General features: G+C 44.7%; 2 protein-coding genes across 2 annotated transcripts; one reads left to right on the top strand and one right to left on the bottom strand.

The window, feature by feature from the left end:
• Positions 1 to 8,655: 8,655 nt before the first annotated feature.
• Positions 8,656 to 9,771, top strand: LOC139417197 (somatostatin receptor type 1-like). Its single transcript, XM_071166445.1, has one exon. The coding sequence runs from the start codon at positions 8,656 to 8,658 to the stop codon at positions 9,769 to 9,771; it is 1,116 nt and encodes a 371-aa protein (XP_071022546.1).
• Positions 9,772 to 27,381: 17,610 nt separating this feature from the next.
• Positions 27,382 to 66,213, bottom strand: LOC139416188 (CD248 molecule, endosialin a). Its single transcript, XM_071164559.1, has 2 exons — positions 63,537 to 66,213; positions 27,382 to 27,553 (listed from the first exon to the last, which is right to left on the bottom strand). The coding sequence occupies exon 1, from the start codon at positions 65,997 to 65,999 to the stop codon at positions 63,597 to 63,599; it is 2,403 nt and encodes an 800-aa protein (XP_071020660.1). The 5' UTR covers positions 66,000 to 66,213; the 3' UTR covers positions 27,382 to 27,553; positions 63,537 to 63,596.
• Between the last annotated feature and the right edge of the window lie 5,876 nt (positions 66,214 to 72,089).

The raw sequence follows: 72,089 nt of genomic DNA, 5'->3' as shown, positions 1-72,089 counted from the left end.
TTCATGTTATCGTGTCCCTACTTTGACGCTAGTTATGGACATGGCCAAATAAGCAAATTGTTTATTTATTTGAATAATGAATTATTCAAAATCCTTCAAGTGATTCTGGACAATCTACACAACGTCAGAGGGATGCTTTCAAAAAGGGAGGAGAAGGGAGGGAGAGAGAGAGAGAGAGAGAGAGAGAGAGAGAGAGAGAGAGAGAGAGAGAGAGAGAGAGAGAGAGACACAGAGAGAGAGAGAGACACAGAGAGAGAGAGCAGGGGGAAGGGGCAAAAGGTTAAAAATACTCTATGCGTCTCTTTCGTTGAATACTTATCTGTATTCTCATTCCTCATATACTATCCACTATTTAATTTACTCACAGCTAAGTGGATCCTTTCATTTGGATGTACGCTCTGTAGGCTGCTTAAATGCCCCTTTGCAACTGAACCAGAAATGTACTATTTTAAGATAATTCATCAATTGATGCCTCACAGTTATTGATTGATTAGGTGCACTGTGCAATACTTGCTCACTCAACAACAGAGGAGCTGTCCCCATTGTATAACATGGTGGGGGTTACTTATTTCCGTAGGCACATCCTTGATATGATGAACACTAGCAGGCACAATCCAAAAGGGACTGTCCACATCATAGCGTATGATCATGCAGACATTATGTAGCCTACAGTAGCTCTGTGGGCAGTTGATTATACGAATGATTGCGGACATAGTTCCAAGGCTAAGACTGAACCTGCATGGATTCTGATAGTGAGCCTGGAAATGGGGAAGTTATGGTCCATGGACTATGTAATATGATTATGAGACTGATGATCTACACCACATATACCTGTGGTCAGTGACAGTGAGTTTGTGGTCTGTAAACATGAATGATGATTTACTGTTAGTGTCTATGTCTATAATAATAATAATGTCTACATTATTATGTCTGATTCAGTGTCCATGGAAATTGGAAATGGTTTATGACAGAACTGTAGTTTGTAACGTAGGGCTGCTCGTGTTGAGTTTGGTTTCTGTGACATGACAGTGAATCTATGGTGTAGGATACTGAGTTTGAGCTCTGTGACGTTAGAGTGAGTCTACGGAAGTCTGTGGTATTTGATACTGTGTGGGTAGTTTGATATGGTGCGAGCGTCGTCAGTGAGGAGCTGAATCAGTGACAGTAATATATGGGTCTGTGAAAGACAGCCATGCTGCGGAGTGAAGAGCTTGACTGGGTAACGGTGTACAGGACATTGTAGATAGACAGCAGCTCAAACAACAAGACAGGCTCAAGCTACAGTGTCTTACTTCTGACAGTGTCCTAGAAAAATCCATGGTGTCGTGCGCATAGATATTACTTAAAAAGAGTGAGTGAGACTTGCATATAGTGTTTGTTTTTGAAATGTTTTTTGAAATATGTTTTTTACTTTATTTACTCAGTTATGAAATGCTCTGATCAGAGACCTGTATAGCTACATCTATCTTGAAGGTACCCTTCTCAGACCATCAACTTGACTTGGTATATAGCTTCTCTATTTGCCTAACTACAGTACATAATATGTGGTTGGTTAGCAAGGTTAAATGTCATGTTTGACATCAAATGAAGGTGCCACTGCACCAAAATATGAAATTAATTTCAGGTGCATTTCATTCATTCTACAGCACATCTAGATAACTTATCTTCTGACTAATATGACTTTGGAATCAGAAAATCCTGTACTGGAAAATGTACAGCCCAAAATAATTTCAAAGTCATTTCAGTATGTAACGCAGTTGAAGACAGAGAGGAATTGGAATTGATCTTGGCGGTCCAAGATTTTTGCCAAAATTGTCAACCACATCTCTCACAATTCAATCAAGAATTCAGTTATATTTCAATTAGACTATAGTAATGATAAATACCCCCAAAAATAACGCATTGAAAAAGGTACTTTGCGTTTATACATGTGGAGTCTTGCAAATTAACCACCGACCTGCATGTCATGTGACAACTCTTCCCTGTGGATGGGGATATGCTCCAGACCAATAAGAACAAGGAGAATGAAGAAAATAGGATTAAGCCAATACTTCACTGTGAGAGAGACCAGTTCCACTTCAACGACTATGTCTCATGTTGTCATGTCATGTCTCCATTTCAAGACTTCAACTTGTCACCGGCCTATTAGAATGAAAGCATGTATAACAGGAAGGAAGACAGCGTGTGCTCTCCGGCTCTCTTTCATTGTCTTCTTAGTGCTTGTCATTCGACGGCGGGATGAGGGAGAGAATGCAATTTCCTTGTCAAGACCCTGATCGCCAACCAGCAGCACAAAGGATGCGGGCGCGTGCACAGACATGCACTTCTAAACACACAGACGCATGCCCTCAAACAGACTTTTATGAAATAACACAATGTCAGAGAGGCTTTCTCACGCCATGTATTTCTCCCTTTCTGATTGCTCTATAAAGACATCAGAGGATAGTGTTTACATCGATTCCACGTCCTTCTAACACTGTAGAGAGAGTACCGGACACAGTAACCCTTTAAAAAGTCATTCACAAACCTTATGTACAAGTAAGCTACGTGTTTGTTGAGGGACTTCGGGAATGTGACTGGAAAAGTGTCTCAGGCCTTGAAATTATGATAAAAAAATATAAAAAAATAATTGAATATATATAAGGAGATATCGGTCCACAAATGTTGTGGTCAAGGCTACGCCGACGCAGGGGCAGTGAGTGGAGTTTACTTAAGTGATCAAAAGCGCATATCAGACCGAAAGCCTAATGCTGAATAAATAGTTCTTTATGAGTTTTAGTTTAGAAAACAATCTGTCCTCAGAAGCGACAGTTACATCGATGGTAAGAACAGCTTGATTGCCGCAGCGACATCAGGGAACCTGGGCAGAAGAGATTCAAATACAACAGTTCTGCAACATCTTTTATTGAGCCTCTCATTCTCCTTAATTGGTGGCATCAACATACTGTATTACAGAAAGAGATGAACTGTATCGGAAGCTCTGGGGACAGGTCGTCTGGACAGACAATAAATTGGCAGATGCAAACAGATTATCATCTTTAGTGGGGGGGAGATGAACTACGACCTTGCGGGGGTCCAGAGAAACTGCGTTACGCCAGTGACCTGACTGAGCTTTTATTTAGTATTTAATATAATTATTATTATTATATTCATTTTTTTTTACCCTTTTTTCTCCCCAATTTCATGGTATCCGATTGGTAGTTACAGTCTTGTCTCATCGCTGCAACTCCCGTACGGACTCGGGGAAAATACCATACACCTGGCGACCGTGTCAGCGTGCATTGCGCCCGACCCGACTCGAACCCAGAATCTCTAGTGGCACAGCTAGCCTTAGACCACTGCGCCACTCGGGAGGCTGAGCTTTTTTTCTATATTGAATCACAGCACTTTTCTGTGTTGTGAAATGCAGATATTGTACATGAGATGAGAAAAGGCCCGAGGCTCACAGAGTACCTTAAGCCAGTGGAACCATGCGGCGTGTACAAATGAACGTCCCTTAATATAGTTATTTTCTCCCCACAGTTCGTTTTCCCACTACTTTGTAATCTGCCCACCTGATTATAACAAAATACAGGGAACATTTATGAAGGAGCAATTTCGTATGTACTACTATGATGTGGCTAGAAGCCAATTTGGTCCTAAATTGAGTAGTAGGAGAAAAAAATGAAGGGGGAAAATCATTAAAGCAGGAGATATGACCTTTTGTAGCATTTATTTTCCAAAGCAAATAGAATTATGCAAGACGCGAAAGGAAATAAGCCTTTAGAGCTGCTATGGAGGTATGGTAATGAACCAGTGTGTGTGTGTGTGTTTGTGTCACACAACTCATTTAGCATTTCAAAAGCACTATAGACATGACTAACGATGTACTGCTCAATGAAAGATCAACATGGACTTTGACGGTATTGGTATATTTGTATCATCTGTGCTGTGCCTTGACCAGCTAGCCATTGCCAAATCCTGCACTGCCTTTCGGATAGTTTATGATAATACAATGTCCATTCGGGAACATAAAACACCATTACATTGCCTGTCAACTTCAAAGGTGGTCATTTTAGCACACTCCGATGGACACACAATCAGAGATCTGTGCTACTGAGGGATTCTACTGCCCGTGTCCTGGGAGTCAAGGTGGATTGAACTTCCAATTTCAGGAGCAGCGTCACTCTGCTTTGACACACACAGAGAGAGAGAGAGAGAGAGAGAGAGAGAGAGAGAGAGAGAGAGAGAGAGAGAGAGAGAGAGAGAGAGAGAGAGACAGACAGACAGACAGACAGACAGACAGACAGACAGACAGACAGACAGACAGACAGACAGACAGACAGACAGACAGACAGACAGACAGACAGACAGACAGACAGACAGACAGACAGACAGACAGAGAGAGAGAGAGAGAGAGAGAGAGAGAGAGAGAGAGAGAGAGAGAGAGAAAGGAAAGCACGAGACGAAGGAAACGGGGAGAGAAATTGAGTGTTGGAAGAAATAGAGGAACAGGGAGACAGATGGAAGAGCAGGGGAAGAGAGATGAGGTGAGAGAGGAGTGACGGAGAAATAGTAAGGGGTGAGCAAGGCAAAGAGAGAGAGAGAGTGAGAGAAACAGCAGGAGAGAAATTCTTATATGCAATGGTCTTAATGTATCCTGCATGGGGGTAGTAGTGATAAGGTAGTAGATGCATGACTTTGTGTCGACCCCAGTGTAGCAGGAGAGTCTCTGAGTTCTATTGGTCATCAGGAATAGTGTTGAAGCCCTTGTCTAACTGTGGCCCTCTACTATCGTGTCTCAGAGCTTGGGGTTTAATCCACGTTGGGTTCTACAGGATGTGAGATATTGTCCAGCTGGGACCTGATGCTGTTCATTTCTTGCTCTCTTTCTCTCATTCTCTCTCTCACAGCCTTTCTCTTTCCCTCATGAAAAAAATATCCTTTGCATGTCATTCTGTACTGCTGTTTGTCTCGCTCTTGCTTGCGTTCTCTTGCTCAGCCATTCTCTCTCTCTCTCTGCCCTCTCCCTCATGCATTTACACCATTTGCATGTGTCTTTCTCCTGCTGTTTTAATCTCACCCTCCCTCTATTTTTCTCTGTGTTTTCTCTCGCTCTCTATCTTTTTCTCTCTCGCACTCTCTCTCTCGCTCTCTGTCTTCTATCATTGCTCGACGCAGGCTTCTTATCCTCTCTTCTCCAGCTGTCTGTCTCCCCTCACTCTCTCCTCTCCTACATTCATCAACATCTGTCTTGCTGAGTGTTCAGAGAACAAGCTCGGCATAAAGACTCTCTTTGCTTTCGAGCGCTTGACGTCAGTCTTCCCCTTCAAAGCCCTGCATACACCCTTAGAAGAAATACACTCTGGTGCTATCTGGAACCAAAAAGGGTTCATCAGCTGTCCCCATAGGAGAACCCTTTGAAGAACCCCTTTTGGTTCCAGGTAGAAATATTTTGGTTCCAGGTAGAATCCTTTTACACAGAGGGTTCTACTTGGAACCCAAAATAGTTCTCCCTGAAACCAAAAAGGGTTCTATCTGGAACCAAAAATGGGTTATCCTACGAGGACAGCCGCAAAACCCTTTTGTAACCCTTTTTCTCTAAGAGAGTAGAGCCTCTATTGCTAATCCAAGATCTTAATTATTTCTCGTCCTGTTCTAGTTAACCTATATCTACGCTTCATCCCAGACAGTGCATCATGTTCTACCACTCCGCTGTGGGTACAAGATCAGATTGCCCTGCCCAAATCCTAACCTTAACTATTAGATTAAAAATAACGTACTAATTTGAAATCAGTCTAGGGGCAACTTCACCCTATACCTTCAGCTCAACCCTGTTAAGCAGGCTCGACAGTCTAGCACCACATTGAGTAGATATCATCACCATTGACAAATTGGCACCATGACTCAGGCAACACGGAAGGGAAGAAGGTGACACTAAAATAAACAATAAATGATTTGAGACAGTTGGTGATAAAGATCAGCAATACAGCCCCAGTGTTTATGCTCTCTTCTTATCTGTACTGATCCTTCTCTCCCTGCCACTCACACAGACACTAGACAGTCATAAATAGGTAGACACCTAAATATATACACACACACACACAACGCAGTGTCACACGCAGTCTCACACACACACACAGCAGATGTACAGTGAGTATACCAAGTATTAGGCACACCTTCCTAATATTGAATTGCACCCCTTACTTTGGATGTCGTTTGGTGGACCATTCTTCATACACTGTTGAGCGCCAAAAACCCAGCAGCGTTGCAGTTCTTGACACAAACCGATGCGCCTGATACCTACTACCATATCCCCGTTCAGAAGCACTTAGATCTTACGCAATCCATGTCTCAATTGTATCAAGGCTTAAAAATCATTCTTTAACCTGTCTCCTCCCCTTCATCTACACCGATTGACATCAATAAGGGATCATAGCTTTCACCTGGATTCACCTGGTCAGCCTGTCATGGGGAAAGAGCCAGTGTTCCTAATGTTTTGTATACTCAGTGTATAGCTTCAGCTTTAAAGCCGCAACAGGTGACACAATCACAATATCTATGCGGTTCACGCTCCTGGACATATCAGACACATTGTTTACACATTTCGCTTTACTTTCGGTATTCTGTGGTATTCTGTGTCTACTAAACGGCATATTTATCTATATTTATTTATTCTACTCACAGTGCTTTCAGTTGACTTTTAGATGAACCATGATTGCCCCCTCCCCTGACTACCGTAATAGAGGAAAACTGGCATTCAAACAACGTTTCCTATTCCAGCCACGAATGCAATTAGCTTCCTGCTTTCTATTAGACTGGGCCCGTTTTTGATGTTCTGTTGTTTGGAGAATGGAGGAGAGGGATGGAAAGGAGGATGGAGAGAGAAGGAGGCGGAGAGGGTGTTTGTTCAGTCCATATTCCCATATTTTTCTCCTTTTTCTTGTTTAGACAGCCGTGAACATCTCAACTGTTTTATTTTTTGCCTTTCTTTTTTCCTTAGATGTTTGCTCATTGTCAGAAAGTAAATAAGTGTCAAAGGTGTCTCTCTGCCTCTCGCATCCGGCTGTAATTGGACGAGGAGAGCAGTGACCTTGCATAGGTTCACGCACACACTCACATACTAACAAGCCAAGCGATACATGTGGCAGATGTATTCCCCCCTCATACCATTTCTGCTGGAACCTTTTTCATTTTGTACAAACAAGACGGGGAATTTTTTGAACGTCATGCTGGTGTCACATCTGGGGAATACGGAGGCGAAATGGAATCCTAGTTTCTGTTCCGTTCAGGTGCAGAGAGACCGCAACGCCTCAGTATTCAATCAGCTATCGAAGGGCAAAACGTGTCTTTCAAATGAATCACAAACTGCAAGCGAAACATGAATGGAAAGAACAAACAATGCCATTAATTGCTATTGACACGTGATAGCTACCTCTTGTGAAAACCCAGCGTTCTTAGAGCCAGAGCTCTTCTCATGTTTTGTTTGGAGTTCCTTTCCAGAATAAACAAGTGATTGCTCTTTTGTGTTTTCTTACAGGCACCCTGGAGCCGACTCAAAGAAAACGGGAGTGTAAACGTATCCCGGGGATGAGCTCGTATCAAAGCCAGGAATTGTCATGTACTTGTTCAGCCGGGGTGTAGCGACTGAATGACCACCCGTGAGAACCCGCTCCCCTCTATCACCACGGAAACAGAAACATGGAATGGTGAAAGTGTAGAATTCCCCACAGCACCTCTTACCAAAGACCACTCCTGATGAGTGTGCCATTCGGCTAGCTGGGATAAACCAGACAGAACAGGGCAACTCCCAACCACTCCAGGTCCAATTCCTTCCAATAGGACATTCTAAATCAAGAGAAATGAATGTTCTCCCTTGCCGAGGTTCCTTGTGTTTGAATGAGACCCAGAAACCTCGCCCTGATTTCACCACCTGCAAACAGATGGGTAGTAAGATGTGAGTTTATTTGTGAATGAATATGGAATGTTACACATTTGGCTGCCAAGAATTCATCCGTGGATGAGGGCGTTTCAGCCTAAGGACACAAATTGCTTCAGTCAGTGGAGAGTAGAAACTACCAAGGCTGGGCTCTATAATGAGAAATCCATGAGAAACAGAGCAACAGGAGAATTGAGAGACTCAAGGACTCTGATTTGGTTTAGGTTAACCCCCTCTATGTTGCATGTGGACCGTGAGGTTGGAGAATAACACTTTACAGACATTACATTCCCTCCTGTCTCTTCAGAGCTGCACCGCTACAAAAAATAGGATCTTTCACGCTCCCACTGCTCCTTCATCACTCCTTTTTGACCCATTTATCAAAGGAATATAACGGAAGTCAATGACACTTCAGCTATTAACACCAGAAAATCAGAACAAAGCAGAAGTGAACTTCAGGGTTCCATAGTGAGAACAACTCTGCTCTATCCATTCTTTTTGAACCAATTATGAAAGGAGTTTAACAGAGATCCATGATACATTGTACTAAAGCAACACTTTGGTGTTAACAGAGAGCCAGCTAAGAGCATTGAGAAGAGTACTATATTCTATAATGGGACTGAGAGACTCAAATCCGTAGGTATGACAGACTGGACTGAATAGGAAAACATACACACGAAGTCGCATCTTAGTTCCAAGGGGCCTAGGAGAGGCAAAAACTGAGGAAAACTGGTCAAATGGAAAACATGGCCACCAACCGGTCCGGTGACTACCCAGAATACCCCACCGGCCTTCCCTACAACTCCAGCCTAGACTATGAGGACTACGACCAGGAACTTGATGCCAGTAAGATCATCATCCCCTCCATCTACGCACTGGTCTGCTGTGTGGGTCTTACAGGCAATGCCATGGTCATCTATGTCATCCTCAAATACGCCAAGATGAAAACTGCCACCAATATTTATATATTAAATCTGGCAATTGCAGATGAACTGTTTATGTTGAGTGTTCCGTTCTTGGCGACTTCAGCGGCTGTACGTCATTGGCCGTTTGGCTCGCTCATGTGCCGTCTGGTGTTGAGCGTGGACGGCATCAACATGTTTACATCTATCTTCTGTCTGACGGTGTTGAGCGTGGATCGATATGTGGCCGTGGTTCACCCTATCAAGGCTGCCCGCTACCGCCGTCCCACCGTGGCAAAGGTGGTCAACGTCTGCGTGTGGGGCCTCTCGCTCCTCGTCATCCTTCCCATCATCATCTTTGCTGACACGGTCCCGGCGCAGGATGGCGGCGTGGACTGCAACTTCCTGTGGCCTGAGGCTGCATGGTCAGTGGCGTTTGTGGTGTACACCTTCCTGCTCGGCTTCCTGCTTCCCGTAGGTGCTATCTGCCTCTGCTACTGCCTGATGGTGGCGCGCATGCGTGCGGTCGGGCTCAAAGCCGGTTGGCTGCAGCGAAGGCGCTCAGAGAAAAAGATCACGCGGATGGTGTTGTGCATTGTGGCGGTCTTCGTGCTCTGCTGGATGCCCTTCTACATCGTACAGCTGGTCAGCGTGTTCCACCGCCCCCCGGACGCCATGGTCACCCAGCTCTTTGTCATCCTGAGTTACGCCAACAGCGGCGCCAACCCCATCCTCTACGGCTTCGTGTCCGATAACTTCCGGCGGTCGTTCCAGAGGATTGTGTGTTTCCGTTGGCTGGAGTCTGGGCTGGATGGAGAACAGGTGGACTACCGTGCCGTAGCTCTGAAGAGACAGGCCACCAATGGACAGAAAGACTTCCCTAAGGAATGTCTGGCATCTGGTATGGTGTTCCGGAATGGGACATGCACGTCACGCACGACTACACTGTGACGGGAGTCAATAGTTGTAGATGATAAAATACAATGCCACACGGCGAATGATGGGATAGCAACGTATGACAACGAATGACACCACACATGAACAATGAGTGAGGCCCGTGGTGGATGAGAACGACACATGTCTTTGAAAATAAAGTGGCATGTTCACATACTCCCTGCTGCTCTGAAGTGCGACAGTCATATGGTCTTTGTTTTTCCCGCTGGATAAAGAGCATTATTTGACTGTGTAGCACAGGAGGTTGTATGCACAAAATAGAGATGCTAGATGTCAGTGTGATGGTTGACTGACTACAAGCCAAGTCCAATGAGGTTTCTCATACTGAGGTGGTGCAGCTATGACAAGTTTATCATTTTGACTTGGTCTTCTACCCGAAGTTTAGAGCACATGTGTTTGTTTGACCTATGTCCTTCTGTCTGTAAACCTATTTATTGTACTGTATATGCTATATATGTAATTATGTATTTATTTATTTGGGGTTGGATCTTTGGGGCTGCTGTGTTCTCTCTGTTGCTTTCACTTGCTCAAACACATACATGCAAGCAGCCCAAAGGGACAACTGCAAATAGCCAAGCTGAAATAAATGTTTCATTTGGAAGTGTGGTGATCATGTTTTGAAAAGAACGGTTCACTGATGGTTTTGACATTCTAACTCTGTCAGTAGCACAGAAAAATACTCTCCACATTTTTTTTCGAAAGGAACTGCAGTCAGTCAGCTTAGAAAGCAGTTGTGATCATTTTTCACATGGGCTCCGTGAGGCAGAACGCTCCTCTGACACACACACACACACACACACACACACACACACACACACACACACACACACACACACACACACACACACACACACACACACACACACACACACACACACACACACACACACACACACACACACACTCTGCCTCTGACAGACACTCACAGATGGTGTCGCCCACAACTCAGCAGCAAGATACCATTCCTACTGATACAACACAGGTATGGGGTAGAAAGAAGTTAAAAATGCCTGTTCCACATTATACAGTGATTGTGAATACTGAATTGGCCACAGGGGCAAATGAAGGCATGCAACGCCTGTCGTCACAGACCGTTCTATGATTATAATGGATAACAGGCTTGAGGCTTAAACGATCCCATATTATCTGTCCAATCGATTTGCCTCACATCGCTTATGGAACGATATCGCCGTGGAGATGGCACAATGAATTAATGAGATTGTGTCTGGCTATTAACCCTGTGAGGTACAGACCACAGGTTGACCTGGCCAATCAGGAAGCTCCATCCACGTTAACGCTATCTCCTCCCTCCAACAGGTAATATCACTGCATCTAATCTAGTTTAGCCATGACAGCAGAGCAGAGCCTCGTCCTCACGTCCTCACGCATTTTGGTAGGCCGTCATTCTAAATAAGATTTAGTTCTTATGTTGACTTGCCTAGTTAAATAAAGGTTACATAAAAATGAGCACACACACACTTTAAATTCAATGAGAGCAGCATTGATTCAATGAGAGCAGCTTTGATTGGAACGACTGTAAATAACGTGCCTTTGTGTTTTGGACAAGCACCGCAGCGACTCTTCATCTGCGTGTTCTGTCATAATTAGACCCTACAAAATGCTCTGCGTCATGTTTTTGACAATATTACAGAGGTTTTGACTAGGGCCTGACTAGGGCCTGGTCAAATGATCAGGAAAAACTGACCCACATGATGACTTATGACGAGGGCCTGGAGTTTTTCCAAGCCATGTGACCTGACTAGGAAAAACTTCTGGTCGTTAAGTCATAACTTGACCTAGAGCTATTACATGTAATGATCGTTAACGACTACTTCAGGACTACGCCCAATACATTTATGATGAATCTGTGAGAGGGAGACCAAGCAGGGTCCACGTGCTAGTTTTATGGCAACGTACCATATGTTAGACACTGGTCTACAATAAAAGTGGATAACAACGAACAGAGTAACAAATTGAAAAAATGTCATGTTCGGAGTGCTCTCACGGTGCTCTTACAGTTTCCATGTTGTAGACAATGGAACGAGAGACACACTGTGTAATAGAATGTGAAGTAGACTACATAAGAACCGCATGTCTCAATCAATTGAAATAATCAATTAATAAAGATAAACTTCATCAAAACAACTTTAGGATTATCAGCATCCTTGATTTTGTTAGTGAAGGTTTTCAAATTTTATGAATTTTGTGTCTTTCAGAAAACTCTATGGGTTTAAAACGAATATGGGCAATTCAACGGTAACGGGAGGAAACGGAAATACGTTTTGACTCAGTTTTTTCACTTTAAAATGTACGCCAAACAAAAAATATTGATTTCAAAGTTTAACAAAAAACTTTACAATTTCCACTGAATAATTTACAAAAATGAATTTAGTGGAAGTAAACGTAAACTTTGGTAATGGAATTATGGTAAAATCTCAACCTCAATTTTTATGTGACCACGTTTTCTAAGAACTGTTAAATATCTGCTATGAACTTAAAATTCAAAGGTGTCTGTAGAAAGAATGGGGTATCAGCTATGAAATGGCACATTGAGAATTGAAAAATCTATTTTGGTCATTAAACTATAGGAAGGCCCCAATTCAAGACTAGAATGTATGGAGAGAACGATTCATAATATAGACCTCAATGAAAGAAATCCATCTAAATATATGCATATTCGTCTCTGTTTCAGAGTTAAAAATACACTTGTATATTATTTAGGTAGAGTTTAGTGTTAAGAAAGTTTGTATGAATCCTAAGAGCCTTTAAACACAAAACAAATTGATTAATCGAAAATAAAGGGGTTTGATTCATCCTGAAAGTTGACATATTTAAGTTCAATCCTTTAAATATTGGAAGGTGGGGAAAAGTGTACAATAGGGGTTGAACAATAGTTCTATAAATCTACCTTAATCCTCACTAATCATGGGACTGTATGACAAGTTGTATGACCATGCTCTAGGCTCCAGGTTTGAACTGCCACATGTTGGCTGAGTTCCATAATGATTCAAATAGGCTATATGTCCCAAATTATTGCACAACGTTAGCCTAATGTGATCCACTAATTCTAGCGACCGTCAGGAAAAACTACAAAAAGGGACGTGACAGAGGGAGGAAAGGTCAACTGAAAGGAATAAATGCAAAATGTAGGCTGCCCACGTAACTCGGCCAATGTGCTCTCAACCGGCCTCTGCGTCGTGGATGTTTGGTGATGATCCATTTGCTAGCCCCGGCCTGCTATCTCCCTGAACGCCGTGTCTACTGCTCGCTCAACGTAGTAAACGACTACCGAACTGTTCCCAGTTTCATCTACTGCTGCTCATTGGACACTATGATCATTCGGCTACACAGCCGATGCCTGCTGAACTGTCCATTAACACGAACCGGAACCCCCAACAGAAGCTAGAGCGCTAGCTAGCTACTAGCTAGTAGTCAGTTAGCCACTGCTAGCGGTCATCAGCTAACCTTAACCCGGTTTACTCCTGCCAGTCTGCACAGCGTGATTCAACCCAGCGCATACCGGACTGCTTTTTCTCCATCAAATCTCAAAATCTCCGGATTCCTACCGCAAGCTCTGAAACTTTTCACCTGGATCATCACAGCTAGCTAGCTGCTATCCAAGTGGCTCTTCCTGGCTAGCGTCTCTGTCCCGAAGCAAGCAACAGTTAGCATGAAACTAGCCTCTTGCTAGGCCCATCTCCCGGCTAGCTGAAGAGGTCCTTCAGCCACTCCTTGGCCTACAATACCTATTTTGCCAATTGGCCTGGACCCCTTTTACTGCCGACATGGAGCGCCACCGATCCATCACGACTGGTCTACCGACGTAATCCGCCCGAGGGTGCTACAACATACTTTTTTGTCCTGACGTCCCCCTAAGGCCCTTCTGCTAGCCTGCTAACCCCGGCCCGCTAACTGTCTGAATCGCCGTGTCTCCAGCTCGCCTAGCTATTCACTGGTCCCTATGAGCAACGCTTGCCTCTCCCCAATGTCAATATGCCTTGTCCATTGCTGTTTTGGTTAGGGATTATTGTCTTATTTCACAGTAGAGCCTCCAGCCCTACTCAATATGCCTTAGCTAGCCCTTTTGTTCCACCTCCCACATGCGGTGAGCTCACCTGGCTTAAATGGTGTCTCTAAAGACAAAACCTCTCTCATCGTCACTCAATGCCTAGGTTTACCTCCACTGTACTTACATCTTACCATACCCTTGTCTGTACATTATGCCTTGAATCTATTCTTCCGCGCACAGAAACCTGCTCCTTTTACCCTCTGTTCAAAAAGCACTAGACGACCAGTTCTTATAGCCTTTAGCCGTACCCTTATCTTACTCCTCCTCTGTTCCTCTGGTGATGTAAAGGTCAACCCAGGCTTTGTAGCCCCCATCTCCACTCCTATTCCCCAGGCGATATCATTTATTGAGTTCTGTAACCGTAAAAGCCTTGGTTTCATGCATATTAACATTAGAAGCCTCCTCACTAAGTTTGTTTTATTCACTGCTTTAGCACACTCTGCCAACCCGGATGTCCTAGCCGTGTCTGAACCCTGGCTAAGGAAGGCCACCAAAAATCCTGAAATTTCCATCCCTAACTATATCATTTTCGAACAAGATAGAATTGCCGAAGGGGGCGAAGTTGCAATCTACTGCAGAGATAGCCTGCAGAGTTCTGTCATACTATCTAGGTCTGTGCCCAAACAATTCGAGCTTCTACTTCTAAAAATTAACCTTTCCAGAAACAAGTCTTTCACCGTTGCTGCTTGTTATAGACCACCTTCTGCCCCCAGCTGTGCCCTGGAAACCATATGTGAATTGATTGCCCCCCATCTATCTTCAGAGCTTGTACTGTCAGGTGACCTAAACTGGGACATGCTTAACACCCCGGCCATCCTTCAATCTAAGCTAGATGCCCTCAATCTTACACACATGATCAATGAACCTACCAGGTACAACCCCAAATCCGTAAACACGGGCACCCTCATAGATATCATCCTGACAAACCTGCCCTCTAAATACACCTCTGCTGTCTTCAACCAGGGTCTCAGCAATCACTGCCTTATTGCCTGCTTCCATAATAGGTCCGCGGTCAAACAACCACCCCTCATCACTGTCAAACGCTCCCTAAAACACTTCAGTGAGCAGGCCTTTCTAATCGAACTGGCTCGGGTATCCTGGAAGGATATTAACCTCATTCCGTCAGTAAAGGATGCCTGGTTATTCTTTAAAAGTGCTTTCCTCACCATCTTAAATAAGCATGCTCCATCCAAAACATGTAGAAACAGGAACAGATATAGCCCTTGGTTCACTCCAGACCTGACTGCCCTTGACCAGCACAAAAACATCCTGTGGCGTACTGCATTAGCATCGAATAGCCCCCGTGATATGAAACTTTCCAGGGAAGTTAGGAACCAATATACACAGGCAGTTATGAAAGCTAAAGCTAGCTTTTTCAAACAGAAATTTGAATCCTGTAGCACCAACTGCAAATAGTTTTGGGACACTAAAGTCCATGGAGAATAAGAGCACCTCCTCCCAGCTGCCCACTGCACTGAGGCTAGGAAACACTCAGCACCGATAAATCCACAATAATTGAGAATTTCAATAAGCATGCTTTTCACCTGGCCTACCTACCCCGGTGAACAGCCCTGCACCCCCACAGCAACTTGCCCAAGCCTCCCCATTTCTCCTTCACCCGAATCCAGATAGCTGAATGATCTGAAAATGTTGCAAAAGCTGGACCTTTACAAATCAGCCGGGCTAGACAATCTGGACCCTCTTTTTCTAAAATTATCCGCTGCAATTGTTGTAACCGCTTTTACTAGCCTGTTCAACCTCTTTCGTATCGTCTATGATCCCCAACGATTGGAAAGTTGCCTTGGTCATCCCCCTCTTCAAAGGGGGAGACACCCTAGACCCAAACTGTTACAGACCTATATCTATCCTACCCTGCCTTTCTAAGGCCTTCGAAAGTCAAGTTAACAAACAGAACACTGACCATTTCGAATCCCACTGTACCTTCTCTGCTATGCAATCTGGTTTCCGAGCTGGTCATAGGTGCACCTCAGCCACGCTCAAGGTCCTAAACGATATCATATCCGCCATTGATAAAAGACAATACTGTGCAGCCTTATTCATCGACCTGGCCAAGGATTTCGACTCTGTCAATCACCACATTCTTATCGGCAGACTCAACAGCCACACACTGTATATACAAATGTTTTGCATGTCAGCAATCAAGTTTTCAAGATATATAACTTTCAAAATGCAGAAACACAGCCGGTATGATGCACGTAAACAAGCCCCTGTCTTTACCATGGTGCTACTGATGAATAAAGCCTCCATTACATACACACAGACAGAGAGGGGGTTAGACAGAGACGGGTCAGGGGGTGCAAAGTCAGTATGGGGGCATTGTTCTACTGCATTGGACTAACCGTCTTACCATCATCCACTTTAACCACTGCCTTTAGTCTGAAACAGTGATATTCTTTGGTGGTTTGTAGGCAGCCATTTTAGTGGTGAGAATTAGTCCAACAAACACAGTCAGCAGAAAATGCAAGCGAGGCAGTGAGAATCTTCCCTGTACTGACTAAGTGCTGCAGGCTAACACACCAGGGCCAATTTGACTGATTTATTGAAAGCTTTCAACACTGTTGACCATGCCCTGTTGCTGCATAGATTAGAACAAATTGTTTTTGGTGCTGGAGCGTTGGATTGGTTTCAAAACTACCTCTCTGACAGAAAACCCAGTGTGTGGCACAGGAGGGCATGAAATCAGTTTTGACAGCTCATGAAAGGAGTCCCATTTTAGGGACAGTCCTTTACACTATATATTAATGATGTTGATGAAAAAAAAAGAACTCTGCAAAATTCCACCTGAATGCTGAGGACACAACTGTCTACTTCTGTGCCTCTAAATTTGAGAAGGCTTTTCAGGATAAGTACCATGGCATCTGGTAAGATGAAAAATTGGACAAAGAAACGGAAGTTGATAAAAAAATAAATAATAATGTTTATGTCAGTTAGGAAGGACCTTGAGCAAGGGACATTTTAATCTGCGTTGGATTATGGTGACATTATTGACGTGAGCCTATGCCAGTGTGGTGTATTATGGAATGCTTAGGTTCATAACAAATGCAAGACCACTCACCCATCACTGTGAACCAGTGGTTCCCAAACTTTTTAAAGTCCCGTACCCCTTCAAACATTCAACCTCCAGCTCCGTATCCCCTTTAGCACCAGGGTCAGCGCACTCGCAAATGTTGTTTTTTTTGCCATCATTGTAAGCCTGGCATGCGATGCATTGAGTAAACATAAGAATGAGTGTGAGTTTTTGTCACAACCCGGCTCGTGGGAAGTGACAAAGAGCTCTTATAGGACCAGGGCACAAATATGAATATAATAATAATCCATAATTCTGCTCTTTATTTAGCCATCTTATGTATAAAACCTTATTTGTTCACCAAAAATTGTGAATAACTCACCACAGGTTAATGAGAAGGGTATGCTTGAAAGGATGCACATAACTGCAATGTTGGGCTGTATTGGAGAAAGTCTCAGTCTTTTTCCACACATAGTCTGTGCCTGTATTTAGTTTTGATGCTAGTGAGGGCCGAGAATCCACTCTCACATAGGTACGTGGTTGCAAAGGGCATCAGTGTCTTAACAGCACGATTTGCCAAGGCAGATACTCTGAGCGCAGCCCAATCCAGAAATCTGGCAGTAGCTTGATTGAATTCACTTTTCACAGAACCCCTTGTTGCAATTTCGATGAGGCTCTCTTGTTCAGATATCGGTAAGTGGACTGGAGGCAGGGCATGAAAGGGATAACGAATCCAGTTGTTTGTGTCATCTATTTCAGGAAAGTACCTACGTAATTGCGCACCCAACTCACTCAGGTGCTTCGCTATATCACATTTGACATTGTCCATAAGCTTGAGCTCATTTGCACACAAAAAATCATACAATGATGGAAAGACCTGTGTGTTGTCCTTGTTAATGCAGACAGAGAAGAGCTCCAACTTCTCAATCATAGCTTCAATTGTGTCCCCACATTGAATATAGTTGCGGAGAGTCCCTGTAATCCTAGATTCAGATCATTCAGGTGAGAAAAAACATCACCCAGAGAGGCCAGCCATGTGAGAAACTCGTCATCATGAAAGCAGTCAGACCAGTGAAAACGATGGTCAGTAAAGAAAACTTTAAGCTCGTCTCTCAATTTGTAAAAGCGTATCAAGACTTTGCACCTTGATAACCAGCGCACTTCTGTATGTTGTAAAAGCGTTACATGGTCACTGTCCATATCATTGCATAGTGCAGAAAATACACGAGAGTTCAGGGGCCTTGCTTTAACAAAGTTAACCATTTTCACTGTATTGTCCAAAACTGTAGTGTCCGGGGGATGCTTGAGCCATCAGTACAGACACAACACAGTACAACCACCAAAGTCCATTTGATGTCACAAAGCTGTCCAGTACTTTTAAAATATATTCTCTTGTTGTCTTGGTTTCCAGTGGTTTGCAGAAGAGGATGTCTTCCTTAATTGACCTCCCCATAAACGTAACGGACATATATCTGGAGCTGTGCCAGGCCCGCAACGTTGACATATCTAGCTGTAACGCATAGAATTCACTGGCTTGTATGCGAAGCAGTAATTGTTACAAAACATCTCCTGCCATGTCACTGATGTGTCGTGAAACTGTGTTGCTTGATGAAGACATTGTCTGTATATTTTTTGGGGCCTTTTCCCCCAGCATTGTCCCAGCCATATCCGCGGCAGCAGGAAGAATGAAGTCCTCCACAATAGTATGGGGCTTGCCAAGAGTCTTCTAGACCCTTCTTATTAATGGAATCTGTTGCTTTTATACATGTCTTACTACACAAAAGTTGTCTTAATTCTCAGCCAAAAAAACTTGCGTGGCTTATTTTTTAAAATTGGCATGTTTTGTTTCTAAATGTCTGTGCAAGAGTGAAGGTTTCATCGAGTTGTGAGAGTACTTTTGCACATAACAAAATGCAGACTTACTGATGCTGGCATTGGATGTGCTTGTGGAAGCAGAACAACTTCTGTCGTTGACAGGTGCAGGTGTAGTACTGCTGGTAGTATCAGTACTACCAGTAGAGCTAGTATGTGTCTCTATGGACGCGGGCCTTACTTTTTTTGAACCATTTATCAATTTTCGAGCAAACGGAATGAGCGGCAGCTACGTTTGGCTACATACGGACCGTCAGTGGAATCCCGCGAGAGAGTAACGGTTAATGTGATTGGATGTTAATTATTTGACTAGGCTACCTGTATTTGACATTGTGTTGTTATTTTGCTGAACACTAGGTGGTTTAATTTTATTTTTTGCAATGAAACGAGGCTACTCAGGCGAGAAAAAAACCTCACCCAAATGTATAGCCCCGTTGGAAAATAGAAAGGGACTGTTTGAAAATGTGAAGAAAATAATAAAAAATAATAATAATAATAGGTAGTTATTAATTTAAAAAAAAATATGAATCACATGTTTATTTGGCGTACCCCTGACGGCATTGAGCGTACCCCTGGGGGAATACCTGCTGTGAACAATAGAACATGGTGAAGTGGCCCTCCCTCCATACCAGAAGGCTTAACCACTGGTACATACTGTATTTGTGTACAAGGCAGTGCTTGGCCTACTCCCTACATATCTTTCCAGCTCACTAACAACAACATCACAATCCTACAGCTTCCACTCTCAGTCAGTGCTCTCATTCTCAGTTCCTAGGGCAAGGACTACAATGGGGAAACTATCCTTCTCCTATAATGCTCTTTGGTCTTGAAAGCAAACTACAAAATACTTCCAAACTGGCAGAGAGTGTGTCTCTGCCTGAGTTTAAAGCACTGATAGAAGTACATCAAATGTACCATTGTAATTGATTTTAATACTGTATTTTGCTCTTGTTTTATGTGTTCATGTTGACTACTTCCTGCTGACCTCTTGCTAGGTCCCCCTCGAAAAAATGGTATTTTCCTGGTTAAATAAAGGTTACATAAAATAAATAAAAACCTCTTTTAAAAAAAATGAATTTAACGAGGTACAGTGAATAGAAAAGCCATTTCCACTGTTGGTGAAACTATTCTTGGTATAATATATTTCAGGGATTCTTGAAAGTCCAGACAATCCTTGTAAGTAATTTTTGTAAGGAAGGCACAGATTATCCATTATATTGACCAGATACTCGAGTGGGCGCTCTAACAATAAAAATAAATGTCTTCAAAAAATTGAAGGCAGTCCGGAGGTGGCAAGATCAGATGGGACCATTCTAGCCAGCGACAGGGCAGATACGAGTGTGAACAACAGGCACAACTCAGATATAAAGTGTCTTCTATTCGATCAAATAAGACAGAATAGGCAAATAAGCCATTAGATTTGTTGTTAACCAAATTTGACTTCCATACAAAAACTCCTCGCTTGGTGAGCAAATTCATTTATTTTAAATGCCACCTGCTGGAGAAGACAGATGTTGGGCCCAGTTATCTCTCTCGCTTCACCTCTTCCTCTTTGATGGAGGTCAATGAGAGAGTGTTGAACGCAATTGATCATTTGCTATGCGAGACTTATTTGATTCAATAGAAGTCTCATAACGGTTAGGTTGTTACGAATGCACTGATATACAGTGCCTTGCGAAAGTATTCGGCCCCCTTGAACTTTGCAACCTTTTGCCACATTTCAGGCTTCAAACATAAAGATATAAAACTGTATTTTTTTGTGAAGAATCAACAACAAGTGGGACACAATCATGAAGTGGAACGACATTTATTGGATATTTCAAACTTTTTTAACAAATCAAAAACTGAAAAGTTGGGCGTGCAAAATTATTCAGCCCCCTTAAGTTAATACTTTGTAGCACCACCTTTTGCTGCGATTACAGCTGTAAGTCGCTTGGGGTATGTCTCTATCAGTTTTGCACATCGAGAGACTGACATTTTTTCCCATTCCTCCTTGCTAAACAGCTCGAGCTCAGTGAGGTTGGATGGAGAGCATTTGTGAACAGCAGTTTTCAGTTCTTTCCACAGATTCTTGATTGGATTCAGGTCTGGACTTTGACTTGGCCATTCTAACACCTGGATATGTTTATTTTTGAACCATTCCATTGTAGATTTTGCTTTATGTTTTGGATCATTGTCTTGTTGGAAGACAAATCTCCGTCCCAGTCTCAGGTCTTTTGCAGACTGCATTAGGTTTTCTTCCAGAATGGTCCTGTATTTGGCTCCATCCATCTTCCCATCAAGTTTAACCATCTTCCCTGTCCCTGCTGAAGAAAAGCAGGCCCAAACCATGATGCTGCCACCACCATGTTTGACAGTGGGCATGGTGCGTTCAGGGTGATGAGCTGTGTTGCTTTTACGCCAAACATAACGTTTTGCATTGTTGCCAAAAAGTTCAATTTTGGTTTCATCTGACCAGAGCACCTTCTTCCACATGTTTGGTGTGTCTCCCAGGTGGCTTGTGGCAAACTTTAAATCACACTTTTTATGGATATCTTTAAGAAATGGCTTTCTTCTTGCCACTCTTCCATAAAGGCCAGATTTGTGCAATATACGACTGATTGTTGTCCTATGGACAGAGTCTCCCACCTCAGCTGTAGATCTCTGCAGTTCATCCAGAGTGATCATGGGCCTCTTGGCTGCATCTCTGATCAGTCTTCTCCTTGTATGAGCTGAAAGTTTAGAGGGACGGCCAGGTCTTGGTAGATTTGCAGTGGTCTGATACTCCTTCCATTTCAATATTATCGCTTGCACAGTGCTCCTTGGGATGTTTAAAGCTTGGGAAATCTTTTTGTATCCAAATCCGGCTTTAAACTTCTTCACAACATTATCTCGGACCTGCCTGGTGTGTTCCTTGTTCTTCATGATGCTCTCTGCGCTTTTGACGGACCTCTGAGACTATCACAGTGCAGGTGCATTTATACGGAGACTTGATTACACACAGGTGGATTGTATTTATCATCATTAGTCATTTAGGTCAACATTGGATCATTCAGAGATCCTCACTGAACTTCTGGAGAGAGTTTGCTGCACTGAAAGTAAAGGGGCTGAATAATTTTGCACGCCCAATTTTTCAGTTTTTGATTTGTTAAAAAAGTTTGAAATATCCAATAAATGTCGTTCCACTTCATGATTGTGTCCCACTTGTTGTTGATTCTTCACAAAAAAATACAGTTTTATATCTTTATGTTTGAAGCCTGAAATGTGGCAAAAGGTCGCAAAGTTCAACGGGGCCGAATACTTTCGCAAGGCACTGTAAGTGGACACATGGCATTTCGGCAACTTAGTATCTGTTGTCAACTCCGTCACTGGCTTGTTGACTCCGTCACTGATGGCTAAACAGCACCTTTGAAATTCAATTCACAGAGCTACGACACGTTCATAGACAAAAGGGGAATGGACTAACAGTGTATTTGCTGTGAAGCACAAACTAAGTCTCTCTGGATAAGAGAGTCTGCGAAATGACTAACATTTTTTAATGTAAAATGTGAAGGGTTCAGTCAATGCTTTTGTCTCAATTTGAGCTTGAAGCACATGTTCACAATGCTGTTACATATTGCAATTGTCTACAGCAAAAGGTGAGAGAGCACATTGTTCACAGCATACAGAGCACATATGAATGGTATGAGAATGGGGCGGAGGGGACGGCCGCTGTTTTAACCACTGGAAATCACTGGGAAATGTACTGGATGAGCTCCGTTCGAGACGATCCTATCAACATGATCTGATGAACTGTAATATCCTATGTCTCACTAAGTCTTGGCTGAACAAAGACATGGAAAATATAAATCTAGCTGGTTTTTACGATACATCGGCAGGACAGAACAGCTGTGTCCGGAAAGCTGAGGGGGGCGTGTCTCTTTGTCAACAACAGTTTTGTGTGCCGTATCTAACATTAAGTATGTCTCAAGGTTCTTTTTAGATGAGTTAGAATATCTCATGATAAGCTGTAGTTCACACTATTTACCAATATTTCTCTTAGCTGTCTATTTACCACCACAAAGCGATGTTGGCACTAAGACCGCACTCAACAAGCTGTATAAGGCCATAAGCAAACAAGAAAATACTCACCCAGATGCGGCAGCTTCTAGTGGCCGGGAATTTTAATGCAGGGATATTTAAATGCGTTTTAACTAATGTATACCAGCATGTCTCCTGCGCAACTAGAGGCGAAACAATACTTTATCACCTCTACTGTACACACAGAGATGTATACAAAGCTTTCAGGCAACATCTGCACTGAGATAAAGGAATTCGGACACAAGAAATCCTACTAAGCCCTGAACCACCAAACAGGCAAAGAGTCAATTGCATCACTGCTTGGTATGGCAACTGCTCTGCATTCTCTGTTTCAAGGCCCTACAGAGGGTAGTATGTACATTACTGGGGCCAAGCTCCCTGTCATCCAGGACCTCTATACCAGGTGGTGTCAGAGGAAGGCCCAAAAAATTGTCAAAGACTCCAGACCCCAAGTTACAGCCTGTTCTCTCACCTACTGCACTGCAAGCGGTACCGGAGCGGCAAGTCTGTGACCAAAAGGCTCCTGAACAGCTTCTACCCCAAAGCCAGACCACTGCTAAACAGTTACTTAAACAGCTACCTGGACGTTCTGCTTTTCACCCCCTACCTACAGTGCATTCGGAAAGTATTCAGACCCCTATTTTTCCCCCTCATCAATCTACACACAGTACCCCATAATGACAAAGCAAGAACAGGTTTTTAGAAATGTTTGCAAAAGGCTTCAGTCTGGTAGAGTGGCCAGACGGAAAGCACTCCTCAGTAAAAGGTACATGACAGCCCGCATGGAGTTTGCCAAAGGGCACCTAAAGACTCTCAGACCAACTCTTTGGCCTGAATGCCAAGCGCCACGTCTGGAGGAAACCTGGCACCATCCCTACAGTGAAGCATGGTGGTGGCAGCATCATGCTATGGGGATGTTTTTCAGTGGCAGGGACTGGGAAACTAGTCAGGATCGAGGCAAAGAAGTCAGGATCGAGGCAAAGATGAACGGAGCAAAAAATACAGAGAGATCCTTGATGAAAACCTGCTCCAGAACGCTGAAGGCCTCAGACTGGGACAAAGGTTCTCCCTCCAACAATGACTTTAAGCACACAGCCAAGACAACGCAGGAGTGACTTCGGGACAAGTCTCTGAATATCATTGAGTGGCCCAGCCAGAGCCCGAACTTGAATCCGATCAAACATCTCTGGAGAGACCTGAAAATAGCTGTGCAGCCATGCTCACCATCCAACCTGACAGAGCTTGAGAGGATCTGCAGAGAAAAATGGGAGAAACTCCCCAAGTTTGTACCTTTATTTAACTAGGCAAGTCAGTTAAGAACAAATTCTTACTTTCAATGACGGCCTAGGAACAGTGGGTTAAAACTGCCTGTTCAGGGGCAGAACAACAGATTTGTACCTTGTCAGCTCGGGGATTTGAACTTGTAACATTTTGGTTACTAGTCCAATGCTCTAACCACTAGGCTACTCTGCCGCCCCAAATACAGTTGTGCCAAGCCTGCAGGGTCATACCCAAGAAGAAGCGAGGCTGTAATCGCTGCCAAAGTTGCTTCAAGAAAGTACTGAGTAAAGGTCTGAATACTTACGTAAATGTCATATTTCATTTTTTTATTTGTAAGAAATTTTCAAACATGTCTTAAAAACAGTTTTTGCTTTGTTATTATGGGGTATTGTGTGTAGATCGGGGCGGCAGGTAGCCTAGTGGTTAGAGCGTTGGACTAGTAATGAATTCCAGAGCTGACAAGGTGAAAATCTGTCGTTCTGCCCCTGAACAAGGCAGTTATCTCACTGTTCCAAGGCCGTCATTGTAAATATGAATTTGTTCTTAACTGACTTGCCTTGTAAAATAAAAATAAAAGATTGAGGGGGAAAAAAACAATTTATTCAATTCTAGTATAAAGCTGCAACCTAACAACATTTGGAAAAAGTCAAGGGGGATGAATACTTTCCGAAGGCACTCTATATAGCCTCGTTATTGTTATTTTATTGTGTTACTATTTTATTTTGATCTATTACTAAATGTTATTTCTTTTTAACTGCATTGTTGGGAAAGGGCTCGTAAAGTAAGCGTTTCATGGTAAAGTCTAAACTTGTTGTACTTGGCGCATGTGACAAATACAATTTGATTATGATTTGATTTGACATGCAGCATCAATAGAATAAGACATCCCATGACAGAGCACATTATCCAGCGATGAAAGCCACTGTTCTAACACAGATGTTCTCTCTCTAGTCATTAATTTAGTCATTCCCATTCTATGTTCCATTGTGCTCGTTATAGAAAGGTGAACGGCAATACGACAAGGTCAGGGTAGAGAGGCTGAAAGAGGAATATTTCACATTTTCACCTGTGTGCCATTTCTTTCACATGTACATACCCAGGTCCAATGTTATCTAAGGACAGGGATATAGCTAGGCTCTGTCTAGGGAAAGGTTGTAATAAGACAGGTCGATTCACAATATTGTATGATATTTCTATCTGATCCTTGTCTCTGATCCCCAAGGGTTTGCAGAGAAAGTGTATTCTGAAGGAAGGATACACACAGCTAAGAGCTCATATAGAATGGCAGCATGGATGTGTGATCTCCACGGACTGAATCATTTCAGACAGAGAGAAAGGGAGAGACGTGTGTGTGTGTGTGTGTGTGTGTGTGTGTGTGTGTGTGTGTGTGTGTGTGTGTCTGCACTGTAAACCATAACAGTGTCAGTTAAAAAAAGAGTGATAAAAACACATTATGTGGAAAATAATTGGCATAGATCAAGAACAAGAATCAGCCACCTACCTGTATACAAAACATATCCTCCTAAAAGCATTTTACAGGACTGTACTCATCCCCTCAAAATTCAGTCACAGCAGCAGCCAAGGGGAAAGATACTTCTTCAAAAGAAAATTGAACAGATAGATATGGGGACTCTTTTATTCCAACAACCATTAGGATGTTTAATAGATAGTCTGTTGGTCCCTCGAGTATATAGCATTTTGCACTTCCACTTTAAATGTGTGGCTATAACATTTTGACTGAACTCTATTGTGTCGTTTCTGTGTTTTCATGTTTTATGTACCGTCTTTTTAAGCACGTGACCAAATGAATTTCCCCCTGGTGGGATAATAAAGTTGATAAAGTAAGAAAATCGCTGTCTTGACTGTCATGTATTGGGAAACCGCAACTCTCTAGCATTTACTTTTCCTAATCTCAACTATTTTATCTGAATACTGTAACTGTACTCATACTTTGATATCTTCTTTTTTTCTTCTTATTTGGACTGTTTTTGTTTCATTTTTTATTTGTATTTTGTATTTATTTATTTTTCATTATACAAAATTATCAACAACTTACATCCCTACATCAAACATGTCTAAAAAAATACACATGTATAAACAAGAAAATACTAAATATATATATATATATACACATAAGACAAATCTAGTGCAATTGTACTCATATCTTTTACCTGTGCGTCAACAACGTTCTGCATCTCAAAATGTCTTGACAAAGATGGCTGCTCGCCTCTAGCGAGGGAATTTCAAAGGCCTTTAAGAATTTTCGTAGTAAGAAGAACAAAAAAAAGGACAAAAATCTCTGCCGGAAAGTTTCGAAGTAAGGGGCTAATCAACTGTTTTGTATATTCAAACAGGCTTTAGTGTGTGACTGGAACTAAATAGTCCAGTTAGCTCCGGTATTGGCAACGTTAAACAGAAGGGAAGCAAACAGGTGAGAAAACAGCAATTGGATTGAGTTTTGTTTGAGTTTTTGTTATTAGTGAGTTCTACGGACATACAGTATTGTGAAATTCACCTCAGCTAACGTTAGTCTTGGTATGTTAGCGCGCTGCTTGACAAGTGCATTTCTTGACATAGTATGGCGACAGCATGGGTTTATTAACGTTATGCCAAGGGTGCACGCGTTGAAGATACGCAGCAACAACTAGTTGGTGCCATTGGTGGTCACAGAACACTCCTCTTCTGCTACAGCACGGTGGTCATATGCGTATTGAGCGTGCTGATTGGTTGAGTTATAAATTATCAGCACATTTTCATTCATTGCTGTGTAAAAAGTATTCTAACAAATCTGAGCGATATTTGACTAGGTAACCCCACTAGCTAGTTTTTTACGCCATAGTACATCGTGCTTGCTATATAGAAGAATGCAAAGCAATAATAGCATGTGGGCTAGCTAACATTATCCAACAAGCAAACTCCTGTTGATTGAGTTACAATTGAGTACTCTGTTTTCAGATTTGGATGTATTTGTTGAATCAACCTGTGGCTTCATCTAATGTTGTTGTAATGTAATAGGGTTAAATTCCAGTGAGAGATTTTGATCCTAATCTCAAATGTCTGGCCTGACAACTGTATGGGATCTTGTAGATGACCTGGAGCCAGTGGGTTTGGCGACGAGTATGAAGCGAGGGCCAGCCAACGAGAGCGTAGTCAAGACAGGGGTGTAAATAAATCATGTTTTTATCTTGAATGAATATAAATGAAACAAGGTTTTCATCACTTGGATGTTTATTGATTTGAACTGAACAAATTGGAAGGACAAATTTTACATACAGTATTTTATGGAAATGATAAATGTGCCACATTGTACACAAATTAAAGCCGGTCTACACACCACATGAGGGACAGAGTTTTACTGTGTGTGTGCTGCAAATGTATTTCTTGCACTTGACGCATGTGTACTGTGTCTTCCTGTCCTTCTTGGGTCCACACACGTCGCAGTGCTTCTTCTTGTTGATACCAGCTGCAATCTAGAAGGATGAAAACACTTAGTTTATTTGTTGTGTCCCTCCCCCAATTTGCACCTGGCTGTTTTTATTTATTTTATAATTGTTACGAGAATTTTTATCCCATGGTTGAACTCAACTATCACTATATCTTTGACCAATTCCCAGAAGTTTGTAAGACCCTGGTTAATGAAGAATTAGACAAAGCACCCAGTTTGCAATAGGTTGGTTCTTTATTCAGAGAATGTTCTGAAGTCAAAAATTCAAAAACAGTAATTTTATAACTCCCACCCCCACCTACTTAGACACACACACACACACACACAGTTTTATCACTTTTCTACCAGCCTTGGCAGTTTATTGCCGTTCCACTCCTCCCTAGATTAGAGAGGCCTCGGAAGGGCCCTCTTTCCTGTTGTCAGTTTTCAGAGTTACAACAAGGTCATCTGTAGTTCAGTTGTCCTTTGTTGTCTCAACTCTCACATTGCTACATAGTAACACAATGGTCTAGTCACACACACATTATGGAATTATGACTCTAACACATTTCATGATTCATGATTTCAGGGTGGAATCCTTTAGTCATTACTTTAAACATATAAATTCCTTTATCAATAATGTATCGAAATAATGTTTTGTAATAACATTGTGCAGGTTCCCGCATTACATTGTGTAGTTTCACACACTACAAAGGGTAAAGACTGCGAGAAAACCAGGCGACAGACAGGTTCTTGGTGCTATGTTTAAACAGCAGGCCCAGGGAGGAGGAAGACAGAATGAAGGCACACAGCAGACCTTTTTGTTTCATTTTTACTTGCTTTCACTTACATACACACTTATTGCCCTCGGGTCCAGTGGACCCGAACACCACATATGTAATATAAATGTGTAGGGCTGTTAAGGCTGTGTAAGGGAGGCGAAGTCAGCTGCAGGAGAGCAGAGTAGAGTAAACAGGCGCACTTTTATTCCGGTCAAAAAATAGGCACAATACGACATCTAAGTGCCCAAAAAATACGGAACATGATACAAAAGTATAACGCATGAACATACACCATTAACAATAAATAATTACACACAAAGACATGGAGGGGAACAGAGGACTAAATACCTGCAGTGTGATTATGGAATGAAAACCAGGTGTGTATGAAACAAGACAAAACAAATGGATATATGAGAAATGGAGCGGCGATGGCTAGAACGCCGGTGACGTCGATCGCCTAACTCCGCCCGAACAAGGAGAGGAGCCGACTTAGGCGGAAGTCGTGACAAGGGCGTGAACACTCAATGTGTTATTTTACATGTTCTTCACAGAAAATGAGCCAAGGCCAATGAGTCTCAGGTTGAAAAAAATAATTTGTATCATTTTTATTTTAGTAAACATTGAAAATGGGTCCCACAGACCTGAACACCACACATTGATTCATGTGTGGCTCCACAATGTTGTCACGATAGTCATAATGAATGTCGGACCAAGGCACAGCGTGCGTAGAGTTCCACATGTTTAATAAATGAAACTCCCCAAAACAATACAGAACAAACAAAGTGTGAAGTAAATGCAGTGCTCAACAGCAATGACACAAGAACAAGGTCCCACAACAAACAGGTGGGAAAATGCTGCATAAATATGATCCCCAATCAGAGACAACGATAGACAGCTGCCTCTGATTGGGAACCATACCAGGCCAACATATAAATAACAAAACTAGAATGCCCACCCTAGTCACACCCCGACCTAACCCAAAATAGAGAATAAAGGATCTCTAAGGTCAGGGCGTGACAATTGTCCCGTCATTGTCTTGTTAATCGCTGTATAGCCTCAAACAGACAATGTTTCCAATAGAAAACCCTACATTCTTTCGACGTTATAAATGTTTTCATTTTATTGATGTCTGACCTAAACCATGTCCAGTGGGTGTTATTTTTGACCACACACATTTTTAGAGCTGTTCTGCTCTTCAGTAGAACTCAATAGAAACAGAGATGGCTCTTTCTGTACTGCCGCTGTCAGTCAGCTGCAAACAATGTGGTATGCATAGTGAGGTAAGCAAGAGTTGAGATTTGGTATGCACTGGAAATAAAGCTGGAAGGTATGTTCTGACATGAATGTAATATAACAGTTGTTGTTTTTTTCTATCACAGCTGTCCAACTGGCGACAAATTTTCATGTGAGTATTAGAAAATCAGCATGAAAACAATTTTATGGAGCACACCAGAGATGTTTCCATCAATTTGACCTGTTGCGGATTAAAGGCTGTGCGTGATGAAGTAGTGCACATAAAAATACATTTTTGCGGTTCAATTCCCATATATATATTTTTTTTAAATGGATATCCAACGCATTTTCAACTTTACTGATGGATTTCAAAAAAATAATAATGTTGTATAGAGAGATTGCCCACTCCGGTATTGGCACGTGCTCGCACGTATAGCCTACATAATGAGATTATTATGGACAAAAGAGCAAGATCATTTTTATTTGTGAAACGGTAACCAAGCATCGATGATCATGTCACCAGAATAAGACCCTTGGTATTTACTGGAAGGATCATCAAGCTCATCACCTTGCACTTTCACCACCCTGTGAATTTCGTCAATATTTATTTAATCTGTAGCCTAATGAACTGCATGCTTTCCCAACCAGTCGTATTGGGAGGATCACACAACATGTCATCGCATTTGTCATGTCTACTCGAGCTCGATCAACCCACCTGACCTGGCAACCCATATTGCGCACATGTGCTCCCCATCGTTAAGCACACCTGGGACTTCATCATCACCCTAATTACTCTCCCATCATATAGTCCTCAGTAAGCCCCAGTCCTCAGGCAGTATTGATTTTTGGTTATATCCAGGATGCTGCTTCTGTTTTTGATCATGATGACACCTTCGGCACCTGACTCCCTGCGTATGCGTTGCAGCGTGACTCCAAGTTTACTTAGATGTTGATTTATTATATGAACATTTGCACATAAAAGCGTTTCCACTGACAATTCTTTCATATTTTTTGTTTACCGACACAAAGATCCCACCTTGTCATCTAGTGTATTTAATTTTGTCAACATTACTCGCATAAAAAGATTGGATGAGAACCTGGTTAGTGTCATATTCGGTTATTGTGATAGAGGCAGGCATTTTGTAAAGTTTAATACACAGACATGGGAATATTGAAGTCGGGTTTGAGTTGTCAAGACCATTTTAAATTGTTTACTTACTTTTTATTCTGTACAGTATATTTGATTAATAGTAATCTATATTATGTTTTTTTTATATTATTCAAGCCTTAGTAAAGTTTCCTTGAATGTCGGAAAATGGACTGACTGAGTTGTGTGTTCTAAGAATATAGTATGGTGTCACGTAATATCAAGGTGGGTGGAATCAGGCGCAGAGAGCAGGTTACAGTGAGTCGATAGTTTTTTATTCTCCGGAAACCAAACACGGTCAACCCAAATATACAGGGTGAAATAATCCAACACAGGATCAAAATATTATCGGAGAAAATAACACACACGTATTAACCCAAAATCCATGAATCCAAAACAATCCCGCACAAAACAAGGGCGGGACAACCTACTACATATAAGGACGTCAATTAAACTAAAATACACACAGGTGAAACTAATAAGACAAAACCAACAGACAAACGAAAAAGGGATCGGTGGTGGCTAGTAGGACGGTGACGACGACTGCCGAGCACCGCCCGAACAGGCAGGAGAGCCAACCTCGGCGGAAGTCGTGACAGTACCCCCCCCCCTGACGCGCGGCCCCCGCAGCGCGCCGCCACCGTCCTCGAGGACGACCCGGAGGACGAGGTGCTGGGCGATCCGGGTGGAGGCGGTGGAAATCTCTCAGGAGAAAAGGGTCCAAAATATCCCTCACCGGAACCCAGCATCTCTCCTCCGGACCGTACCCCTCCCAGTCCACGAGGTACTGTAGGCCCCCCACCCGGCGTCTCGAATCCAGAATGCCCCGAACTGTGTACGCCGGGGACCCCTCAATGTCCAGGGGGGGCGGAGGGACCTCAGGCACCTCACCTTCTTGCAGGGGACCAGCCACCACCGGCCTGAGGAGAGACACATGAAACGAGGGGTTAATACGGTAATACCTAGGAAGTTGTAACCTGTAACACACCTCGTTTATTCTCCTCAGGACTTTGAACGGCCCCACACACTGCGGCCCCAGCTTCCGACAGGGCAGGCGGAGGGACAGGTTTCGGGTCGAGAGCCAGACCCTGTCCCCCGGTGCAAACACGGGGGCCTCACTGCGGTGCTGGTCAGCGCTCCTCTTCTGCCGTTCGCCCGCTAACCGTAGTGAGTCCTGAACGGCCTTCCAGGTGTCCTTGGAGCGCTGTACCCATTCCTCCACCGCAGGAGCCTCGGTCTGGCTCTGATGCCATGGGGCCAGGACCGGCTGGTAACCTAACACACACTCAAAAGGAGACAAGTTAGTTGAGGAGTGGCGTAGGGAGTTCTGAGCTAGTTCAGCCCAGGGAACATACCTTGCCCACTCACCAGGCCGGTCCCGGCAATAGGACCGCAGAAACCTGCCCACATCTTGGTTTACGCGCTCCACCTGCCCATTACTCTCGGGGTGAAAACCTGAGGTTAAGCTGACCGAGACCCCCAGTCTCTCCATAAACGCCCTCCATACTCTGGACGTGAATTGGGGACCCCGATCAGAAACGATGTCCTCAGGCACCCCATAGTGCCAGAAGACATGGGTAAACAAGGCCTCAGCAGTCTGCAGGGCCGTAGGGAGACCGGGCAACGGGATGAGACGACAGGACTTAGAAAACCGGTCCACAACGACCAGGATCGTAGTACTTCCCTGGGACGGGGGAAGGTCGGTAAGAAAGTCCACCGATAAGTGTGTCCACGGCCGTTGTGGAACGGGGAGGGGTTGTAATTTCCCTCTAGGCAGGTGCCGAGGAGCCTTGCTCTGAGCACACACTGAGCAGGAGGAGACATAAAATCTCACGTCTTTAGCTAGCGTGGGCCACCAGTATCTCCCTCTCAGACTCCGCACTGTCCTCTCGATGCCAGGATGACCCGAGGAGGGGAGAGTATGAGCCCACCGAATCAGCTTGTCCCGGACCCCCCTCGGTACGTACTGAGTTCCCACTGGACAGTTGGGGGGGGGCGGCTCTGATCGTGAGGCCTCCTCTATCTCCGCGTCTACCTCCCATACCACCGGTGCCACGAGACATGACGGTGAAATGATGGGAGCTGGCTCAACGGGCCGCTCCTCGGTATCATAGAGGCGGGACAGCGCGTCGGCTTTGGTGTTTTGGGAGCCTGGCCGGTATGAGAGGGTAAACCGGAACCTGGTAAAAAACATGGCCCATCTAGCCTGACGTGGATTTAGTCTCTTCGCTGCCCGGATATACTCGAGATTACGATGGTCAGTCCAGATGAGAAAGGGGTGTTTAGCCCCCTCAAGCCAATGTCTCCACACCTTCAGAGCCCTGACTACAGCTAACAACTCCCGGTCCCCCACATCATAGTTTCGCTCCGCTGGGCTGAGCTTGCTCGAAAAGAAAGCACAAGGGCGAAGCTTGGGTGGCACGCCCGAGCGTTGGGACAGCACGGCACCGACCCCAGCCTCGGACGCATCCACCTCCACTATGAACGCTAAAGAGGGGTCCGGATGCGCCAACACGGGCGCATTGGTGAACAGCTCCTTCAAACGAGTGAATGCTCTGCCCGCCTCTGCTGACCAGCGCAAGCGCACCGGTCCTCCCTTCAGCAGCGAGGTGATGGGAGCAGCCACCTGACCAAAACCCCGGATAAACCTCCGGTAGTAATTGGCAAACCCTAAAAACCGCTGCACCTCTTTCACCGTGGTCGGAGTCGGCCAATTACGCACGGCTGTAACGCGGTCATCCTCCATCACCACCCCAGAGGTGGAAATACGATATCCCAGGAAGGAAACGGACTGCTTGAAAAACTCACATTTCTCCGCCTTGCAATACAGGTCATGCTCCAGCAGTCGCCCAAGTACCTTACGCACCAGAGACACATGCGCCGCGCGTGTGGCAGAATAGATCAAGATGTCATCGATGTACACTACCACTCCCTGCCCGAGCAGGTCTCGGAGAATTTCGTCTACGAAGGATTGGAAGACGGCTGGAGCATTCTTCAACCCGTATGGCATGACGCGGTACTCATAATGACCAGATGTAGTACTAAATGCAGTTTTCCACTCATCTCCTCCCCGGATACGCACCAGATTATACGCGCTCCTCAGGTCCAGTTTTGTGAAGAAGCGCGCCCCGTGAAATGATTCCACCGCCGTAGCGATGAGAGGTAGTGGGTAACCAAACCCCACTGTGATGGAATTTAGACCTCTATAATCAATGCACGGACGCAGACCTCCATCCTTCTTCTTCACAAAAAAGAAGCTTGAGGAGACGGGTGATGCGGAGGGCCGAATGTACCCCTGTCTCAGCGATTCAGCAACGTATGTTTCCATCGCTACCGTCTCCTCCTGGGACAATGGATACACGTGACTCCTAGGAAGTGCAGCGTTCTCCAGAAGGTTTATCACGCAGTCCTCTCGAAGATGACGTGGTAATTGGGTCGCCTTCCTTTTACTGAAGGCGATAGCCAAATCGGCATATTCAGAGGGAATGCGCACGGTGGAGACTTGGTCTGGACTCTCCACCGTAGTCGCACCAACGGCAACTCCTCTACACCTACCTGAACACTCCTCTGACCACCCCTTAAGAGCCCCCTGTCGCCAGGAAATCACCGGATTGTGTTGAGCTAACCAGGGAACCCCCAACACCACTGGAAACGCAGGTGAATCTATAAGGAACAGACTAATCTGCTCCTTATGATCCCCCTGCGTTACCATGTCCAGTGGCACCGTAGCCTCCCTAATCACTCCTGACCCTAATGGTCGGCTATCTAAGGAGTGCACGGGGAAGGGTTGGTCTAACGACACCAGGGGAATCCCTAGCCTTAACGCAAGCCCACGATCCATGAAATTCCCAGCTGCGCCTGAATCGACTAGCGCCTTATGCTGTAGAGAGGGGAAAAACCCAGGGAAAGAAGTCAATACATACACATGACCGACAGGAGGCTCTGGGTGAGTCTGGTGCTTACTCACCTGGGGTGATCGAGCAGTGCTCCGCCTGCCATCCCGACTCCCAGACGAGTTCCTCCAGCACCGGTCTGACGTGTGCCCTCGTCGACCACAACTGGTGCAGGAGGACACTCCTCCTCCGGTCCCCCTCGAAGCTGCCCCTCCTAATTCCATAGGGATAGGGGCAGGAGGGCTGGGAAGTGGAAACGACAGGGCCTGATCCGAACGCCCGCGGGCAGCCAGCAGATTGTCGAGACGGATAGCCAAGTCAATGAGCTCATCCAGTGTGCAGGTGGTGTCCCGACATGCCAGCTCCCTGCGGACGTCCTCCCTGAGACTGCATCTGAAATGATCGACCAAGGCCCTGTCGTTCCATCCTGCTCCTGCGGCCAAGGTCCTGAACTCCAGAGCGAAGTCCTGTGCGCTCCTCGTCTCCTGCCGCAGGTGGAACAGCCGTTCACCCGCCGCCCGACCCTCTGGTGGATGGTCAAAAACAGCTCGGAATCGGCGGGTGAACTCTGGGTAATTATCCCTCGCCGAGTCCGGACCATTCCACACTGCGTTGGCCCACTCGAGGGCTCGCCCAGTCAAGCAGGAGACGAGGGCGCTCACACTCTCCTCTCCAGAGGGAGCAGGACGCACGGTAGCCAGGTATAGTTCCAGTTGAAGGAGGAAACCCTGGCACCCAGCCGCCGTTCCGTCATACTCCCGTGGGAGTGTCAACCGAAGAGCCCCGGAGCCCGATGTGGTCGCAGGAACAGGAGGTGCTGGAGAAGGGGGTGCTAGCGATGATGTGGGAAGACCACTCCTCTCCCATCGATCCATCCTCTCCATCATTTGGTCCATGGCAGAACCAATCCGATGAAGCACGCTGGTGTGGTAGAGGACTCTCTCCTCCATCGATGGGAGAGGAGACGCGGCTGCTCCTGCTGATTCCATGGGTGGTGCGGGATTCTGTCACGTAATATCAAGGTGGGTGGAATCAGGCGCAGAGAGCAGGTTACAGTGAGTCGATAGTTTTTTATTCTCCGGAAACCAAACACGGTCAACCCAAATATACAGGGTGAAATAATCCAACACAGGATCAAAATATTATCTGAGAAAATAACACACACGTATTAACCCAAAATCCATGAATCCAAAACAATCCCGCACAAAACAAGGGCGGGACAACCTACTACATATAAGGACGTCAATTAAACTAAAATACACACAGGTGAAACTAATAAGACAAAACCAACAGACAAACGAAAAAGGGATCGGTGGTGGCTAGTAGGACGGTGACGACGACCGCCGAGCACCGCCCGAACAGGCAGGAGAGCCAACCTCGGCGGAAGTCGTGACATATGGTTTGGTACGTTTTGAGTTAATAGTACCTAACTAAATCGAGGTAATCCGTTTTTGAGTTTCATTGAAGTAAATATTTTGAGTTATGACTATTTTACTACTCAATGAAGTTGAGTACAGTTAAAGTATAGCAATTCAATATGCAGCAGTAAAAAATGTATGAAAGGAAGGTTGAAAAAATGTAGTTTGCATAAAACCATTAGGTTAACTACAAGTAAATCAAAATGATTAGGTGTTCCTTACTTTTAAGTTTGTTAACGTAAAATCTTAGAGGTAATTGGTTTCCTTAACAACAAAAAATGTTCACAGAACTTATCGAGATTTATAGTGTGAAGGTGCGTTCTTGCTTGCATGTCCTTCTATGCAAATTAAACTTCTTCACAATAGAAAGCACAAATCACAAAATACTTCACCCAATAATACCACCTTCAAAAAGAGCTGAGTCTTCCGGATGTTAAAAAATAACCAGCGCTGGCCAGACCGCCTAAGGTGTCAGAGTTGGAATTAAACCAAGACGGCAGCCATTACGATCCAGACAATTGTTTTTAACTTCCTGAGCAGCAGCTGTAACACCAATTTTTTAATGACAACATTTTAAATCACCTTTTGTCTTAAGGTAATGTTGTTTTGGTGGCTGGGAGCTTGTTTATTCAAATTTCTGCTGCACGACGGCAACTAAGCCTTGCTGCTGCCCATTGGAGGGAGAGAGAGTGGGAAGCCCACTGGGCACGCATTCATTTGTCAACCTATTGTGACATGGAATCTACATGGGAAACACATTTTGGATTTATAAAAAGTCATCAACCAGTACAATTTTAATATCATTTCAACCAGCGTTGTAAACATTGAAATTAGGGCTAAACTTAAACACATTGACTTAACCTGACTAACAGGTTGTTACATCAGTCTAATTTCAACTTTCAATTTTCAGAACTCTGTATACTTGGAAATTGCATTGACAATTCCACATAGAAACATAGAAAATAAACACAAAAAATAATTGTATTTATAGGGCTAGTGATAAGTACTTCTAAACTTCCAAAGATCCAATCACCCATAGATGAATGATAGTATATCTAGCTACACATTGTAATGATGGTGTCCTTTGGGCAAATCATCAATGTAGCCTACATAAACGCAACCTCAATCTGAATTGACTTTCACATACAGCTTGTGTAAGAAAAGTTAAAGGGGCTACTTTAAACTATTCAATGTTATTTAGGTAGGCTACATAAATGAGTATGGAAGCTGTCTAAATGTGTTGACATGATAGCTCAGGTGAAACGAACACAGCTTACAAAGCTAAGCAGGGTACGTAGAGGTAGGAAACTAGACGGTAGACTCGCTCACTGAGGTGCATTTACCCGTCATATACCAGTATATGAAGGGTAATGCAATGAGTCAGATGGGAGGGAGATACTACAGACACCCGACCGGGTCCAGATCCCAGGCATTCGCTGGAGAAATAAACTGAGATTTCGCAGAAAAAGATCAGGGTGCCTTGTGAGGTGGTTAATCTGCCTTTGCCTTCCGTCCTGTTAGCTAACGTTCAATCGTTGGAAAATAAACGGGACGAACTGAAAGCACGTATATCCTACCAACGGGACATTAAAAACTGTAATATCTTATGTTTCACCAAGTCGTGGCTGAACGACGACATTAAGAACATACAGCTGGCGGATTATACACTCTATCGGCAGGATAGAACAGCAGCCTCTGGTAAGACACTGGGCGGGGGCCTATGCATATATGTAAACAACAGCTGGTGCACGAAATCTAAGGAAGTCTCGAGGTTTTGCTCGCCTGAAGTAGAGTATCTCATGATAAGCTGTAGACCACGCTATCTACCTAGAGAGTTTTCATCTGTATTTTTCGTAGCTGTCTACATACCACCACAGACCTCATGCTGGCACTAAGACCGCACTCAATGAGCTGTATACCTCCATAAGCAAACAGGAAAATCGTCATCCAGAGGTGGCGCTCTTAGTGGCCAGGGACTTTAATGCTGGGTAACTTAAATCTGTTTTACCTCATTTCTATCAGCATGTTGAATGTGCAACCAGAGGGAAAACAATTCTATTCCACCTTTACTCCACTCACAGACTCGTACAAAGCTCTCTCTTGCCCTCCATTTGGTAAACCTGACCCTAATTCTATCCTCCAAGCAAAAATTTAAGCAGGAAGCACCAGTGACTCGGTCTATTAAAAAAAGTGTTTAGATGAAGCAGATGCTAAACTACAAGACTGTTTTGCTAGCATAGACTGGAATATGTTCCGGGATTCTTCCGATGGCATTGAGGAGTACACCACATCAGTCATTGGCTTTATCAATAAGTGCATCGAGGACGTCGTCCCCACAGTGACTGTACGTACATACCCCTACCAGAAGCCATGGATTACAGGCAACATTTGCACTGAGCTAAAGGGTAGAGCTGCCGCTTTCAAGGAGCGGGAATCTAACCCGGAAGCTTATAAGAAATCCCGCTGTGCCCTCCGACGAACCATCAAACAGGTAAAGTCTCAATACAGGACTAAGATTGAATCGTACCGCACCGGCTCCGATGCTTGTCAGATGTGCCAGGGCTTGCAAACTATTACAGACTACAAAGGGATACACGGCCCAGAGCTGCCCAGTGACACGAGCCTACCAGACGAGCTAAACTACTTCTCTGCTCGCTTCGAGGCAAGTAACACTGAAACATGCATGAGAGCACCAGCTGTTCCGGACGACTGTGTGATCATGCTCTCCGCAGCCAATGTGAGTTAGACCTTTAAGCAGGTCAACATTCAGACGGATTACGAGGACGTGTACTCCGAGCATGCGCTGACCAACTGGCAAATGTCTTCACTGACATTTTCATCCTCTCCCTGTCTGAGTCTGTAATACCAACATGTTTCAAGCAGACCACCATAAAGCCATCAACCACCAAAAAGCCATCAACACCATTATCCCAGAAACCCTAGACCGACTCCAATTTGCATACCGCACCAACAGATCCACAGATGATCTCTATTGCACTCCACACTGCCCTTTCACACCTGGACAAAATGAACACCTATGTGAGAATACTATGCATTGACTACAGTTCAGTGTTCAACAACATAGTGCCCTCAAAGCTCATCACTAAGCTAAGGACCCTGGAACTAAACACCTCCCTCTGCAACTGGATCCTGGACTTCCTGATGTGCCGCCCCCAGGTGGTAAGGGTAGGTAACAACACATGACACTACAGTGGTTGGCCTGATCACCGACAACGATGAGAGCCTATAGGGAGGCAGTCAGAGACCTGACCGTGTGGTGCAAGGACAACAACCTCTCCCTCAATGTGATCAAGACAAAGGAGATGATTGTGGAATACAGGAAAAGAAGGACCAAGCACGCCCCCATTCTCATCGACGGGGCTGTAGTAGAGCCGGTTGAGAGCTTCAAGTTCCTTGGCGTCCACATCACCAACAAACTAACATGGTCCAAGCAGACCAAGACAGTCGTGAAGAGGGCACGACAAAACCTATTCCCCTTCAGGAGACTGAAAAGATTTGCATGGCAAGTGGTACCAGAGCACCAAGTCTAGGTCCAAGAGGCTTCTAAACAGCTTCTACCCCCAAGCCATAAGACACCTAAACAGCTAATCAAATGTCTACCCAGACAATTTTTTGCATATGGAGTTGGTCCCCCTTTGCTGCTTTAACAGCCTCCACCCTTCTGGGAAGGCTTTCTACTAGATGTTGGAACATTGCTACGGGGACCTGCTTCCATTTAGCCACAAGAGCATTAGTAAAATCGAGCACTGATGTTGGGCAATGAGGCCAGGCTCACAGTTTACATAACAATTCATCCCAAAGGTGTCTGATGGGGTTGAAGTCAGGGCTCTGTGCAGGCCAGTTAAGTTCTTCCACACTGATCTCAACAAACTATTTCTGTATGGACCTCGCTTTGCACACGGGTGCATTGTCATGCTGAAACAGGAAAGGGCCTTCCGCAAACTGTTGCCACAAAGTTGAAAGCACAGAATTGTCTATAATGTCATTGTCTATTGTAGTGTTAAGATTCCCTTCACTGGAACGAAGGGCCCTAGCCCGAATCATGAAAAACAGCCCCAGACCGTTATTCCTCCTCCACCAAACTTTACAGTTGGTACTTTATTTGGGCAGGTAGTGTTCTCTTGGTATTTGCCAAACCCAGATTCGTACATAGAACTACCAGATGGAGAAGCGTGATTCATCACTCCATAGATTGTCGCTGAGCTTTACACCACTCCAGCCGATGCTTGGCAATGCACATGGTGAATTTAGGCTTGTGTGCGGCTGCTCAGCCATGGAAACCCATTTCATGAAGCTCCCGACAAATAGTTATTGTGCTGATGTTGCTTCCAGAGTCTGTTTGGAACTCGGTAGTGAGTGTTGCAACCGAGGACAGACGATTTTTACGCGCTACTCGCTTCAGCACTCTGCGGTCCCGTTCTTTGAGCTTGTGTGGCCCACCACTTTGCGACTGAGCCTTTGTTGCTCCTACACGTTTCCACTTCACAATAACAGCACTTACAATTGACTAGGGCAGTTCTAGCAGGACAGAAATTTGACTTACTGACTTGTTGGAAAGGTGGCATCCTATGAAGGTGCCACGTTGAAAGTCACTGAGCTTTTCAGTATGGGCCTTCTACTGCCAATATTTGTCTATGAGGATTGCATGGCTTTGTGCTCTATTTTATACCCCTGTCAGCAATGGGTGTGGCTGAAATAGCCAAATCCCACTAATTTGAAGGGGTGTCCACATACTTTTGTGTATATATGGTGTATATTTTTTTGCATACACACTGTCAATCAATTTCGCCTATGCCTTGGTAGTCATTGCTAAACTGGTAGTTACCTTCAGCAGCAGAGTGAACATGTTTGTTCATTCTACCTTTGACTGACATTAGCTAACATAAGCTAGCAAACATTAGCAAATAAGAGGAACTCAGTCTGGTAGCCATCTATTCCATCTATTGTCTGGAAAACACTCCATTACTAAAAATAGAACTGTTGATATAGCTAACTCACTCTTCGTGTGTTGGTAGCAATAAATGTGTATAAATCGTCTATAGTTGGTTCTCAACCAGTCTCCGGTGGCAAGCATTCTTGTGCTAGTTAGATAACAGCAAGCTGACGATATTGAAATGTCCATGTTATATGTGATAAGCTAGCCAGTCTAAAAGTGATCAATACAATTAGTGGGGTGGTTCAATGATGCATTGTTGTGTGTTTTGTTGTAGATGGTACCAGCATGTGCTTCCAACCTCTAGCTCTGCCCAAGGTGACAGTAAGTTGGCAGAAATATTTACAAGCTGACGGCTAAGAGAGCTCAATTAACAGTAAGCATGGAATAAACATGAACTGGGTTGCGTTGTGAATGGTTTGTGTTATGGGGTTACTTGGTGGTTAGAGGTCACCTGAGGACCACAGAGTACCTTCCAGACCCTGTAATCCATTTAGTCTACCCATCTTCTCTTTTTACCGTCATCTCTTTTTAAAACTCAGGTTATCTGGAGTCGTTCCACAGTGCTCTACTGAAAAATGCCCCAGAGTGGCAGCATTTTTGCTACATGAGCATGAGGGAGCGGACACATCTTGCGGTTATGGAGCATAACAAGATTTTCCGACAAAACTATCAAGGCACACTGAAAGACATAAAAATCAAGACGAACATTCTCTGTGCTACAACAAACCTATCCTGTAACTCCCAGGAATGGTTAAATCACATTATCCGGTGTAACAATCTGTCGCTAAGGGAACTGGTGGTCATGATGAAATTGCCATTCACAAAGAAACATACAGTAAGAAAAGGCAGTATGAGCAGTGCAGTAATGTTCAGGCAACACTTTTAAAGCTGTGGGAGGAGTGCTGTCATGCTCAAATTGCCATTCAGCTCCTCATGAGTCATCTCTTGAAATCCAGCATAATGTCTAATCCCTTGAAGGGGATACACTTCACAGGAAACAGTTCTGCTACAATGACACACAAGCAAAGGAATTCTGTTTCAGTATCTAGAATCCACTCAAGAATGAACTGTGCCAGCATAACATCAACATTAGGGTAGACTAGTTGAACATGCATGCATGTGCACAGGCACATACATTACATTTACAACAACATCTAGCCTACTAATAGAATGGAATATGACATAACCCCCAACCTTTGCAAAGTGACCAGACCATACAAATGTACTTAGGTATGTAGGCATGTAGGCAGAAAGTATGCCAGTTTTAGAGATTTACAATACAAAATATTTTTATTGTTGTTTCTCATCACTGTTTTCTTGTAAACTTAGCTAGCTAGCTTGCTGGATATACAATACTTATTTACACCTGTTAGGATTCCAATCCTGTGTTATTGTATTGTGAGATCCAAGGTCATGATCGTAATAAATGTCACCCCTCATCAATAATGTTACATAGCTAGCTAGTACAATTATTTACAGTTGCTGATGTTTTACATTTGCTAATAAACTGTCATAGGGTGTTTCATTTAGCACACGAAGCCCAGACCTGCCTTCCTCCTAGGCAATTATGTGTGAAACACATCTCACTGTCCTAGAAATGCCTCAGACATGATGAAAGCAAGCCCAGATTCCCCCAGGGTGAAATTCCCCTTTAAATTGAGGTTTTAACCTAATTTCAATGTTCACAAATCTGGTTGAAATTAGATGAAAACCCACATTTTGTTATGTTACAGCCTTATTCTGAAATTGATACAATTATTTTTTCCCCTCATCAATCAACACACAATACCACATAATGACAAAGCGAAAACGGGTTTACATTTTTATGACACAGTTATTAAAAATTAAAACAGAAATGCCTTAATAACATTAGTATTCAGACCCTTTCAGACCCTGCTATGAGACCAGAAATTGAGCTCAGGTGTATCCTGTTTTCTTTGATTGTCCTTGAGATGTTTCTACAACTTGATTGGAGTCCACCTGTGGTAAATTCAATTGATTGGACCTAATTTGGGAAGGCACACACATGTCTATATAAGGACCCACAGTTGACAGTGCATGTCAAAGCAAAAACCAAGCCATGAGATCGAAAGAATTGTCGGTAGAGCTCCAAGACAGGATTGTGTCAAGGCACAGATCTGGGGAAGGGTACTAAACAACTTCTGCATCATTGACGGTCCCTAAGAACACAGTGGCCTCCATCATTCTTAAATGGAAGAAGTTTGGAAGCACCAAGACTCTTCTTACAGCTAGCCGCCCGGCCAAACTGAGCAATCTGGGGAGAAGTGCCTTGGTCAGGGAGGTGACCAAGAACTCGATGGTCAATCTGACAGAGCTCCAGAGTTCATCTGCGGAGATGGGAGAACCTTCCAGAAGGACAACCATCTCTGCAGAACTCCACCAATAAGGCCTTTATGGTAGAGTGGCCAGACGGAACCCACTCCTCAGTAAAAGGTACATTACAGCCCGCTTGGAGTTTACCAAAAGGCTCCTAAAGGACTTTCAGACCATGAGAAACAAGATCATCTGGTCCGATGAAACCAAGATTAATCTCTTTGTCCTGAATGCCAATCGTCACGTCTGGAGAAAACATGGCACCATACCTACGCTGAAGCATGTTGGTGGCAGCATCATGCTGTTGGGGTGTTTATCAGGGGCAGGGACTGGGAGACTAGTCAGGATCGAGGGAAAGATGAACAGAGCAAAGTACAGAGAGATCCTTGATGAAAACATGCTCCAGAGCTCTCAGGACCTCAGACAGGGGCGAAGGTTCACCGTCCTACAGGACAACAACCCTAAGCACACAGCCAAGACAACGCAGGAGTGGCTTCGGGACAAGTCTCTGAATGTCCTTGAGTGGCCCAGCCAGAGCCAGGACTTGAATTCGATCAAACATCTCTGGAGAGACCTGAAAATAGCTGTGCAGCAACGCTCCCCATCCAATCTGACAGAGCTTGAGAGGATCTGCAGAGAAGAATGGGAGAAACTCCCCAAATACAGGTGTGCCAAGCTTGTAGCGTCATACCCAAGAAGACTCAAAGGCTGTAATCGCTGTCAAAGGTGTTTCAACAAAGTACTAATTAAAGGATCTGAATATTTATGTTAATGTTATATTTCCGTTTTTTTTATCTTTAATACATTTGTAAAATTATTTAAGAACCTGTTTTTGCTTTGTCATTCCGGGGTGTTGTGTTCAGATTGATGAAGGGGAAAAAACAATGAAAATAATTTTAGAATAAGGCAGTAACGTAACAAAATCTGGAAAAGGTCAAGGGGTCTGAATTCTTTCCGAAAGCACTGTATATACCCAGCACTATCTTAAATTGGTTCTAGGTTATTGAAAGGTTAAGGAAAGTTACTCCCAAGCAGCTACGCCTGTATATTCTGGTGTAATATAGGACAACAAACCCCCTGAGGGGGGGGGAGACTGTTGGAAAATATAGCTTGTTATTAATACACAGTTGAAGTAGGGGTACTGTTTTTGATTTCCCTGTAGAGTAAAAGTGTCAACAATATAATTTTTTTGATGTGCACTTTAAAACAATATATAGTTATTTCAACTAATTGCTATTATGTTACTGGTTCCACAGCTTTTTTTTGTTTACTCAGCTCCAAGTGCTACCTGAACTTAAAAAATGTTATTTTCCCAAAACATTATAAAACTTAAAAATACATTTTTTTTGTGAACGTAAAATGATGCGTTTGCTCAACTTGTTCATTCAACTATACATTATTATTGGCCATCTTAACTAAGAAAGGCTGTTTAACTGGTTACACACACACCAATTACTTTTAACATTCAACGTCTTCAACATATTTGAAACACATTGACATGCATGATTACATTGTGTATGTTCATTTATGCAGTAATTATTACTGAACATGTCCTCACCTGGGATTTGAACTCACAACCTCTTGATTCACTGCATTCCAATCTTCCTGCTACACCACCATGTCTGTGTAAATTATCAGTTAATCTGACTATTCTCTCATCATTGATTTGATTGACTTATTTCAGTAATTTTAGGGTTTACTGTATGGTTAGTGGTATAATATTGGTGGGGCATAATACAATTGTTTTAATGTTACTCCTTATGACTATGATAAGTTTAGTTGTTTTTCTTGAGAGTACTTTTAACAGAGCTTAGATTTACTTTGCAGTGCAAAGTGGACCAATACAGGTGAAATCACTCGTTGACACAGACGTGGTGTAGCAGGAAGATCGGTATGCCGTTAACCAAGAGATTGTGAGTTGAAAACCCAGGTGAGGACATGTTGAATATTAATTACTTTATTTATAGTTGAATGAGCATGAAACAAGTTGAGCAAACACATCATTCTAAGTTGATAGGAATTTTTCTCAAGTTGGAGCTAAGTTTGGGCCAACAAAAAATGTTAAGTTCTGGTAACACTGACTAAAAAAAGCTGTGGAACCAGTTACTTAATAATAGTTAGTTAAGACAACTTAATTGTCCCCCACAATGAAATTGGGGAGGGTATTCTTGATCGGTCTCCGTCCATCTGTTCCTCTGTCCTTTCGTTCGTACATTTTCTCAGACAGCACTGGCACGATTTTGACGAAACATGGGTGGATGATGTGTGTTGCTATAGAGATCTGTTATTTACAAAATTACACTGATTGCCCGGCCCAAGGTGGGAGCTAAAATAATGATTTGTGAGTTACACCAGAGAGGAAGAAACGAAGTGAGAAGGATGACTGGGCCCAAAATCTGTCTTCTTCAGCAGGTGGCATTTTTTTTTTTTTGCTCTCTAAGCTAGGAATTTTTGTATGGAGGTCAATGAGAGAGTGTCGAATTTGGTTGACGTGTGGCTTATTTGATCAAATAGAAGTTTCGTAGTACTTAGGTTGTTACGAGTGTACTGATAAGTTGGACACGTGATTTTGAGGAAAAACACTTTATATCAGAATTGTGCCTGTTGTTCACACGCGTTTCTGCCCTCTGATTGGCTAGAATGGTCCCACCTGATCTTGCCTCCTCCCGAATACCTTCTAGAATCTAGCCTGAGTACCAGTATCTTTAGCTAACATTCCACTCTTTGCCACTTCTTGTCATTGCCATAGAGTATTGACACCTGACATGGAGTACAGGGAGGGGATTAGCTAAAGAGACTGGTACCCAGGCTAACAGCCTGACATTTTTGAAGACATTTATTTCATTGCTACAGCGGCCACTTAAGTACCTGGTCAATATAATGGATAATCTGTGGTCACACATGATAACTGAAATGTGTTAATCACACGTGATATCTCAATTGTGTGTGTGTGTGTGGGGGGGGGGGGGGGGGGCTGCATCATTTGTGGGGGATGACATGTTTACTGTTGCCTTGTTGTTTTTTATGGTGTGCATGACTAAGACAAAAATTCTGACTTGAGGTGACCTTCCCACTGGGCACAGACAACAATTCAAAGTCTATTCTATGTTGGTTCAACATCATTTAATTGAAATGACATGGAAACAACATTGATTCAACCAGTGTGTGCCCATTGGGTTGGCCCGTAAAAAAGTATAAGGCTGATGCCAAATATCCCAATGTATAGAAGGGGGGAAAAAAACACCCCCATCGGGTCAGACAGGCATTTTGTATGGACCACCCTAAAATCAGATGGAACGGACCACTGCTCCTATAAAGTGCCTGGCAGTAGCCACACCTACGTGGGAAACGAGGTCCGGTCGTAGCAGTGATACATAGTGTCAGAGCCTGGGGTAACAGAGCCCAGTTAGAGAAATTATCTTCCAAGAGGATTTATTAGCCAGCTAGCCCCCACATCTGGTTCTTACCAGCCATTGTTCTCCAGTCTTTTATCCAGGAGGTAATTTAGCAGGATTTAGCAAAACAAACCGAGGATCCCCACCTTATATACACGGCCCGAGAGTGATGGGTCTATATTTTCTAATAATCCAGGGACTCGTCCTACTCATTCTTACTGGCTCTTTGTGTTTCAATACATTAAACTGGTTTAAGGTTTAAGGTTTTAGGAGCACATGTTTGACCCTAAAGACCCAGAGAAAATATTTCATTGACTGAATCAGCAACCGGCTAGGAACTGAAAAACAGTTGGCAAGGTGGAGAAAAATATAATAGATGATCATAGCCCCAATGAGTCAATGTAATTACTGTAGTATGCAAATCCAATACCTATCTTTCAATAAGTCTGTGTTGTATCAATATTGAGCGTGCATATACGTCCATCAATATTGAGGACGCCTACAGCACCCAAGTCACAGGAAGTCCAAAAAGATCATCAAGGACATCAACCACCTGAGCCACGGCCTGCTCACCTCACTATCATCCAGAAGGCGAGGTCAGTACAGGTGCATCAAAGCTGGGCCCCGAGAGACTGAAAAACAGTTTCTATCTCAAGGCCATCAGACTGTTAAATAGCGATCACTAGCTGGTCTCCATCCAGTACCCTGCCCTGAACTTAGTCACTGTCACTAGCCGACTACCACACGGTTACTCAACCGTGCACCTTAGAGGCTGCTGCCCTATGTACATAGACCTGGAATCACAGGTCACTTTAATAATGTAACACTGGTCACTTTAATAATGTTTACATACTGTTTTACTCATTGCATATATGTATACTGTATTCTACTGTATTCTTGTAACGGATTTCCTCCTCTTCGTCTGAGGAGGAGTAAGGATCAGACCAAAGCGCAGCGTGGTAAGTGTTCATGATGATATTAAATTAAAATTCAGAACACTAAACAATAAATGACAACGTAAATTTACAAAACCGAAACAGTACCATGTGGCCCAAACACTCACACGGAAAGAAACACCCACAAACCAACAGTGAAACCCAGGCTACCTAAGTATGATTCTCAATCAGAGACAACTAACGACACCTGCCTCTGATTGAGAACCATACTAGGCCGAACACAAAAAACAACATAGAAAAACAAACAGACTGCCCACCCCAACTCACGCCTTGACCATACTAAAACAAATAATAAAATAACAGAACTATGGTCAGAACGTGACAGATTCCTGCACCCACCTAGTCCCGCGTGACAATTCTATTCAAAGCCACTCCGACATTGCTCATCCTAATATTTATATATTTCTTAAATTGTTCTACTTTGAGATTCTTGTGTATTGTTGTGAATTGTTAGATACTACTGCACTGTTGGAGCTAGGAACACAAGCATTTCGCTACACCAGCAATAACATCTGCTAAATATGTGTATGTGACCAAGTATGTGACTAATAACATCTGCTAAACGTGTATGTGACCAATAACATCTGCTAAATATGTGTATGTGACCAATAGCATTTGATTTGATTCCTTGCCTGGCTCATAGACCTGTTGTTTATTATATCTTGAGGTGTGACTAAAATGTTACAAAGTCAATGATGCTGTCCATATAGCCCCTCTAGGCATGTACTCGACACTATAAAGAAATTGAACCTTCGCCAATCCCCTCCCCAGAATTTAGTTCAACCAATCGCAGCTCTCCAATGGATAGCAACTGTCGTCAAGTCCGACACCTCGATAAATTCAGATGAAAGCCAATAAGGGCTATGGCATAAACTGACCCTTTTCTTATTTATGAAAAAAAATGTAATGGCTAAATAATTTAACAGTTCAGCAGGAGTACTCGCTACATTGATTCCTGAAATGCAAAGCCTGTTGTTATATGCACATGCAAATCCGAAATTATACTTTTGTTGAATTGTTTGCTAGCTCAGCTGGTTAGCTAGTGCTCAGTCTCATTGACCACCAAAAGTTACTAACACAAGCTAGCTAGCCACTTAATATAACTTGTTTTCTCGAAATGTATGTTAGCTAGCTAAGTAAGCAAAATTATCATGCATGTATGGCTGCTTAATTTCCAATCTGCATACTACAGCTCCATTCACAGGCTAAATCACGCTCTAGGGTGTATGAGCGAGCGTTATATTTTGGAAAGGAAAGGAAATGGAGAGCAGTTAATTGGCATTCAGCAGGCTTTGTAGTTTTCAGAATCTAAGCTGAAAAGACAACACACTATGGGGGTTCCCCTAGGCAATGTCCCACAGATAGTAAAGTGGAGGCAATGCTCATTCAGGTCAGAAGCTCCTAGAGTTTGGGGAGTACAGGAGCCCAGGCACAAATGGTTCTAATTTTAATCAATTGAGCATTGAGGGGCGAAATGCAAAGCAAGAGAATATGTATTATTTCAGAGTTATTTATTTCCCCATTACCCCCGGGTAGCTCCCAGGACAGTAGCCTGGACTAGACTGGAGAGAGGGGGAGAGAGGGAGAGAGAGGGAGAGAGTGAGAGAGAGGGTGAAGGGGAGCGAATAGACAGATGTAGGGAAATACTGAAGCCCCATCACTCTCTCCCTCTGCACATGGCTGAGGAGCTCTGTCTCTTTTCTCCCAAGATACTTTATCTTTCCCCTGTCCTCCCTGTTTGGGGAACAAAGCGATGTTGGGCTGGTGTGTGTGCGGAGGGAGGGAGGCAGAGGGAGACAGTCTGCCCTGGCTGCATGGCCCAGAGTTTCTTCAGACATCTGGTTCTAATATCTCCTCATGCACTTTTCCCTTCTCCCCCCGGTCCATCCCCCCAGTCAGCCTTGCCATTGTTGTCAGTGCTCCGTGGGTTGACTGCTGCTCCACTCTGGCCTCTCAGGATCCCAGCCAGCTGAGTATGTCTGCCAAGCCAGCCAGCCAGACCGCACCTGACTGAGCTTCAGTTCTGACCTTCGGAGTTCATCGGTTTTCTATCTCACTGTCAGACGCTGCTGATTTTTTTTCTTCACAAGGTCTTGTGAAAGTCTCCTGATTTACATCAGATGTATACAGCCAGAGAGTTTCTTTGACATTCTTTCAAGGTAGACATTCAAGGTAGACTGAAGAACAATAGGATCAAATTGATCATCATCAGACACCGGATCGAGAAATAATTATCATTCATGGGATTGAGGCTAATTTCGAAATGTCAAGTTTTTTTCTTTAGAAAGACAACAATGTTCTTGTGTTGTTCATTGTGATGATAATACAATACGTGCTGCACCTAAATGTCTCCTGACATTTAAATGACAAGGAATATGACTCACTGTCGGCTACGCATTGTGTTTGACACAGCGATGAGGTTTTCTAGGGAAAAAAATGTATCCTAGCCTCTTGTAGTGTGTGTCGTACGTAGAAGCAGAGATTGTTGGGATTAGGGATGAGCTTGCGGTAGACAAAAACACACAGGCATTATCTAGATAAGCCGAGGAGGATGTCTCGTTGTTAAAACTGTTGCCTGAATCACAGCTAAACTCCATGCTCTCTGAACCCTTAGCTTATTGAGTTGGATCAAAAGATCCATGGAGCTAGAGCGATGGTTACGGCACTGGATTCAGACCCTAGACAGGCTATACACAGTAGCCTTGGGTGACCCATTCAGCTTGGCTCCATCCTTCACTACAGTCATGCAATGGATTACACTCAAAGGAAATGGTTTGGTTATACCACAATAGTCTTGTTCCTGTTGAACCACTTCAGTTGAATCAAAGGTAACGAGGTATATTGCTATAAGTACAATGCAGCCGACTACAATAGTAAATATAATACTTCTTACACTGTGAATACACCAGAATAAGAACAAAAAGTATTACCGAATCAAACACATTTATGAAAATACAATAAAGCTATTGAAAATAAAAGTGGTTCTTATAGTAACGTTTAAGAATTGTTTGCTTTATCGAAGAAGAGATAGTACTGAAAAGGGACCCAGCTGCAGTGTCAACAAATGTGGAATGATGGAAACTGACTGAAGATCTCACATGCAGTCTTTAAGCACCTGGCCTGGATAACTGACACCCGAAGCGTTCGGAACGAGCAACGAGTAACAAGTGGCGAGTGGATATTTTTCCATGCTTGAATAAGGAAACGCCAACCCCATACAAGGGCAGCTTGTCAGAGAAAAATGACCCTTCTATCATGGCAAGGAAGTCCCATCTTAAACTGAACTCAAGCATCTTTAAGAGGCAGGATATATACTTCTTCCAGATGTAGAAGGCCATTGGGTGCAATGCAATTGCAGTCACCTCAATCTCTTCTTTCTCTGGTTTGTTTGGTGCTCTTCATGCTCTGAGAGAACTAAGAAGTTGGCATCAAAGCACCTCCAGAAAGCATTCATATTAGTGTGAAGCGAGACGTAAGAGGTACAAAGAGCCAATATAAAGACATATTTGCATCGGTGCTTCTCGTTAGAGGCTCAAGAAGCAATCTGAGCGTGAGAACAAGAAGAAAATATTTTGTACATAATGTTGCTGCTACCGTCTCTTACGACCCAAAAAAACTTCTGGACATCAGAACAGCGATTACTCATCACAACAGGGAACAGGCCCAAATCCCTGTCATTTGCGTGAAGAGACAACGGAGAAAAAGAGGACGGAGGTCGAGCTGCCTTCTGAGAATTCGTAAGCAATTGAATAAACTCTCCCCTGCCTTCTGTTCTTCTAGCTAATGTGCGATCATTGGAAAATAAAATTGGTGACCTACGAGGAAGATTAAACTACCACCGGGACATTAAAAACTGTAATATCTTATGCTTCACGGAGTCGTGGCTGAACGACGACATTATCAACATAGAGCTGGCTGGTTATACGCTGAATCGGCAGGATAGAACAGCTGCGTCTGGTAAGACAAGGGGTGGTGGACTATACATATATGTAAACAACAGCTGGTGCACGATATCTAAGGAAGTTTCGAGGTTTTGCTCGCCTGAGGTAGTGTGGTCTACAGCTTATCATACTCTATCTACCTAGAGAGTTTTCATCTGTATGTTTCGTAGCTTTCTACATTCCACCACAAACCGATGCTGGCACTAAGACCGCACTCAATGAGCTGTATACCTCCATAAGCAAACAGGAAAAAGCTCATCCAGAGGTGGCACTCCTAGTGGCCGGGGACTTTAATGCTGGGGAACTTAAATCTGTTTTACCAAATTTCTATCAGCATGTTAAATGTGCAACCAGAGGGGAAAAAACATTCTAGACTACCTTTAGTCCACACACAGAGATGCTTACAAAGCTCTCCCTCGCCGTCCATTTGGCAAATCTGACCATAATTCTATCCTCCTGATTCCCGCTTACAATCAAAAATTAAAGCAGGAAGCACCAGTGATTCTGTCAATAAAAAGTGGTCAGATGAAGCAGATGCTAAGCTTCAGGACTGTTTTGTTGGCACAGACTGGAATATGTTCTGGGATTCTTCTTGTGGCATTAAGGTGTACACCACATCAGTCATGGACTTTATCAGTAAGTGCATCGATGACGTCGTCCCCACAGTGACTGTACGTACATACCCCTACCAGAAGCCATGGATCCGCACTGAGCTAAAGGCTAGAGCTCCCGCTTTCAAGGAGCGGGACTCTAAGCCGGAAGCTTATAAGAAATCCCGCTATGCCCCCCGACAAACCATCAAACAGGCAAAGTGTTAATACAGGACTAAGATCGAATCGTACTACACCGGCTCCGACACTCATCGGATGTGGCAGGGCTTGCAAACCATTACAGACTACAAAGGGAAGCACAGTCATCAGCTGCCCAGTGACACGAGCCTACCAGACGAGCTAAACTACTTCTCTGCTCGCTTCGAGGCAAGTAACACTAAAACATGGTTGAGAGCACCAGCTGTTCTGGATGACTGTGTGATCACGCTCTCAGGAGCAGACGTGAGTAAGACCTTTAAACAGGTCAAACATTCACAAGGCCGCAGGGCCAGACGGATTACTAAGACTTGTACTCCGAGCATGCGCTGACCAACTGGTAAGTGTCTTCACTGACATTTTCAACCTCTCCCTGTCCAAGTCTGTAATACCAACATGTTTTAAGCAGATCACCATAGTCCCTGTGCCCAAGAACACTAAGGTAACCTACCGAAATGACTACCGACCCGTAGCACTCACGTCTGTAGCCATGAAGTGCTTTGAAAGGCTGGCCATGCCTCACATCAACACCATTATGCGTGCGTTTAAGTAGAAAAAATATGTTGACTCAACCTACTTGTAGAAAAATGCCAACGCCATCTTCGTCTTTCATTTTGCCTAAACAGTCTATTACTCTGTCAAACACGCTTTTAGTTCTTGTTGTCCTAGGCTAACTGGCTAAAATGCTTGCTTGCTAGCCTAACTTACTTTTATGGGCAACAAAGCTATTTAACATTAGCTTAACGTTACGACATCTGTTGAACTTCCATCCTCTCAGGCCAGGGGCACAATGTATGAATTTATGTTTGGATCATAATCAACATTATAATTATTGGCCAGTACGGAGTATTAAGTAAAACCACAAGTCCAAATCCCTATCTCCATTCATGGCTAATTTAGGAAAGGGCCACCAGAGGACAACACAAGCTTTAGGTCATTGACGACCTGGCTTCCCTTGACACTTTATTTTGGTGCTCCAGGACCATTCACAGCTGAGTTCACTCAGTTTAGCTCAACCCTGATTGGCTATTATTTTTATAATTTTTTCATCACGGGAGGCCAAATGCTGGCTTCCTTTGCATTCAATACTACTGGCAGCAACAATGTTATGCTCTTTTTGACCAGACAGCATACATTGGCTACACAAATCCAAGATGACGTAGCAGTCAGACATCTTTGTCTTTGTCCTGTCGTGTCCCTTGTATATATCTTTTTATTCGCATATCATTTTTAAATATTTTCATAAACGTCAACTTCTAAATACTCTCCTGTAACCCGCCTCACCCATTGAGGCGTGGATCTATTTTTTCCCGAAAGTATTTCTATTTACTTCGGATCAGGAATCTCTCAACTGAAACTAGCCAGCTAACTACCTATCAGCTATCAGTCAGGAAACCATTGCTAACAGTCATTAGCTAACCTTTAGCTTGGAAAGCTCTCGCCAGTTTCGTGCAACGTGACTCAAACCAGAGCATAACGGACCTATTTTTTCTCTCGCCATATCCCCGGATTCATACCGCAAACTCCGAACATTTTCATCTGGATTTTCGCAACTAGCTAACTGCAAGCACCAATTAGCCTGAAGCTAGCCTGGCTAGGGCTCCTGGACTACCACCAATGCCCACTCCTGGGCTACAATATCATGACCCCTTCTACTGCCGGTATGGGGCACGGAACACTGCGCTCCTCTACGACTGGAATACCGACACAATCTGCCCAAGGATTCCAACAGGCCCCTCAGGCGCGATGTCCGTAGAAGGCCCATTGTGAGAACCGCAGCCTGCTAGATACCTAGAGCTACTTGGAACCCTACTAATCCACGACTGGTCTATCGATGTCAGAGGCAAAAACAGACTTACCTCCATCGCGACGTCCCCAAAAGGTCCTTCTGCTAACTTGCTAGCCCCGGTCTACTAATTGCTAGCTGGTTAGCCCCGGTCTGCTACCTGCTAGCTTGCTTGCCCCGGTCTGCTAACTGCTTGCTTGCTAACCCGGTCTTCTAGCTTGCTTGCCCCGGTCTGCTAACTGCTAGCTTGCTAGCCCCGGTCTGCTAACTGTCAGAATCGCCGTGTCCCCAGCCAGCCCAACCACTCACTGGACCCATATGTTCACTTGGCTACCCCTCTATTACTAGACTGTTGATCCTCTCTGTCGTATTTTCTGAGATTCCCAAAGATTAGAAAGCTGCTGTGGTCATCCCCCTCTTCAAAGGGGGTGACACTCTAGACCCAAACTGCTACAGACCTATATCTATCCTACCCTGTCTTTCTAAGGTCTGAAAGCAAAGTTAACAAACAGATCACCGACCATTTCGAATCCCACCGTACCTTCTCCGCTATGCAATCTGGTGCACCTCAGCCACGCTCAAGGTCCTAAACAACATCATAACCGCCATTGATAAGAGACATTACTGTGCAGCCGTATTCATCGACCTGGCCAAGGTTTTCGACTCTGGTCAATCACCACATTCTTATTGGCAGACTCGACAGCCTTGGTTTCTCAAATGATTGCCTCGCCTGGTTTACCAACTACTTCTCTGATAGAGTTCAGTGTGTCAAATCGGAGGGCCTGTTGTCCGGACGTCTGGCAGTCTCTATGGGGGTGCCACAGGGTTCAAATCTCGTGACTCTTTTCTCTGTATACATCAATTATGTCGCTCTTGCTGCTGGTGATTCTCTGATCCATTTTTTTTTTATTATTTTTTTTTACCTTTATTTAACTAGGCAAGTCAGTTAAGAACAAATTCATATTTTCAATGACGGCCTAGGAACAGTGGGTTAACTGCCTGTTCAGGGACAGAACGACAGATTTGTACCTTGTCAGCTCAGGGATTTGAACTTGCAACCTTCCGGTTACTAGTCCACGCTCTAACCACTAGGCTACCCTGCCGCCCCGAGCTTCAATGCCATACAACTCTCCTCCTATCGTGGCCTCCAACTGCTCTTAAATGCATGTAAAACTAAATGCATGCTATTCAATCGATCACTGCCCGCACCTGCCCGCCTGTTCAGCATCACTACTCTGGACAGCTCTGACTTAGAATACGTGGACAACTACAAATACACATTAACTTCTTATGGCTGGGGGCAGTATTGAGTAGCTTGGATGAATAAGGTGCCCAGAGTAAACTGCCTGCTACTCAGGCCCAGAAGCAAAGATATGCATATTATTAGTAGATAGAAAACACTGAAGTTTCTAAAACTGTTTGAATGATGTCTGTGAGTATAACAGAACCCATATGGCAGGCAAAGACCTGAGAAAAAATCCAACCAGAAAGTGGGAAATCTGAGTTTTGTAGGTTTTCAAGTCTTTTCCTATCCAATATATAGTATCTATGGGGTCATATTGCACTTCCTAAGGCTTCCACTAGATGTCAACAGTCTTTTCTACTGGGAAGGAGGAGAGAATAAGAGCTGATTGAGTAAGAGGTCTGGCAGAATGCCATGAGCTCAGTCAGGAGGGTCTAACAAGTTTATCTTCAAAATGGTGCATAATACTTGTATGTTTCAGGAGTTTTAAGTATGAGATTTCTGTTGTTTGAATTTGGCGCCCTGCACTTTCACTGGCTGTTGTCATATCGATCCCGTTAACGGGATCTCAGCCGTAAGAATTAAGCATCTCCAATCCAAAATGATATCTAGAATCGGCTTTCTATATCGCAACAAAGCATCCTTCACTCATGCTGCCAAACATACCCTCGTAAAACTGACCATCCTACCGATCCTCGACTTCGGCGAAGTCATCTATAAAATAGCCTCCAACACCCTACTCAACAAATTGGATCCAGTCTTATCACAGTACCATCCGTTTTGTCCCCAAAGCCCCATACACTACCCACCACTGCGACCTATATGCTCTCGTTGGTTGGCCCTCGCTTCATACTTGTCACCAAACCCACTGCCTACAGGTTATCTTCAAGTCTCTGCTAGGTAAAGCCCCGCCTTATCTCAGTTCACTGGTCACCATAGCAGCACACACTCGTAGCACGCGCTCCAGCAGATATATCTCACTGGTCATCCCCAAAGCCAATTCCTCCTTTGGTCACCTTTCCTTCCAGTTCTCTGCTGCTAATGACTGGAATGACTGAAAAATCACTGAAGCTGGAGACTCACATGTCCCACACTAGCTTTAAGCACCAGCTGTCAGAGCAGCTTACAGATCACTGCACCTGTACATAGTCCATCTGTAAACAGCCCATCTTTGTACCTCATCCCCAGTATTTCCCAGTATCTCTACTTGCACATTCATCTTCTGCACATCTACCATTCCAGTGTTTAATTGCTATATTGTAATTACTTCGCCACCATGGCCTATTTATTGCCTTAACTCCCTTATCCTTTATCTTGGCCAGGTCGCAGTTGCAAATGAGAACTTGTTCTCAACTAGCCTACCTGGCTAAATAAAGGTGAAATAAAACTAAAATAAAATACGGAGACAGGGGTGGCGCTGTTTAGTTCACTTGGATGCGTTCTACGGTTAGGTACATTCTGCCTCTTGTCAATTGAAGGACTTTAATGACACACAGAGAGATGAAAAATGTATTATTCTATATATATATATATTTTTTTTCTTTTTTGGGGGGGGGGAAGCCTGGCCCTCCTTGGCATCCATGAATACACGCCACTGGCTGACTGTATTACATCTATGGTCGAATCTGACCTGTATTAAATGCTTTCACTGAGAGACATTCAGTGATCCCTGACACAATTTCATCATGATACTAGGCTCAGTCAATATGGAGATTTATAGACAGAGGGCAAATGGTCATTATGTTGTTGAACAGCTAAAGGGCACTGTAATCTCAGCACTATAAAATCAGCACTGATTGACAAGCGTGAGAAAAATCTCTGTGTGCGTTTGCACTAACTTGCCATACTTCCGGCACGAACCGAGTAAATAATAAAAACTGTGAAAATAAATGTTCACACAAAAATGCATATGCTCTGCATCCATTCCCATGTATATTCACACATGTATACACACACACACACACACACACACACACACACACACACACACACACACACACACAAACATAGCTCTGTACATAAAACAAACAGATCCCTTGCAGTGAGAAGGGGATACATATTCCCATCACCAGTGTTCTGCAGCAAAATGTTTCCAACCTAGAATCAGTACTCATTCCACAAGGTTCTAATTAGAAAACCAGGGGTAGAAAAAACAGGGGTAACAAGAAACCCTGCTTAGCCCCTGAGGCCACAGGCGAGCGTCGATCAGAGAGAACTGGCAGGTCTATATAGAGGACCGCATGTGGTCCAGCCCACATGCCTCAGGGTCTATCTGGCACTCGACCAGCAACCCAATGGTTGCTCAAAGCAAAGAGGCAGACAAAGCCAGTCAGTCAACTACAAATGTGGATCTTAATTTGCAGGAAAATAACTCGACAGCAAAAGGAAATGGAAATTATTATGTGTGACATTTCAAACTGCAAATCACAAACTTCAGAAGCCTTTTTATGTCTCAAAAACAATTCAAGTTTTAAATTTCCTGCATGTCATTCCTTCAACAGAATGATCAAATTAAGATCCTACATCTGTACACTTGGAGTCAATTGCGGCATCGTCCGCTATCCATTTGATTCAACACAGTCCCCTGCAAAGGAGCACAATTTGTAATTACAAACCATTGATCTGAGCAGGGTGAGACAGAGTGACAGTCCCATCGATATTCAAAAAACGTTCAAATTACTTCGCTCAATACAACAGCAACGAATGTGCTTTCCATGATGGAAAACGAAGCACCACGGCAGCTCTGAAAAGTACTGAGTGAGTCAGGGAGATCCTCTGTCAGATGTCTGGAGGGGAGGAGAGGGGGATACACAGGATAGATGAGAAGGAGGGCAGGGGGGTTCAGCCCATCAGGGACTCTTTGCTCTGAGTCAGCCGGCGGTGTAATCCTCGCGGCCGGAGAGGAAATGGAAAGGCAGGGTGAAGTCAAGGACCCTGCTTTAATGACTAAGATCAGGCTTCAGCACAGGGGCTGAGGGAGGACCGACCAGGGGAGGACCGTGAAGGGTTAAAGAATGGATCTGGTTCCTGTCTGTTGTCTAACTCCAATATAAACGCCACGTATTAGTTCTGAATCGACTTCCTATGTTTATTGATATAATTTAAGAAAATGAGGAGTTGGCCTTTCCAGGAGGAGTCTGGCATTATTTGCTGGTGATGGTTGCAAATTGATGGCTTTAATTTGTAACATTACTGTGCGTCTGAAAAAACCAGACGCACACTCGATCTCTCTCACATACCTATTTGGCACCTATCCTTATTTGTGCTCTGTTCAATGCATTTCTGACTTCACCTCGGAATGTATAATGAGTTAAACTGATGGTACAGATTCTCTCTCATCTCAGAAAAGAGCTTCACAAGGCCAGCACATTAACAGTCAAAGCATGAGTGAGAGCTCTTATTCTCTTTGCGCCTGCATGTTAGGGCTATGACAAACTAACTTTTTGAAGCTGATTGATTGCATGTGTGTCTGGATTTCACTTCATTTTGGAAGCGGACCACGCCATTAAGACATTTTGACAGGCAGAACGACAAGTTAGAGACCGATTTTTAAAGCTGTTGTCAAAAGAAATTCAACCTATTGTCATTCTTATTTGATAAACTTGATGATGGATGATTCCAAATTAGTGATGAATTCTATAATTGTGACAACTCACATAGTTTTAACACCAATTATAATTCTGATTGAGGAGCTTGCTCCAAAGCCCATCAGCATTACAGACTATCGAATGGAAGTTGTTAGCCTGAACTTTCCTCATCCCTTCACTGTTATACTCCAAGGAATGATAACTCTTTATGTGATTTATTATAGATTTAACTTTCTTGACAGAGCTCCAGCACAACACTATTCCACTGATACACTCATGCTTTTTGAGATAGCTGACTTGCCCAGCTAAGTAGGAGCGTACGTATGTCGAATCCAGCTGTTGCTGACATAACTGTTTGGTGGTATATGATTCCTGTGCGGTCAATCCATTAAATGATCAGGCGGCACTTCTATTGCGTAATCAGCTGGTTAGAGTGACAGACGCGCCAGAGCATGGCGGGAAGCAGGCAGAGTGGCTGACCAGACCGTCCCTACTGGGCTTACTTCATCAAGGAAGCTCAGCTTAACAATATATAGCAAAATGCCGTATATCACAACACAACACTACTGTGTCCAAGTGGATAAACCTGAACACACAGAAGGGCCCCTTATAGGGAGGCCTTTGGCTGCAGTCTGTCTGTGGCACAGAAAGGAATAACAAAAATATATCTCTGTAGTTAGGGACACAGAAGGCTCTAAACCAACTGATCTCTCAGCTTAGAGCGATCACCTCACAGCTTCACAGGGAGGTCATTGGCTGGCTACATTCTGGCTGGCTGCACCTTTTTGGTTCCACGAAGAACCCTTTCCACAGAGGGTTCTACATAGAACCCAAAATAGTTATACCTGGAATCAAAAGGGGTTCTCCTATAGATGCGGTAAAGAGGTCAATGGAACTTGACCAAAACAATGGAAATGCCATGGAAACATGTGGGGTAAAGATGCCATGGTGGAAAGATTCCGAATCTCCTGGTTGCCCCCTAGCTAAATTAGCTAACATTTAGACTATTGTTTATATGTGTATTTCATACTCTGTTGAGGTAGAAATCGGAGTAAAATGCTGGATTCTATGTCAACCCCAATACATGTTCATGTCATCATCACCAATCAACAGCATTACAGTTAAAAAACGACTTGGACTACCACCACTGATTTATCTAGGCTAGCTATGCTACCATCTTAAACAAACAGGAGTTAGCATTTATCATTATATTTATCATTCATAATCTGTATGTTCCTAGAATTAGCAGTCAATTCTTTAAAACCTAAAATGGACTACTTCTAAATACAGTGAAAACAGCCAAATATATACAAATTGGACTTTAGTAACCACATTGTGGGCCGTTACAATACATAAATTATGATTTTGACAAATATCCACTTTGTTAGATCAGATTTGTTGAATGTGCGCCAATCTGGTGTCCTTCTTCGATCCCCCAATGCCTGGATATGGACTGGTGTTGAGACTTTTTATGAATAATTTCCCAACCCTTTGATGGACGGATTTCAAATGTTGTTTGTTGCAGAGTTGTGGTATTCCTGCGTTCACACGGCCTCCCGCCTCTCCTCCCAGTGCGGAAGAAGCATATCACCTCTACCTTACCTGACACCCTAGACCCATTTCAATTTGCTTACCGCCCCAATAGACCCACAGACGATGCAATCGCCATCGCACTGCACACTGCCCTATCCCATCTGGACTAGAGGATTACTTACGTAAGAATGCTGTTCATTGACTATAGCTCAGCCTTCAACACCATAGTACCCTCCAAGCTCATCATGAAGCTCGGGGCCCTGGGTCTGAACCCCGCCCTGTGCAACTGGGTCCTGGACGTCCTGACAGTCCGCCCTCATGTGAAGGTAGAAAAGAACACCTCCACTTCGCTGATCCTCAACACAGGGGCCCCACAAGGGTCCTCAGCCCCCTCCTGTACTCCCTGTTCACCCAAGACTGCGTAGCCACGCACATCTCCAACTCAATCATCAAGTTTGCAGACGACACAACAGTAGTAGGACTGATTACCAACAGTGACGAGACAGCCTACAGGGAGGATGTTTGGGCCCTGGTGGAGTAGTGCCAGGAAAATAACCTCTACCTCAGCGCCAACAAAATCAAGGAGCTGATCGTGGACTTCAGAAAACAGCAGGGGGAGCAAGCCCCTATCCACATCAACGGGACCACAGTGGAGAAGGTGGAAAGCTTCAAGTTCATTGGCGTAAACATCACCGACTATCTGAAATGGTCCACCCAGACAGACAGTGTGGTGAAGAAGGCGCAACGGTGCCTCTTCAACCCCAGGAGGCTGAAGAAATTTGTCTTGGCCCTTAAGAACCTCAAACTTTTACAAATGCACAATTGAGAGCATCCTATTGGGCTGTATCTCCACCTGGTATGGCAACTGCATCAGCCACAACTGCAGTGCTCTCCAGAGGGTGGTGAGGTCTTCCCAACGCATCACCGGGGGCACACTGTCTGGCCTCCTGGACACCTACAGCACTCGATGTCACAGGAAGGCCAAAAAGATCAAGGACATCAATCACCCGAGCCACGGCCTGTTCACCCCGCTATCATCCAGAAGGCGAGGTCAGTACAGTAGCAGTAAAGCTGGGACCGAGAGACTGAAAAACAGCTTCTATCTCAAGGGCAGACTGTTAAATAGCCCTCACTAGCTGGCTACCACACGGTTACTCAACCCTGCATCTTAGAGGCTGCTGCCCTATATACTGTACATAGACATGGAATTCTTGGCCACTTTAATAATGGAACACTAGTCACTTTAATAATGTTTACATACTGCTTTACTCATTTCATGTGTATATTTTGTATTCTATTCAACCTTATTTTAGTCAATGCCACGCCAACATTACTCGTCCTAATGTTTATATATTTCAAAATTCTATTCTTTTACTTTTAAATTTGTGTTTATTGTTGTGAATTGTTAGATGCTACTGCACTGTTGGAGCTAGGAACACAAGCATTTCGCTACACCCGCAATTACATCTTCTAAAAATGTTGATGTAACCAATAGAATTTGATTTGATTTGGAAGGACAGCTTAAGGAGTCAATTTAACACCCCATAGGGCTTCTTGGACTTACATATTCTCTATCTGCACAAGGAATCACATCGAAACTGTGATTTCAAAACATAAAGCTGACATTGCACTAGGGCCTATACCGTGAAGTGATTGCTCCATGAACCTTTAAAACACAAGACATGAATATTGATGGAACCCTTATCGTTAACATTTAATTAGCAATTACTTAAAACGTAACAGGTAACAGCAATGAAAAGGCTTCAGGCATAATTTAACAGTCCTTTGATACAGAAGGCAGATCTTCAGTTGATTTGATTGTCCGTCATTGACATTGTACACGTCCTCCTTTGAATGGGGACCGCACTTACTTCCCAAGTAACTAAAGGGAGCATTGATTTCAAACACCTAACGGTTGGTACTGCTCCACCATGGCTAAAGTCCATGTAATGTTATGGGCAAGCCTGTGACAATGGGGAGGGAGGCATGCTAAAGAGTTATGTGACATGGGGTTAGGGAACGATTGGAAGACCACTACTCCGCTAACAAGGTCAATTGCAGTCCCTATAGTGTGTAATACGAACACATCTAACATCTGCACTCTAACCCATATGAGTGAATGTGGGTGAGAGGACTAGGAGTGTTTAATCGGAGTTGAATGGAAGGAAACATCCCCTCAGACAGACAGACATTCCATGGAATTACCAAGAGCTTTGTGTGGTCTATATAAAACAAAAGACACTTAATTAAATCAGGAATCATGACGCTAACACATTTTCTAAAAAACTTCATTGCTACAAATTATACAGTACACAATTATAGTAACACAAACACATACACAGGCGTATACCATTTTTTCGGTCTGTGTTGTGAGTTGATTTATTCCGATTCCTTTAAAAAGCACAAGCCATAAAAGTAATATCCGAGTGACTGCTTTTCCTCAACAGCGTCATGACAGTCATGCTTGCATAGCTTGCATAGCTAAATATGAAGCAGCATGTGATGCTTCTTTTAACAAAGTTGACGTAAATAGTCATTTGCAATACATACTTGGAAATGAGCTCAATTGAGCATTAAAAACCTCAGCATTTTTTGAAAGACCCACACCCAGATTTCATGGACTACAAAAATGCTAAAAGCTACAGTACAGTTCTTTGGCTTTGGTTTCAGATGGCACTGGTGATATATTGACAGTATATTCCCACAGCATCCGTAAATATGACCATATGTATTCAACAACAATCCCAACGGACGGTTTCTATTGTACCTATAGTGCAATCATAGGCCTATATATTGTGCTTTGAGATCAGTGTAAGCAACAATTATGCAATTTTTTTCTACAACATGTAAAGGACCCCATGAAAGGGATTAGTGTTTTTTTAGTATTGCTTCCCTGTTCTTCTCTTTCAACCGATATTCCACAGACACATTCAAGTGTTCAAAGACTCCCAGTACGACAACACAGTGGCAATGGGACGGGAGGAGGCAGATACAGTACAACAACCACCACTCTCTTACCTTCTTTCTGTCTCTTATTTAACAGTTTATTTATGTACAAGTCTTTCCTCATTCATCTGTTTAAACATGTGACTGTATCCCCTTGCTGGGATTGGGCGCGCCCTGCTTGTCGTGCGCTCCGGAGATCCAATGGTAGCAGTTGGTGGCCGTCGTGTTGCGCGGCGTGACAGCGCAGCGGGTGCAGTAGACGATACCCAGTGCCACCATAATAATGGTGAAGATGCAGAGGGGCACCAGGAGGCCCACCAGCAGCCAGTTGCCACCACCCTGCTTCTGGCTGCTCTCGTCCTCCTGGGCCGGCTCCCTCTCATTCACCCCCTCCACCACGCCCTGGTTGGGGGTAATTGGGGTTTTGGGAGCCACAGGAGGAGGCAGGGAGGGGGTGTGCTGGTCCTGGTTCTCAACCGGGCCCTGATCCTGCTCTGGAAGGGAAGTCACCTTCCAATTGTCAATGTCCCCCTCTTCCTCATTATCATCAGTATCATCATAGTTGGATGCGGGGACGTGCTGGTCAGTGATTGGCTCCTGCGACGTGGTGAATACTTGATCATGGCTGGCGGGGCTGAACCAGAGCCAGTTCCACGCCCCTCCCGAGATAGTGGAAGTAGGGAGGACTGAGGAACTGGTAGTGGTTTCGTCATCTTCCTCCTCATACCAGTCGGATGTGGGAGTTGGGGTGGGGGTAGAGGTGGGAGAGGGGCTGGGAGAGGGGCTGGGAGAGGGACTGGGCGTAGACTCTAGCTCGGGCTGGACCTGGGCTGGAGAATTCAAAATCATGGTGCTCCAGTCCGGTGTATACTCCTCCTCTTCTTCTTCTTCCTCCTCCTCCTCGGGCTCTTCCATGGGGGGGACCATGAATGGGTGGTGGTTTGGGACGGGTTCCTCCTGGGGTGCGCTGGTGACCCAGATGACATCATTCTCCACCCTGGGGGGGTCTGTGAGCCAGTCCAGGGACTCTTCCGTCTCCAGAGGCCAGTCAGTGTTGGTCTGTGCAGGGGTCCAGGGGTACAAGGGTTCGTGGGGGTCCCACATGGAGCCGGGGTGGCGGGTGACCCAAGGGTAGGAGGGAGTGGCTGCTGGGAATGAGTCCTCTCCCTCCCCTATCTTCCTGCAGGAGAAGTGGTCAGAGAGTAGCTCGTAGCCCACCTCGCAGTAACACTCGAAGCCCCCCTCGTAGTTCACGCACATCTGCTGACATGTCCCAGGGATCTGACACTCGTCAGTGTCCTGGCAGTGGGAGGGTTCCTCGGTAGGAGGGGAAAAGCCCAGATGACAGTGGCAAACGTGAGAGCCGGGTGTATTCTCGCAGGCGTGTTCGCACGGGTCCTCCATACACTCGTCCACATCCTCACATTCGCCCTCCTCGACCGGTCGGTAACCCTCACGGCAGCGGCACTCGAAGGTCCCCGGGGCGTTGACGCACAGCTGCTCGCAGGGGCTCTGCAGGCACTCGTCCACATCCAGACAACCGCGTTCATCCGGGGAAAGCATGTAGCCCTCGGGGCAGGCACAGCGGTAGCCGTCCGACAGGGGCAGGCACTCAAACTCACAGGGGGCACTGTGGCACGGGTCGGCAGCGACGCATGTTTGCCCGTCATCCCCGAGCTGGAAGCCGTCCGAGCACTCGCAGTAGTAGTGCTCTCCGGCCTCCTGGCAGAAATGCTCACACCCTCCGTTGTTCCGATCGCACCAGCTCTTCTCTCCAGTGTCGGAACAGAGGGGCGTCTCCCTGGACCACCCCACAGTGCCATCCTCCCTTAGCACACATAGAACAGACTGCTCCTCCTTGGAGCCCCCCGGGCAGGGCACTGTGGCTACAGATCCAAAGGGGACGTGGGTAAGGAGGCTACTGAGGAGGCTGAAGGGGGTACTATATAGGGCATTGCCGCCCCCCTCGCTCCAAACCGCCGGGCACATGCCCTTGTACGTGTAGCGGCACAGGTAGCCATCCACTGGTACCGAACACGAGCCGTCCAGCCATTTAAAATGATCATGCTGCTCATGGGCTGCTGTGCCATAGGTCATTACCACACAGCGTGGGGCTGAACAAGTACTGGGCGAGTCGTCCCGCAGCCAATTGGTGTAGCGGGTATCTTGGTCACCTGTAGTCCAGGAGAACCCACGGAGAGGGCGAGAGGCGGAACACTGGCGAGGCTGTCTCTGGAGACCGATCCACACCTGGACCTTGGTCCTCGGGCCGCGTAGCTCCACGCCAGAGAAGAGAGCAGCGATAGTGTCAGCTTCCTCCTGGAGTTTGACTGTGGCCAGGTTGCCTCCCTTCTCCTTGCAGCTCCTCCAGGAGTCCAGGAAGGTCTTGCGCTGGAAGTAGACCACGAAGCAGCCGTCCTCGTTGCACAGAGCGTCCCTCTCTTGTAGATCCTGGCCCCATACAGGGGGAGTATAACAGAACAGACCCAGTAGTGAGAGGACTAGAACAGCAGCACACCGCACTGGGGAACCCATCGTTAGTTCACTCTCCACGGCTCACTTCTCCAACTCTCTCTCTTGTTCTCTTTTTTGCCCACTCTATACTTTCCTTGATTTTTTTTCTCTCCTCTTAATTTTTTTAGTATTTGTTTCGTCTTGTTTTTTCCTTAATATACCAACTTTTCTCTTCTCATCTGCACTTTACCTCTCAAAACTTCACTCTCTTTCTCTTTCTCTCTCCAACTTCTCACTCTTCTATGCTGGAGTTGAGTGCTTGCAGATTGTCCCCAGATTTCAGAAAGAGAGAGAGAGGGAGGGAGGGTGGGCAAAAGGGGAAGGAGTGAGGGAGGGGATTGAAAAAAGAATTGTACGTTTTTGCTAGTGTGTGTGTGTGTGTGTGTGTGTGTGTGTTTTTTTGATGCCTTTGAGAGTCTTGGGGGGGGGGGGGGGGGGTTTGGGGAAGTGCAGTGTGTTTTTTTTTCTCAGAGTGTCTCGTATGTTTTTCATAAGTCCGTTTATGGAAATGGCTTGGGACCCAGCCATTTACCCCTCATCTCCCCCACACACGCACACAGGCACACACACAAGCACATACACACACAAACACTCACACCATCCCCACCAGGCCTTGAAGGCAAATCCAGTTATGACAATTAAACATGGTTTTGTTTCTTCAATAATTCAGTGAGCAGGAGGAAAGAGATTATCCGACAAAGCCCTTTCTGTGTTCCAAGAACCCATCAGTCTCTTCCCATGGCCTTGGTCTCCTTTCAGTCCACCGCTAAAGTTTTTATTTTCTATCTTTTCTTTGTTTCTTCTGTTATTTTCTTGTGTGCTTCACCTGAGAGATGGGTTCAATACTTTCTCAAGTTATTGTCATCTTAAATTGTTGACATGGAGAGAGTTTGTCGAGAGAACATGAACACTGTTTGCTTAAAGCTGGAATCCTTAAAGGCCCCAGTGTAGTCAAAAACTTGATTTACCTGTGTTTTATATATATTTCCACACTATGAAGTTGGAATAATACTGTGAAATTGTGAAAATGATAATAATGCCATTTTAGTGTAAGAACTGTTTGAAAAGACCGCCTGGTTAAATTTGGTAATAGACTAATAAAAAAGAGAGTTTCAAACCTGTAACGGTTTTCTTTAGGTGAAAGAGAGTCGGACCAAAATGCAGCGTTGTGATGATTCATGTTTGTTTAATAAAGGAAAAACTATACATGAATAAACTACAAAATAATGAAAACCTAAACAGTCCTATCTGGTGCAAACAGAGACAGGAACAATCACCCACAAAACCAAACAGGCTACCTAAATATGGTTCCCAATCAGAGATAATGACTAACACCTGCCTCTGATTGAGAACCATATCAGGCCAAACATAGAAATAGACAAACCAGACACACAACATAGAATGCCCACCCAGCTCACGTCCTGACCAACACTAAAACAAGGAAAACTGGCTGCTCAATGCTGACTGGCTGCTCCATGCTGACTGGCGACTCTGGCTGCTCCATGCTGACTGGCGGCTCTGGCTGCTCCATGCTGACTGGCGGCTCTGGCTGCTCCATGCTGACTGGCGGCTCTGGCTGCTCCATGCTGACTGGCGGCTCTGGCTGCTCCATGCTGACTGGCGGCTCTGGCTGCTCCACTGGCGGATCTGGACTGGCGGCTCTGGCTGCTCCATGCTGACTGGCGGCTCTGGCTGCTCCATGCTGACTGGCGGCTCTGGCTGCTCCATGCTGACTGGCGGCTCTGGCTGCTCCATGCTGACTGGCTGCTTCATGCTGACTGGCTGCTCTGGCTGCTCCATGCTGACTGGCTGCTCCATGCTGACTGGCGACTCTGGCTGCTCCATGCTGACTGGCGGCTCTGGCTGCTCCATGCTGACTGGCGGCTCTGGCTGCTCCATGCTGACTGGCGGCTCTGGCTGCTCCATGCTGACTGGCGGCTCTGGCTGCTCCATGCTGACTGGCGGCTCTGGCTGCTCCATGCTGACTGGCGGCTCTGGCTGCTCCATGCTGACTGGCGGCTCTGGCTGCTCCATGCTGACTGGCGGCTCTGGCTGCTCCATGCTGACTGGCGGCTCTGGCTGCTCCATGCTGACTGGCGGCTCTGGCTGCTCCATGCTGACTGGCGGCTCTGGCTGCTCCATGCTGACTGGCGGCTCTGGCTGCTCCATGCTGACTGGCGGCTCTGGCTGCTCCATGCTGACTGGCGGCTCTGGCTGCTCCATGCTGACTGGCGGCTCTGGCTGCTCCATGCTGACTGGCGGCTCTGGTGGCTCCATGCTGACTGGCGGCTCTGGCGGCTCCTTGCAGACTGGCAGCTCTGGCGGCATCCTGCAGACTGGCAGCTCCTTGCAGACTGGCAGCTCTGGCGGCATCCTGCAGACTGGCAGCTCTGGCGGCTCCTTGCAGACTGGCAGCTCCTTGCAGACTGGCAGCTCCTTGCAGACTGGCAGCTCCTTGCAGACTGGCAGCTCCTTGTAGACTGGCAGCTCCTTGTAGACTGGCAGCTCCTTGTAGACTGGCAGCTCCTTGCAGACTGGCAGCTCCTTGCAGACTGGCAGCTCTATGCAGACTGGAGACTCCGGCAGCGCTGTAGAGGCGGAAGGCTCTGGCAGCGCTAAACAGGCGGGAGACTCCGGCAGCGCTGGAGAGGAGGAAGGCTCTGACTGTGCTGAACAGGCGGGAGACTCCGGCAGCGCTGTAGCGCAGCGCTGATAGAGAGGCAGCGCTGGAGAGGAGGAAGGCTCTGGCAGCGCTGGACAGGCGAGGCGCACTGTAGGCCTGATGCGTGGTGCTGGCACTGGTGGTACTGGGCCGAGAACACGCACAGGAAGCCTGGTGCGGGGAGCTGCCACCGGAGGGCTGGTGCGTGGAGGTGATACTGGATAGACCGGACCGTGCAGGCGCACTGGAGCTCTTGAGCACCGAGCCTGCCCAACCTTACCTGGTTGAATGCTCTCGGTCGCCCTGCCAGTGCGGCGAGGTGGAATAGCCCGCACTGGGCTATGCAGGCGAACCGGAGACACCGAGCGCAAGGCTGGTGCCATGTAAGCCAGCCCAAGGAGACGCACTGGAGACCAGATGCGTAGAGCCGGCTTCATGGCACTTGGCTCGATGCTCACTCTAGCCCAGCCGATACGCGGAGCTGGAATGTACCGCACTGGGCAATGCACCCGCACTGGAGACACCGTGCACACCACAGCATAACACGGTGCCTGCCCGGTCTCTCTAGCCCCCCGGTAAGCACAGGAAGTTTGCGCAGGTCTCCTACCTGGCGTAGCCATACTCCCTGTGAGCCCCCCCCCCCCCCCCCAATACATTTTTGGGGCTGACTCCCGGGCTTCCTTGCCAACCGTGTTCCCTCATATCGCCAACTCCTCTCTCCGGCTGCCTCTGCTCTCCACCTGTTCCCATGGGAGGCGATCTCTTCCAGCCAGTATCTCCTCCCAAGTGTAACAGCCCTTGCCATCCAAAACGTCCTCCCATGTCCATTCCTCTTTACACTGCTCCTGCTGCCTTTCACCACGCCGCTTGGTCCTGTTGTGGTGGGTGATTCTGTAACGGTTTTCTTTAGGTGATAGAGAGTCGGACCAAAATGCAGCGTTGCGATGATTCATGTTTGTTTAATAAAGGAAAAACTATACATGAATAAACTACAAAATAATGAAATGTGAATACCTAAACAGTCCTATCTGGTGAAAACACAGAGACAGGAACAATCACCCACAAAACCCAACACCAAACAGGCTACCTAAATATGGTTCCCAATCAGAGACAATGACTAACAATTGCCTCTGATTGAAAACCATATCAGGCCAAACATAGAAATAGACAAACCAGACACACAACATAGAATGCCCACCCAGCTCACGTCCTGACCAACACTAAAACAAGGAAAACACACACGAACGATGGTCAGAACGTGACAAAACCTTCCTGACAATAACAGCTAGTTTTCAGTTTTTTCCTCCCCACTCAGACCACTCCCAGACACTTCTAGCAAAATTATTTCTTAAGAAATAGCTCTTTGCTAAGAAGCTATTTTTTCCCTTTTTGACAAATTTAATTTAAAACAATCACAGTAAGCTACTTAATACTCAGAAGTGATTTGATAATGAGATAAAAATATCTGTATTGGACCTTTAATTGTGAAACAGCCATGTCCATTTGCGATGTTACTGCAAACAGCAAACACATTTTTTGCCTCAGACATCATTGCACGTGTGATAAAAGAGAATATGTACAGCCCTTCTTTTTTTTTTGCCATGCTGCGCGATGCTCCTCAACAAAAGCAATAACAGTGGTGGGGCAGTTTCCCCCTACTGAGAAATTCCGTCTTTAAGGAGCATGTCTATTAAATGAAAGTTCACAAAGAGCTATCTGTCTGTTTATCTGTCAGATTAACAGTTCTGTCTGATTATCTAAGAAATACCTGCATGTACGTCCATTCTTCTGTTTGTGTGTGTGCGCACACACCAACTTGTAATACATTTTATAAATAATGCATTCCCCACTCGCTTATCCCTCGATTATTCTCCTTTATCAACGCAACTCACGGAATCCAATTCAAGCTGCAATATGTAACTTTTTGGGCGACCTGAGCAAATTCACATAGAAATGTGTGTTATAGATCTGTCACTCTCATTGAAAGCAAATCTAAGAAGCGGTAGATATGTTTTATGTGTGCTATTTCTATTCTAACCGTTCGTAAGTTTCGTTTTTGCGTCTTTCACTTTCGGTTTTGTACACCAGCTTCAAACAGCTGAAAATACAATATTTTTGGATATGTAAATTATATTTCACAGCAGTTTATATGGTACAATGATTCTCTACAGGGAAAGGGCGCTCAAAGGCTCACTTCTCTGATGGAACGGAAGAAAAAAACACACACACACACACACACACACACGGGTTCCTCGGAGCCAAAGGACAAGGTTTCGGGAGTGAGGTATAGGAGGGGGTAGAGGGGTGTCGAGCCCCCCTCCAACACGTGCCAAAGGATTGAGCTGCCGTGCAGTGAAACTCTAGCCAAGAAGTGACCCAAGTCTATTTGTGACAGCCATTAAGCTGGAGGACCTAGACTTAATTTCAAGTCAGCAAAGTTTTTGGAAGTTAAATTCTGTATAATGATCACTACTGCCCTTGCTAGCTCTTCCCTACTCTCCAAATAGAGTGTCTGCAAAAAGGCATCTAAGAACTAGTCCCTTGCTGGGCTTGAATACAGACTCTAGTTGTCCCCCAACGATGTGGATCTGTCTCTGTCTGTTGGTACGTTCGTCACACGCGATACCTCAGACAGCACTGGACCGATTTTGACGAAACCTGAGTGTATGATGTGTCTTGCCGTAGAGATCCGGCATTTACAAAATGACACTGAGTGGTGGCGCTATAACAAGCGATTGAAAATGCAAACTGTTAAAGGTCACGCCCCTCACCCTGTTGGACCTAAAGTAATTACATTTGGTACATAGGTCCCTCTCCTCACAATGAACAAATTTGCCTCGGGGACTCAAAGTCTGCATGATGGATTTTCCACCATTTTCAATTTTGTGAAAAACACTTAAAACGCTACTCCTCTGGCATCTAATGATCAATCTGCGCTGCATCATTCATACTGTTGCCTTGTTATCCTTTCACAATGTTAAGGAATGTATCACAAATTCCAAAAATGATAAGCCTTAAGCCGAGTCTGATACAAAAAAATATGAGCGTTGAGTCAGCCAAAATGTATTAAAGTTGTCTAGCAAATATGCTTGAAAGACACTCTGCTGCTTACAATCATTTCTTTAACTACTGGAAGATATTGCTATCTCCTATTGTTATCTCCTATTCCCCATCCACAGGCAGTCTGTAAATCACCTCTACCTCTCTTCCCTCAAGGACCCATGTTCACAGCCACACTCACAGAGGTAACTAGTGTTCTCTCCCTGACTTCTATGACTTCTATAGACCCTTGCTTCTTTGAACAGCTACTGCCATTCAAATGGTCCCTTTCAGAACTTTCTCAATGTCCTTGACCTAGATACCAACTTTCAAGGAAGCATGTCGAAAGTGAATGGAGAAAACAATATTTTGGAGATTATTTCCTTTTCAAACAACCGAAAGTGAGCAGG

Source organism: Oncorhynchus clarkii, chromosome 9 (genome assembly GCF_045791955.1).
Source record: "Oncorhynchus clarkii lewisi isolate Uvic-CL-2024 chromosome 9, UVic_Ocla_1.0, whole genome shotgun sequence".
NCBI classification, from domain to species: domain Eukaryota; kingdom Metazoa; phylum Chordata; class Actinopteri; order Salmoniformes; family Salmonidae; genus Oncorhynchus; species Oncorhynchus clarkii.
The sequence above is the reverse complement of the archived record's forward strand: the minus strand, read 5'-3'. Positions and strand labels throughout refer to the sequence as shown.

Excerpts from the sequence above, each read along its gene's own strand:
- LOC139417197 (XM_071166445.1), top strand. The coding sequence starts at position 8,656 with ATGGAAAACATGGCCACCAACCGGTCCGGTGACTACCCAGAATACCCC.
- LOC139416188 (XM_071164559.1), bottom strand. The coding sequence starts at position 65,999 with ATGGGTTCCCCAGTGCGGTGTGCTGCTGTTCTAGTCCTCTCACTACTG.